Consider the following 72089-nt stretch of genomic DNA (forward strand, 5'->3'; position numbering starts at 1 on the left):
AATCTCAGGTTTCGTCTCCTCCACTCCTAACGCCATGGTGTATATATACCTTGGTAAGGATTAATGTCAGGCCACCACCGCGCGGCAGTAGTGCACTTGGTGGGACACTTCCTTTTGGAAATGTTAATCTGACGATTTGGACCTTCGGGTCTTAGTTTGTGACCTTTGGATCTTTGTTTCGGAAGATACGGGTTGGAGTTTTGTGCATTGGAAAGATGAGAGTGCTGGTTGCAAGGTGGATACAGGTAATGCATTTCAAGCTTGATGGTGGCGAATTAGAGGTGATGCTATTAGGACAAGTTTACTTGGGTTCACTTTTAATGTACTTGTTATGTTATTTGTTCCTTGTAATTTGCTTTGGCTTATTTGCTTGTTGTATTTGTCGTACTAGGCAGCTTGAAGTAGCTTAAATCAATCAACGTACTATTATTATTGTGCATTTGCTAATAATAGCCAAATCAATTCTAATTTTCTTAAGTCCATCCACTACAGCTTCCATGTTTAATTGGTCAATATTGCAACCTGCTTATGAGGGATTATGTTTTTTTTAAATGTTCTTAAATTTTTTATTCTTTAAGTGTTCGAAAGTCAAAACAAATGATTGTTGTTTGCTATTTTACTGTCTGATTTATCTAGCTATTGTAATCCGTTAGTTTTTTTTAATCTTCTATTTGTAAACAATTGCTAATGTGATTTCTTTTAGGGCTCTGTATTTTGTCTCTGGTTTGATGCATTTGTTAGTGAAAATATATGTATTGTTGCGGCTCACTATACATTTGGTGTTTTTCTAGACTGAGTGTGAAAGGACATTTGTTAGTGATTTGTTGTCTTGCTATAAGTTTGTCACTAAGGTCCAGTGGTTTGTTGTATTGCTATAAGGAGCAATGGGCAACATCTTAGGATAGAGTACTATTGTTTGAGCTTAAGGTGCATTAAGATTATAGTAGGTTTGTCTTAAACACAATTCTTCCATTTTTTAAAAATGTTGTTGTTGTGCTTTGCTACTTCTATTAGCTTTCATTTGTATTTGACTTAAACCACAACTTGTTTCTCTTCTTTCCTTGATTCCAGCTTCTTTACTGATGCATGATAGTTTTTGTATCCAATATTGTTGCTAAGTTTAATATCTATTTTCATTGTAAAAGCTTCACAAGTTTCCCTGAGTTCTAAGTTTGTTGTGGGTTGTAATACAATTTTCACCTCGCTTTCACCAATATTTGATACTTAATTTTGTTGTGTCTAGCCCAAACAACCATTTCTTAAATAAATGAATTGCATATATACATGTATATCTTAAATCAAAACAATTTAATAAAGACATCCGCGCCGAAGGCACAGACATTAACTAGTATTAAACAAGAAATAAGCCAAAGGACCCAAAATTTCCAATTTTAATCATAGTCTAGGACAGCTGGGTTTTGAAACCATTGATATCATAAGGACATTTTTTGGCTTATAACTACTGGAAAACCAGATTTCATGTTTTAATTATTAATAAGGACATACTTGACATTTTTTTATTTTTTACTCTTTCCAATTTTACCCTTCTATGTTTGGTATGCACTGACATCTGTTGAGAAGAGCCCAAAATTGTAGTTTTAACCCCTTAATAGTACATTTAAGCCAATTATTTTTATAATAAATAAAAGTTAGTAATGTTTATGTGTTTTTGTGTATTTCAGGTCTTGGAATCAATTATGTGAAGAAATACGTCACTTTTGCAAGAGAAATGAGTCAAATTGCTTGCTAGAGAAGTTCTATGATTAAAGCCTAAGTTTCAAAGAGAAAAAACCTTTTTAAAGCCTAGTCAAAGCTGAAAAGTCAAAGTCAACGCGGGTAGAAAAAGAAGAAAAAAGTCAATAGAACTTTAATAGGTCATATCTTTGGACTTAGACATCGAAATTGGGTCTATTATATGTCAATACGACCAGCTCAGAAAGAGATTTCTAATGGTCTAGGCCTCAACCCAATCAGAGTAGTAAAAGTGGATGAAAATGGTATTGCAATAAATTCCAACAAGAGAACCTTTTTTGGACTTAAGTAATTAGGTTTTGTGCTTAATTTAGTGGCCCAAAACACAGCTCCAAAGTCCATGTACAAAATTATAAACCTAACCATCTCCTATATAAAAAGGATTAAGGGAAAACTCTATTCTCTCTCTCTCCCACTTAGTTACATTCTCTACTCTCTTTCTCTCCCACTTAGTTTAGTTTAATTAGGGTTTAATACCTTCTCTCCTCTCTCTCTCCCACTTAGTTTAGAATAATTTAGGGTTTAACACCTTTTCTCCTCTCTCTCCCACTTAGTTTAGTTTAATTAGGGTTTAATATTACCTTCTCTCCTACGTCTCCCACTTAGTTTAGTTTAATTAGGGTAATATTACCTTCTCTCCTCCCTTTTCCACTTAGTTTAGAATAATTTAGGGTTTATGTTATTAGCCTTTATCCTCTATTAAAATACTTCAAGTTTTTAATTTAATACAAGTATTCTTTTCATTATCTCTTCTTCTCATTATTTTCTTCATGATAGTCCAATGAATGAAAGCTAAACCTCCATTAGAGGGGGTTTAAATGAAACTTTGACAAAGATTTTATTTGTTAGTGTAGAATTGTTGGTTAGAACTTCAAGTTTAGGTTTCTCTTGACTTGGAAATAAGAAGAGTTTAATCTAAACTAGAGAATAGTGAGTTTTGCCATGGGAATGGAAAACAAACTTTCTCTCATGCTAATTAATTATGAGTAGAGATATCATAAGTGATTAGGGATCATTAACGATCTAATCTTTATGTTTGAACGTAAAGATTAGGGTTTTGCAACAACTCTATGCTAGCATGTTAGGAAATCATTAAAGTAGATTTTAATCTCTATCTAACCTTCTATATCTCTTTATTCCTCATATCATATTTTAACTACTTAGTTAAATTAGATTAGGAATATTATCATTAATATAATCGTAGTATAATCCTTCTCTCAAAATATTACTCTCTCACCATTGTTCCTTATGATTTAATTAGTTGAATTCTATTTAGTCTTGTTTGTTTAAGAGTGGATTCGAACCTTTACTAGATCTATATTACTTGATAATATAGAGAGAGTAAAATATTGATCTAATCACGTGTTTGTTAGATTAGGTATTAGTGTTCACACATTGATATTGTGTTTATACAAATTCGTGGTTATCAAATGGCGCCGCTGCCAGGGATCGATTGGGGCCGCTGCCATTGGGTAGCGTGCCTAAGTAGGTTCTCACAAGGAATGTGTCAAGATACATAACACTCTGATTTTTCCACTCAAGTTTGCTAACTCCAATGTGCAGTGGGCATACGTTTCCTCACAATCTCAATGACAATCCAAGAAAGTCGAGGTCGATCAAACATATTTACCACTTAATATATATCACACTAACCTATTTCTAATTGTGCTAGAGGTCTTTATTACATGATGCGGGGCGGAGGTGTTGGTTAAAGAAGAAAGAAAATGGATATTCAAAAAGACAAGTATGAGACAATAGGGTATTCCTATTTTGTAACTAGAGAAAACCTTGTTATTTTGCTTTTACACTTTTTGCTCCATACTTAGCCCTTATTTTAGCTTTTGACTCCTTTTAATTCTATTTTTGGAGTTTTAACTTTTATTTTTCTTTTCTTTTGGAAGCTTTCTTTTCTTTTCTTTTTCTATTTCTTTTTCTTTCGAAGCAACTAACTAATTTTTGTTTACACAGGTTGTTCTATTCTCTTTTCTTCACTCATCCTATTTCTCAGACTTGTCTAGATAGGTAGGCTGATTTTATTTTTTTATTTTGTTTTATTCGCTAAAGGGTATGTAGTTTGTGAAAAGGCTAATGAAAGGCTCACTGGGGCTACTAGCAGATAATAAATTTCATATAGGTGTGAATTTTTGGCTATATCGATCCAAAGAGAGCCTAAATTCTTGCTTACGATATGTGAAGATTTAGAAATAGTGGTGTTGAGGGTTGTGTTATTCATCTTGAATCTTTTGGTTGGAGAAATGGATTGATGGTTGGAAAAATCTCTCTCTACTATTTTCTAGTCTTTCTTACTCTAGTTCTTAAGTTTTAATGGTGGAAACACTAGTTCTTTATCTAGAATAGTTGGAATCTTAAATACACTATGAATTTAATAGAAAAACATGTATGAAAATGGTAGGATGGATACCTTTCTCACAAAGTTATACTCATTTGAATTTGTCAAATGAGTATGACTAGTGTTTTGGGATTAAATCAAAGATGAGATAAGTAATGAAAACTTGTATTGAAGAGAAGATGAAAACTTGTATTGAAGAGAAGATGAAAACTTGTTTTAAAGATAATAAGAATTTGGTTTAATTACTAAAGCTTGAAGAACATAAAAATGGAAAACAAGTAAATAACAAATTACACTATTAAATTAAAACCTATTATCTACTCCTAATGACCAAAGATTAGCTTTAAGGTAAGGTTCTTTCTCTACAACTTTGATTTATATAGGACACCAATTACATATTTGCCCTTCCTTCTAGAAACAACCTCTAAGCTTTGTGGGCTTTTGACTTAAGCCCATACAATTGAATCATTGATTTTGGCTTTAAGTCCCTGAGTCCATAGCTTTTAGCTTTGAGTCCTTGAGTCTTTGAGATTTGACTTTGACAATTGACTTTGACTTTCTGGCACTTTTGCTCCTAAGCTGGAATTTTCTCAAGTAGCGTTAATAACAATCTTTTTTGTGTTAAAATACAAGTATTAGGAATATACGTCCTAAATGGCCTGTATCCTGCTAAAGGTAGCGAAAGCTATAAGTTGTCTGTTTATTAAGCATAAGAATAGCATAATTGAAGTACTGTAAAGGTAATAAAACACACATTTGGGGATTGATTAAATACCCTCAAATAACATTTTGTTTGTCCTCAAGCAAAGATGAGAGAAAAAAAAAACTAAGATCACAAATGTGTGATTTATTATACTAGTCTCGTTTTGCGAAGTACGATTACATTAAACATATGCAACAAGGCCTTAAAACACTAGGAATTCCCTAGTAGACGAGCGCTCGTGAGAGTTTTTGATAAAAGGTACTCACAAACTTCCTCTATTTATTACAAAGGTCTTGTTTCCTTGTTTATTCTTAGAAGTCTATAGATCTCGTTAGCAGGGGAATAAAGAAAAGCTCCTTTGAATTCAGAATAACATATACATAATAATTTAATCATCTAAATATAAACTTTGTCCTCAAGCAAAGATGAGAAAAAAAAATAAGATCACAAATGTGTGATTTATTATACTAGTCTCGTTTCGCGAAGTACGATTGCATTAAACATATGCAACAAGGCCTTAAAACACTAGGAATTCCCTAGTGGACAAGCCCTCGTGAGAGTTTTCAATAGAAGGTACTCACAAACTTCGTCTATTTATTACAAAGGTCTTGTTTCCTTGTTTATTCTCAGAAGTCTATACATCTCGTTAGCAGGGGAATAAAGAAAAGCTCCTTTGAATTCAGAATAATATATACACAATAATTTAATCATCTAAATATAAACGGGCAAAACATGAGTGGTAAAATGCAAAAGTAGAGTCGTTTCCGAAACTTTTGGAGAGCGTCCTTAAGTTGGGTTCTCACAGGGGTGTGTTGCAATCACAACTCTTTGATAGATTCACTCAAGTTTCATTTTCTGAAGTGCAGAGGGCACTTACATTCCTCATATACTCGAATGACATCCAAAGAAACCGGGGTTGATTGATCACAATATCCACTTACTATCATATCATACGATCCTATTCCTAGTTGAGCTAGAAGTCTTTTATTAGGAATTACGGGGATAAGGTAGTGGTTTAGAAATAAAAGGAAGGGGTAACAAACTCTGATAAGTTGATAAATTGGGTCTTCAGGATATTTGCAACTAGAGAAGAACCTTGTTTTGTTCTTTTACCTCTAAATTTGTGTTCATTCTTTAGCCTTTTGGCTTTGTGACTCCATATGATTTTGATTTTTTGGGAGTTCTAACTTTGCTTTTGTTTCTTTTGAAATCGAATCCTTTTGATTTTGACTTTTGGGAGATTTCGATTTTTGAATCTTTTCTTTCTTTTCTTTTTGAAGCTTCTAACTATTCTGTTTTTGTACAAGGCCTTCTCCTCTCTTTTTACAATTCATCCAATTCTCAACTGGTCAGCTGGGTACGCTTTTTATTGTGTGTGTAGTAACGGTTCAGGGATTGATGGAGAAGAAATAAAAAAGTTTTTAGAAATTGGTGAAAGCTCAAGGGGAACACAGAGAGAAAAAAAAACTATCTTTTTGGGTTTTTAACATTTATTTGGCTATATTGATCCAAAATGGGCCTAAATTCTCTCATAGGATATGACGTGGTGATCAAGCAAGTGGACGTGTTATTTCTTTATCCGGACATCCTTGTGCATCACTCAATAATCATTTAAATGAGGCTTTTGGCTAGATTCTCACAAGATCATGAACTTAACTGTTCTAACCTTGGTCTCAAAAACTCACTACTATATATAATCAAATGTTGATACATGCCATTCATGAAAAGATGCAGAAATTATTGTATGTATATTAGTCTAAGTTCAAAGAACAAATCTTTATTCTATTGCTATAATGAGACTTCTAAACCATTTATTTATTATAGAAAAAGGAAAACAAGATTTTTAGTACTAAACAGAAAAATATTTTTGGTCTTTTCAAAATATTTTAAGAAAGAAAGAAATATAGAAATATACTAAATCTATATAATATAAGAATACTATATAATAAATGCCTAGTTTTTGCAGAATATTACTATACCACCCCCAAACAGAAATATAATTTTTCCTCATAGTATAAAGAAAAGAAAGGAGATTACCATAGGAACATGAGCAAAAACGGCACTGACCTGTACTTTGTTCTTCATTATGAAAATATACCACCCCTAAACAAGTTTGGAGTGTGGTTGGATAGATAAAGAACAAGATGTACCTGGGTTAACTAAAAGGTAAAAACGTAATTATTCTAACATGAAATTTTTGGTTTTTTTTTTTTTTTTTTGGTAAAAACATGCATAGTGTAGAAAATAAGAAAATTTGGGCATGATGTATTTGTATGTCCTTCTGTTCATATACCACAAATCCTTATACATTCCACAAAACACAGGCATACATAATAGATAATACTAATAAAAACTAGAAGTGCAGAAAGTAAAGACATGTACTACAACTAAAACAAATTACATATAACTATGCGGACACTAGGGAGTTGCCTAGTCATAACCAGCATGGGGTAATTAATGACGTCGAGACGAACTCGAGCTACTCCTGTATCTTCCCTCTCGTCGAGCTCTCTCAGGCGTAGGAGCCTATGGAACAATCTCATATAGCAGCTCCTGAAGCATCTGGAGAGTGCTGGCCTGAAAATCGCGCTGCTCTCGTTAAATTGTACTCAACTGCTGATGTAGTTGACGCTAACCCTCATGCATTAATCGCAAAGCATCCAAGGGCGTATGAACTGAGACAGAGCTCCTGCAGCAAAGTAATCTACTTAAGAGGTGGAGCGTCGTCATCATCGAGACCGTGCTCGATCTCTTGTACAGCCTTTGGGGACTAGTCATGCTGAACGCAATGAAGGTAGATAGGAGTGATTATGGAAAACTTTACTACCACAAAGTCACTCGGAACTGCTGCTCCCCAACTAAGCATGAGCTTAGTTACAAGGGTAGGAAGGGGAGCAGTACTCCGTCTAGATTGAGAAAGCTAGTCCCACAGGAAAGAACTAATACAGAACCCGTTGTTCCGGGTCTGTAAAATCTAAAGAATGTGAAGGATCGACTTACTTATATTCGAAGGTTTCGTCGTCCCCACTAGGTTGTGCGCAATCCAAGTTGCCACTGCTAGCTGGTGTTATTTCAAAGAAGTCTGCCTCGCACAGGTGGAACCATTGACGTACTCGCCATCTAACATAATCGCATGTATCAAATCAAACACTGTGCCATGGAATTGCTGACTCTCGGGGTACCTTGTGTCGCACTTCGATACCTAAAACCAACCCAACTGCCTACTTAGTCAACACATGTGAGCTACCTCCAAACGAAATGGTAACCAAGCCTTAGTTATCGCGAGCTAAGCAGCGATAGAAAGCTTAAACAAGAGAAGGGGAGTAATGAGTAGAGGGTTATAGCAAGAGTGTCCTCCAACCTTTTCTAAGGATCTGTCCCTTGAAGAAAACATCAAAAACCCCCAAATCAAATAGATTAGAAAAATCCATTTTGGGTACAATCTTTTTATTGGCAGCCAAGAGAGGTTAGGTTGGTTAAATTGAATGTGGATATGAGGTGGGGGGAAGGGTTTTCTAGTGGCAGTAGGAACTTTTTTTTTATTTGGTGAAGAATGAGGCACAGCGTAAGTTGGTGAGGTGCGGGCGTGTTTCGGGTTAGATTTTGTGAGCTAGGTTTTTTTTATGAAGAAGACGGTACGTCGGGTGGTCGCGTGGTTGGAATTTAAACCCACGTACGACTGTCAGCTGTTGGGTTTTAAGGGTTTGAAATTTTTGGCCCAAGCCCATATGAAATGAGGAAATATCGAAAAGGTCTTATTCCTTCTCGTAACACGTAAAATGCAAATCCCCGCTTCGTCACCGGTTCGATTCGAACAAACGAACTGTCTAAACAATCAGCGCAAAAAATCCTATCTAACGGTATATCATGTGCTTTGATCTAAGGGTATACTTCACACAAGATGATAGATGAACGCCTAGAAGGGTGAAGCTGGCATAAGCTGTATACACAAATGAGTTCTAAAAAGAATGAGAGTATGCCAACTTGAAAACAAAGCACACGAATAGCGGAATCAATCAAAAAGAGTGTTATGAGAGAAAAGGGAATGGATGGTGGAAATAATATACAAACGTAAAATTAAAGATTAATTAATTTTTTTGGATTATATTTTGAAAAAATGTAAAAATATGGGTCATTTTTAGTCAGATCCCCAAGACTCGAGTCAATCCCAACTAGATGGTTTGATTACTCTATGAAGCTGGGCACTGTGTTTTGGTGTAAGACACATGTAGACTGTAAATACTGAGCCTTCACTTATCGGTTGAAGCCCAGGGCAGTTTGGTGTTTGACATCTCAAGCACCAGTTCTTCCTGACTGCGTGCCGTCTGCATGCATAAGAACTTTTTCCTACACTAGGTGTAATGGTGTGAATTCTCTTCCAGATATCATGTTTAATATCAATCGGAAGAGATGCAAAAACTTCATAACCAGAGGGTACACGTCTCCATTATAGGCCTTGCTCGGTGGCGAAGAACTATTTTTAGACATTTTGAAAGGTTTGTAGAAAGGGGGGAGAAAATAAGTATTTGAAATTTTTGGCAGCTAGAAATTTTGTAGAGTTTTTAGAAAAGAGGGGGAAATTTTTGTACAAAATGAGTCTTTTAACGTTAGATTCTTGAGACAATAATAGAGAGGTGCATAATAGAATTAACAGATCATGGTTTCACTTTGGGTTACACCATTTGTTTAATTCTAGAATTCGACTCCTCATTGAGTTTTTTTGTTTTCTTTGGTTCTTGTTTTTCTTAAAAGATATCTCTAACCAAATAGAGGGTTTTTGCAAGAAGATAAAATCATATATTTATCCAATATCATTTTGGTTACTCTGGGACGTAAGATTTTAAATTTTTATATCCTCAAGTTTTTGAAAACTATGTAGAGATATATACAAAGGACTCGTACAAAAGTTGTGATAAAAACATACCATAACAGATTGTCTTAGGCAACTTTTATGTAGGTTCGAGTGAACCCAATCAAGACAGATAGAGCTTTAGTTATACGAGTTGGGGGTTTTACTATGCAAGACATGGAATGTCTTGACCCATGCAAATAGTGCGGTGATATAGGCAACCTTAATAAGCAAACTTATCTCAAACCGCCCCTAGATTGCATTTTTCTAGGGGTTGGTCCCTGTATAATCTATTGCCCGTTTTGGAACAAAAACACATGAGTAGTGTTGTATCGAGAATCCTCTATTATAAAAACTGGAAAAACTAAGAACTTTTGTAAAAACAACAAGGAAAAGCTATTTTAAACAAAAAGAGTGTAAAATAAAGAAAAAGAAAATTGTATACTTGCTCCATAAAGGTACACTACTCCAACTATGAGTAAAAGTGCTAACAAGGAATATGCAAGTATACGTGGACTCAAGGCTCTGGCACTTACAACCACACACTCCAAGTAGAGTGGTCTGATTACCTTTTCTGATGTATTCCATAGAAACAGATGTAAGGGAAGGAAAAGATTGGAAATACATCACGGAACAGAGGATTTAATCCTCATAGATAGGATCTTCGAGAATGGTTTCTTCTACATCCGTAGACCATAACTCATGATAGTATTTTACGCGCTTGTATCTTCCAAGGCTGAGTTTGCTTGTTTAGGAATAATAATTGCTTGTCCTAGGAACACACCTTTCTGGGCTTTCTCTTGAGTTAGGTGGCTTAGAGATTGTTGTATGGACACCAAGATTTAAGATTGTTAATACATCAAAGATAGCATTATCTCGGATGTTTTGTCTAATGGGATATTAGTAGATTGGGCAATTGGAACTAGGTCTCTTTGGTTGTTGATTGGTAGATTTTGGTAGTTCTGGTTAAAGTTGGATGGAACCATCTCTCTATTCTGATTATTGTAAGTACCTTATCCTTGTCTAAACTGATTGAATGTATTTTGTGGTTTGACATGATTTGTGAACCCTGGAGGTGGTTGGGTTTGTGGATTAGTATTCCATTAAAAATTTGGGTGTTGTCTCCATTATGCATTTGGTACATTGAAAGCACAAACTTCTTCTAGTTGAAGTGATGTTATGTTGTTGAGCAAGGGACAATGGGTAGATACGTGATTTAGATCGAGACAGAAACTGCATGGTGCTATATCGATGTTTATGACTGGTTAGGGAGTATGGTCTTTTTGTTTGGTTGCAAGAGCATCTATCTTTCTTGTGAGGCTTTCGATTAGTGTTTTCATCTTTGGATCGGATTTTACCTCAAAGATACCATCGGCTTTAGAAATATTGGGCTGGAATATTCTGGAATTGTTTGTGTCGCCCCAATGAGTACTTTTTTCTGCTTGGTTTTCAAGAAAGGTTAGAGCTTCTGTAACACCTTTATCTAAAAAATTTTCATTACTCATGATATCTAGTGTGATTTTGTGTTCTCGGAGAAAACCTTTGAAAAAACATTAGACAAGAGTGGATTTTTCTAGTTTATGGTGAGGACACGAATCGAGCAGGTCAGAGAATCTATCCCATACTTCAGAGAATGTCTTATTCGGACTCTGACTGAAAAACTATATCTTGATTACTATCTCCTCTATTTTCTTTGGTGGAAAGTACTTATTCATGAAGGAGAACACTACCTTTTCCCATGTATTTAAAGAATCAGCCTTCTGCGATAGAAGCCATGCATGGCTCTTGCCAGCTAGAGTGAAGGAAAACACTCTTAGTTTAACCTAAACATCAGAAATGCCTGGATGATTTAACATAATGCATACTTCATGTATCCGGTGTAGTTGTTCGTACAGTAACTCGTGTTTGAAACCGTAAAAGACGAGTAAGAGATTGAACACATTCGGTGGGATGCGGAAATTGCTATTAAGCTGTGTGAGTCATATACAAGATGGAGGGCCATCTTCTAAAGGTGTGTAGAAACTAGAGAGAGGCTCTTCAGCTTAAACTACTTCATCCGCCATCCTAGTAGTTGGGGGATGAGAAATAGGAGTATGTCGAGATTGACGTGCTCTCCTACGTGGGTAAGTTTTGAACGTGCTAAGCTTTGTATAGCCTGAGCATAGTCTCATGCACCATTGCGAGACTATTTAGAATCTACTTATATGCGCACACAAATGTATTGGATGGTCAAATAGTAAAATTCTTTTGTAGGTTTGAAGTTTTTGAAAAGTTTGCATGCAATGTGTACGCACAAAAATGTGTACCTAGGTCTATGCAATTAATTTTAGAGTTGCCACTAACTTTATTAAGGAAAAGTTGAGTAAAACCCTCAAAACTAGATAATTATTGGGTTCGGGAGTCAAGGTACGATGTGGGAAGGTGTTAGGCACCCACACTTTCCTGGTAAAACCAGCCTTACTTCTATTGAGGTGTAATGTATTAAGATAGGCGAACGAAGAAAGCTTGAAAAATTAATCTACCAAGTTGGATAATCTTCACTAAATTATTTAAAAGCAAATGACTATATACTATAGTAAAACTAAAAAAACAAATAATCCTAATATGCAATACTAATTAAAATAAAAGAGAAAAGAAAGATGTCACCTTGTTTGGAATGTTGTCTCATACTTGATTGTAGATTGATTGATTGATTGATGATCTTGATTGATTGTTCATAAATGATGATGATAAACTTGATTTGGAATTGACAACTATGATTTTTGGATTGAAATAGGTGATTTGAGAAAAAAAAACAACTTTTGGTGAAAAGAAGCTTCTACTCAAGATTGAAAGAGGGGAAAAGAAGACTAAAGATGAAGAACACGAAGAACTTCATTAGAAAAACCTCGAAGTCAAAATTTTACCTTCAACTCCAGATTAAACTAAAGAAATTCTACTCTAGAATGATGAACTAGAAAAGAAAAAAAAAACAACACTCAAGAAAAGAAAACTACTAGGCTGTTAGCTCTGAATAGCTAGGTCCAGATTATTAACTCTGAATTTCTAACTCCAGATGATCTTTTTTGTGGGTGAATGAGACCCATATTTATAGCTTTTTGGGATGGATTTCAAATATGGTAATGAGTTTGATAAAATGGCTGAGTATTGATGAAGAAAAATCCAATGGCTTGATATCTTTTTGGATGCACCTCCTAAATCTGGCCCTTGATTCAAGAGGTGGGATAAGGGGTGCGATCTTGGCCCTTGGTTTTTGGATCATTTAGATGAATTAGGGAAAAAAATCAAGCCCTACACGTCCTCAATGAGCCCATAATCCAGGGTTTCCAAACATGGCTCCAAAATGGCATATTCTCTAGAATATTCTTGATTTTTGAGATCAAATCAAATCAAAAAAATTAAGGAAGGTTCTCTAGGTTTTTGGATGCTTGAAAAATGGGCTAGAAAACCTAATGAAAAGTTCCAACTGGAGCTGGATCCACAGCCCACGAGCATAAGTCCAAAATCCACAAAAAAGCCCATTTTGACCATATTTTCAATGCTGCAAATTCCCTTTGACCGGGTCAAAATTAGTCAAGCTCTTCTTCACAAAAAATATTAATTAATCCATTAGGAAGGTCCATGAACTCTTAAAAATACCATTGGGTCGAAATCTTACTCCAAAAAATCGTTGCACTCAGCAGTGCGCACAACGGGCTGAAACGGGATAGGGCAAAATTAGGGTTTTCAAAATCCAAAAGGAACCTAGGAAATCTTGTACTCATTTCGAAGGATTTTTCAAGGGGAATTCAAATATGAAATAATCTCATCCAAAGAAAGAGTGGAAAAAGCGAGATTTGGGCTCCAAAGGGTTATAGGGGCATTTTGGTCATTTTCAGCTCAAAACTCAGAAAGCAACGAAACTTCAGACATAGCTAGAACATGATGAGGATAGTCTAAAGACGCTAAAAGAAGATGAAAAGAAAGAAGTTTGATATAGAAAAGAAGACTCTAGAAAGCAAATCACTTTTTGTGATCAAATTTAATTCAAGGCAAAATCGTGAATGAATTATGCCTGGGGTGCAAAAATGGGGTGTCTACTGTTGCCCCTCTTTGGTGGAGGTTGCTTGCAACTGAACGGCAAAGCCATGGAGACAAACCATTTTTGCCAAGCTCCAGCCAAAAGATCTCATGCAATTTTTGAAAATTCATTTGAAAAATATTTTTGAAAGAGGGCATTTTCCTGGATATTTGAAATCCTCAATTTTTTTCAAGTTGTTTGTGAGGGCTTAAAAATGATTGAATGTTGGTGGATTCATCGAACGGACTTATACCACGCAACATGGTGACTGGATTATCTGTGGAAGCATCAGACAAACTTATACCACAAGACAAAATATCAATGCTAGCGGAAGCATCGGACGGACTTACACCGCGTAACATGATATTGGTTGATTGAAAAATATTTTCTGAGAATGATGAACAACTCTTTTGAAATCAAGGGACAATTTTTTTTTTTTTTCTTTGAAATATGATATTTTCAAATTCATTTTGGAAAACTAGTGAAATCAAGTGGATAGATCAATTCATTCATGATTTTGACTTAGATTAAAGATTCTCATATAATGGTGATAACCAAACACTGACGTAAGGAAAGACTCACCGAGGAAAGCAAGACGATCCACTGGGGATGAGAGATTCTAAAGATGAAGGAAGAAGACACAGACGAACACTGCTGGGGAAGATAAGAGATGTGCTGGAGATGAAAGATGGATGCTGGTGATGATAATATTCAAGTTCAATCAATCAATCAATCAATTACGTTTAAGTACTCGGATTGGAAAAAACTGTCACTATGAGTTCAGGTTGATCCATCTGTGAGGCTATCAGTAAAAACTGACATTGTTCTCGCGAACAATTTTAATGTTGCACAAATGGAGTTACCGAAATGATATTAATGATAAAGTGATTGCCAATAGTGCGGTAGTGAAAACAAAACTTGATGAATATTTTCTCACACTGGAGGGTAAGAACCCCATGATACTAGTATTCATCTTTTTTTTTTTTTTTTCAATTTAGTCAAACTTGGTCAACAGTCAAACTGGTCAAACTGTCAAACCCAAGTCAAACTGGTGAAAACCGGGGCAACATGTCTAACCAGGTCAGACTTGTCCAAACCGGGTTGAACAAGACCGAACCTGATGACAAAATAGGTAAGGGGGCACCATATCATTAAATTAGAACAATTTTTTAAAAAAAGGAAGGAATCTTTTCCCAAAATCAAACTGTTCCATCCTTTTCTAAAATCAGACATGTTTCGTCCTTTTCTAAAATCAGACTGTTTCGGTTTAGTAAACAAAAACGGACAAAATCGAACAGTTTCACTTTTTGTAAACAAAATCCACCGCTCATCATACATTCATGTGCACTTTCTAATTAAGCCGTCCAAATCAAGCCTATATAAACAGGGGAGGAAATATACGTACCTTTGCCGGCGTACAGCAACAGAGAGTATGGCAACCATAAAACGTCATGCAGTCATTCGGTAAGCCAGTACAATTTTTTTTTTTTTTTTTTTTTTTTTTTTTTTTTTTTAGTAAGATCAAACACTAATTAAAACTTACATGCAAAACCTCGTTAGCTCGATATATACAAAGAGGGAGGAGGAAATCATACCTGTCGCCAGTGGCGGAGCCAGGAAATTCGGTGAGGGTGAGCCACAACTAGTCATTATATAAAAACTAAAATAAGATAACACAATTTTCTAATTTTTGTTTTCCCTCAAATATTTTTAAAAGTAAAAAAGAAAAAAAACACAATTCGAATCCCATCACAAAAGATATATAAATTTTGGAATTACAAAAGACTAGATTGCTTAATAGATAGATTTAGGAGAAAAAAAAATTACACGGATATTTAGCTTTAGAAAATTAGGAACTTAAGAAGAAAGTGCCTACAAATATATGCTTCTTACAAATATATATGCTTATGAAAACCACTTTAAAATTCCACAAATGAAAAAAACAATGAATTCTTTAGAACTGTAAGGAAAATAGTCCAAAAGGCATTGGGAAAAAAAATAAACACATAGGCGCAATAAAAAATATTATACAATATTTAGACATTTTTTTTTTGGCTAAAGGGTAATTAATATTAATAACAAAAAATGGTGTTACAGACTTACAAAGCGTTTACAAATTCTGGATTGGGAACATAATTCTCATGTTTACAGTCAAATCTATAGTGGGTAAGCAAAATTTGGATTTTCAAACTAGTTTGTTCCAACATGGTTTATGATCCCACCATTGTTTTAAACTATACATGTTTAGACACCCGACATTTTTTTGTGGTCACTTTAGCATTTATTTTAATTGTTTTTTTTTTTTAGTTTTAGTTTTCATTTAATCCGAAATTTCAATCAATGCTTTAAGTAGATTCAAAAGTAAATTTACTACAATTTTATGCAACAAATTAAAATTGTAATAGACTAGTAATTGATGGATTGAATTCATTACGTACAAAATTGAATTATAACTAATAAAATTTATTATAAAAAAACTACAAAAATAAGAGTTTGGGGAATTAAGGTTTAGAAAACATACCAATAAACATACATATGAATTATTGGGACTGAGATTTGAGAATGTTATTATTTTTTTTTTCTCTTTTCATCTTTTTTGTTTTTCCAAACAGGAAAAACACTTTTTAAAAGTGTTGTTTCTCAAAATACATAAAATTAGAAATAGAGCTTTCTTATGTTAGTTAGGGGAAGGGGTTCTTATTTTTGGTCATACCTGTTTTAGTAACAAAATCATTTTCATATATATAGTAGTCATTTTTTTGGAAGAAATTGAGAGTGAGCGATAACGGCCCCCTCGTCATGATGATGTTATCGCGCACATCCAAGCAAAAGATAATAACGAAGTGATGATGTTATCGCTATGCTAATGCATGCCATCCAGTGGTAAGCTAGCTCATATCTAGCTATTTTATTCAAACCAATTAATTTATTTTGAAATCAGTTACTTTATTTGCCAATGGCTGCAACTGTTTCGTTCACTTTTGGAATTTGTAGTCTTGAACAGCCTGTGGAATTGGGAAACAACTCTTTGACAAAGATCAGGTATTAATTCATCCCTCTACAAATGGTATAATACAATGGTATACATGCATGTAGGGAAGAAAAATGCAATTATGTTAGTTGAATATGAACGAGTGGTGAGATTATGATGCATGTACGGACCAAATTACTTGAATGCTATCTTAGCAGAAAAATACATACATGGTTTATTTAGGATATATTGCTTCAGAATTTTCTACGTGCAAATGTCATCCTAGATCTTTTATCATAAACCATCCAAAGCAAACCAAGTTTTTTGAAAACAAAATATATATTTTATTATTATTATTATTATTATTATTATTTTGAAATTTATTTTGAAAACAATGGAAAACAAAACATTTTTTTATCCACAAAACAAGAAACACCACAAATGATTCAATAACAAATGAAGGTAGGGGAATGAGTTACCGATAAGAAGATGAGCATGAGGATGACCATATGATAGAAGTACGATCAAACTTGGCACCTATGAGTTAGATGATATTCTTTTCCCTTTGATTGCTTGACCTTCACAAAGTATTGAACGCCACCCAAAAATTTTCTTCCAAAACAGATAGAGCATAAAGCATAGAACTAATCTTCTGGAGACAATTTTCTCATACATCGCAATCACTAGTTGTGAATCCTCCAATACCTTCCATTTTTTTATTTATTTTTTTTGCCTCGAGTACTTCTCAACTAGGAGATATAATAGACTTAGAGATCAAGAGTGGACTTTCATAGGACTATAATGTAGGCTTAGGTGATGGGCTCAAAAAGAAAGGATAGGATCAAAAAATTATTTTTGGAGTAGAACTTGTCATATAAAAGGATGAGTAATTGGAATGATGGTAATGAGATGATGATACGGATCCCAAATCTCAAATGAAACTGCCCCTTGTTTAGGTTTTCCATTTTGGACCGGTGTTGATTATTGTTGATTATTTTGACCAACTCTAAGCATTTTGAGTTTTGACTGTGTTTTTTTTTTGCCCCTTGCACTAGGATATTTTTCAACACCTTCTTGGGATAAATAACATTGGGGATTGTTTAAGTGATCAAAGATGGATGAAATGATGCCCCTGGAATATGACAAGTTCTATAAAAATAGGTATTGGTGATCTATGGGTATGCCAAGGATTTATTAGGCTTCTTAAAGGATATGGGCTTGTATTGTGGGAAAACAAAAAATGGGCTAAGGCTCAAATGGGCTTCTAATGGTAACATATGATATTAGGTGGGATTATGAGGCTAAAAACAAAACGATCAAAGATGGCATGTTCCATCGTCTCTCTAAGATTTCCACTATACTCTTCGTCTTAAAATAAACAAAGTTGGGTAAAAAATAATACTTCTTTAATTGGTCGGCATTGGTAGGATTTTCCATGTAGAATCTTCATAGTGAATGGACATTCATTGTTGGGTTTGAACTTTCTGGTTCATCGATTCCACTCTAGTCTGGATCCGCTTGCTCAGTTTTACTTGCAACAATCTCTCTCCATTGGTATCTCTAAGTCCTAGTAGAAAATCAATGTCCTCCTTCATATCTCGGCTCTCAAGAATGTTGGTCATAGATGAACTCCTTTTAGCATTCCGCTCTTTGATGTAGTTAGATTCGAGTCAGCTGACTTCTTTGATAGATAGCTCTCATGTCTTCGATCGAGGCTAATGATGCAATATGGAATTCGCTCTCTCCACGGTAAGGTAGCTGGTTGGTTGATTGGCTAAGTAGCCATTGATTGATGGAATGCAGAATATTCCCCTTCTTCAGTAGGGTAGTTGATCAAATGATGTTGTGGAGTTTTGCCCTCTCTACAAGGGTAAATACATAATGATGAATGCTGATGTTAATGTTGGTGATCTTAGACATTTGAAAAATCTTCTCAAACATAACCGCTGAACTTTTTCCTCCTCAATTTCTTCTTCTCGGTGAGTGATTCTCTCATCTACGAATAATGAAAATCATGTACCACCTTATGACAATAGATTGTCATAGTTATGATCAACACTTCTATGGATTCCTTCAGTAATTTGATCAGGCTTCAACGCTCAGAGGGGATCAAGGTTATACCAATCTGCACATAATGTGGTTCATCTGTGGTGCCAAGGTTGATGGTCTTTGTCTCCACAATGACTGCGTCTGTCAATCCTCAGACTTCTCATGAGAAAGAATGGACTCAGCAGCTTCATTGTCCATTCTTCATCATTGTTGGGGGAGAGGGGATCATAATAACCTGCACAAGTCATTTAATTATCCTGCACTATGGCAAGTGGGTAAATCATATATGTGGGATTTTCGAAACCTTTTTTGATTTTTTTTTTTTTTTTTTGTATTTTTGAAAATTTTTAATTAATTTTTTTTTTGTTTTTTGAAATATCTGGATTTTTTTGGATGTTTGAAATATTTGATTTTTTTTAGATTTTTTGAAATATTATTATATACATGGGTTGAAACAGACAGTCTCACGGGGTTTTTTTTTTGGGCCATATCGGACTCATCCGAAGGCTCAAAGAGAGGACTATGTTGGCTGGGGAGCGGATCATTCATGCATATTTGGGTTCCCCAATCATCATAGTGTCCGTCAAGGGACGGATCCTCATCAGAGTCTAAAGTATCTAGAAACCTTTTTCCAAATTTCATATTGCGTCTGGGAGTCAGAAAGTGGCATGTTCTCAACATCCACCGGAACTGGGTCAATAATAGATCCATATTCAACAAATCATCCAAATCAAGTATGGTATGAGGGTCCAACTAGACATGATAAGGAGTGATAGTCTCGTCTGCTGGGTCAGTATCTAACCCGGGGGAACTGGCCAAAGTAAAAGATGGAGTATAGTCCATACCTAACAAGGAGGATGTCGATTCTACCTCATTTATCCAACTAAACTATCTAGCCTCATGATCCAACCTAAGTTGGCGATATCCTGAATAGGAATTAACATTTGGCTCTGAAACAGTAATTTCTGAGTTGGGATCTGGGTCATCGTCTTCGCCCTAAAATATGTTGGAATCAATAATAGCCTCAATCTCTGCCCCTAGATCAGGTAGAGCTAATTTGAGATAATTCACCATTGCGTTAGAATCGATAAATAATTCTGCCAGTCCTTCCATAAACTCCTCAGTATAGACTAGCCCTTTTCGATCATCTTGACTAGGAATCTGTAGTGGTTCTAAAATGCCGTTTTGGTTTTTCCCAATCCAAATCCTGGAAAATAGTTTTGCTCACGGAACAACTGAGTCGTCTTGGGATTTCCATTGCAAAACGGGGTAGGGAGCTTCTCCTTGTCGAGTGCTCTAAACTCCACAATCCCTAATGGTTCCTAAGTGTAGTTACACTTTCCTTCAATCATTGGTATTACCTTATGCTCCTCTGAAGAGTCTAGATCATCTGAATCACCAGTAATGCAGATAATCTTCCCTTGCCATAAAAACTTGAGCTTTTTGTGAAGTGTAGATGGAATTGCACCAGACTGGTGTAGCCACGGTCTGCCTAAAAGGAAATTGTAATTAGCCTCGATGTCCATAGCCAAGAATGTGACTTTGAATGTGACTGAACCTATTTGGACGTCAGTTGTAAACTCGCCAAGGACTTCTCTTCTCTGATTATCAAACCCATGAACTTCTCTGGTTGTATCCTTAATCAAAGTGAAGTCTTTCGGCATGATTCCAATAGCTTTCGCAGAATTGACCGGGTAGATATTTAAACCAGATCTGTTGTCAATCAGTACAAATGGCACCTTATGGTTATTGCAATGCACCGTAATAGCCAACGCTTTCGTGTGGGTTATTCCATCTGCGGTCAGATCATCATCAGAAAATATTATGGAGTTTGTTTTCCTGAGGGAAGCGACGGTACGTGCCAAATCGTTCGGCTGGATAGAAGCTGGAACATGAGCTTGGTTCAAGACTTGAAGAACTGCTTGCCTATGTTGGGGTAATGCCATGAGTAAACCCCATATGGAAATGTTGGACTTGGTTTTCTGCAATTGTTGGATTACTTCATTACCTTCCTGCTTCTCTGGTTTAGTAGCCGTGAGCGGGTCAGACTGTTGGGCCAAAACCTGATCCTTCTGTAAGTGTGGTGCCTTGTATATCCTTCATCTTCTTGTCAAACCATGAGTCTCAACACATTCCTCTGCCAAACTAGGTTCTAATTGTTTCAACTGATGTAGTGAGATTGCTGAGTCATCTTGACTTTTCTCTGGCTCAATTAACTTCTTCCCTAGAACCTCCTCGGTATCGTGACTCTTGGCTGGCACAAGCTGGACCTTGGGGATTGTGATATGAGTTGGGATCACCTGCTGCGGAGTTAGATTCTGGCGAATCACTGGTCCTTGAGGTTCTGACCCAACTTGTGACGCCACAGATTGAGATGTATTCAAAGGATCTACCCATTTTGTAATGCAATTAATTTTAGAGTCGCTACTAACTTTATTAAGGAAAAGTTGAGTAAAACCTATGTGAAGGACTAGCCCTCGAAACTAGATGATTATTGGGATCAGGAGTCAAGGTACGATGTGGGAAGGTGTTAGGCACCCACGCTCGCCTGGTAAAATCAGCCTTACTTCTATTGAGGTGTAATATATTAAGATAGGCGAACGAAGAAAGCTTGAAAAATTAATCTACCAAGTTGGATGATCTTCACTAAATTATTTAAAAGCAAATGACTATATGCTATAGTAAAACTAAAAAAACAAATAATCCTAATATGCAATAAAAGAGAAAAGAAAGATGTCACCTTGTTTGGAATGTTGCCTCATACTTGATTGTAGATTGATTGATTGATTGTTGATAAATGATGATGATAAACTTGATTTGGAATTGACAACTATGATTTTCGGATTGAAATAGGTGATTTGAGAAAAAAACAGCTTTTGGTGAAAAGAAGCTTCTACTCAAGATCGAAAGAGGGGAAAAGAAGACTAAAGACGAAGAACACGAAGAACTTCATTAGAAAATGCTCGAAGTCAAAATTTTACCTTTAACTCTAGATTAAACTAAAGAAATTCTACTCTAGAATGATGAACTAGAAAAGAAAAAAAAAACAACACTCAAGAAAAGAAAACTACTAGGCTGTTAACTCTGAATAACTAGGTCCAGATTGTTAACTCTGAATTTCTAACTCTAGATGATCTTTTTTGTGGGTGAATGAGACCCATATTTATAGCTTTTTGGGATGGATTTCAAATATGGTAATGAGTTTGATCCAATGGCTGAGTGTTGATGAAGAAAAATTCAATGGCTTGATATCTTTCTGGATGCACCTCCTAAATCTGGCCCTTGATTCAAGAGGTGGGATAAGGGGTGCGATCTTGGCCCTTGGTTTTTGGATTATTTAGATGAATTAGGCCAAAAAATCAAGCCCTACACGTCCTCAATGAGCCCATAATCCAGGGTTCCCAAACATGGCTCCAAAATGACATATTCTCTAGAAAAATCTTAATTTTTGGGATAAAATCAAATCAAAAAAATTAAAGAAGGTTCTCTAGGTTTTTGGAGGCTTGAAAAATGGGCTAGAAAACCTAATAAAAAGGTCCAACTCGAGCTGGATCCACAGCCCACGAGCACAAGTCCAAATTCCACAAAAAAGCCCATTTTGACCATATTTTCAATGCTGCAAATTCCCTTTGACCGGGTCAAAATTAGGCAAGATCTTCTTCACAAAAAATGTTAATTAATCCATTAGGAAGATCCATGAACTCTTAAAAATATCCTTGGGTCGAAATCTTACTCCAAAAAATTGTTGCACTCAACAGTGTGCAGAACGGGCTGAAACGGGATAAGGCAAAATTAGGGTTTTCGAAATCCAAAAGGAACCTAGGAAATCTTGTACTCATTTTGAAGGATTTTTCAAGGGGAATTCAAATATGAAATAATCTCATCCAAAGAAAGAGTGGAAAAATGAGATTTGGGCTCCAAAGGGTTACAGGGGCATTTTGGTCATTTTCAACTTAAAACTCATAAAGCAATGAAACTTCATCCATAGCTAGAACATGATGAGGAGAGTCTAAAGACGCTAAAAGAAGATGAAAAGAAAGAAGTTTGATGAAGAAAGGATGACTCTAAAAAGCAAATCACCTTATGTGATCAAATTTAATTCAAGGCAAAATCGTGAATGAATTATGCCTGGGGTGCAAAAATGGGGTGTCTACACAATGTATGTAGATTAGATACTATGCCCTATTTGAATTTAACAGTAGGCACAAAACTTGGTTTTGGGAACGACACGCATCAAGGGAGAAGATCGCTACTTCACCAGATGGTGTGCCACCAAGAATCTCATCCATGGTATTTCTGAGGGAGGGGAGTGAGATAGGTGGTTGGCCCACTGGAATCTAGTAGTTCACTACTCTCTTTGTTCATGCTAAATGTTTGTCTTGATGGACGTGACTAGATTGGCTCTGCTTGATTGATTTTATCATTTTAGTTTGGTCTATGTGACAAACAGATCACGCAACGTCTGTTCTAAAGTGGGGCTTAATCCCACTTTTTGTTCTTTTAGGGCTCGGGTTTAGCCTTAGCGTTAATATAAAGGCAAGACTGAAACGTAAATCACATAATCATCCAAGCATGCTTAGAAACACACAAGTATCCTCTTACACTTTGTAGTGAGGAGGTTTAGAAATTACTGCCCAAGGTGTCCGTACATGACCCTTGGTGTAAAGGCGACGTGGTAGGGTTGACGAAGTGTTTGGTGTCTTGTGTGTCAATCCACCATTTGAGCTTTTCCTTACGGTTACAAGTTTAATCTATCTAAGACCCACAAGTCGAGTCGAAATGTGGCAAAGCCAATAAGATACAATTGGTTGCCTTCGTGGGCCTAAAACAAAGTTGCCTTCATAGGCTTAAAACTATGAAAGCGGTAAACACAAAAATTAACTATGTTTATTTAATTAAATAGTGATTAATTAAACAAAATACGTAAAAGCTTGGAAAGTGTTCATCAAAGATTGGAACTTCAACCCCCAAGTTGGGTTGAGATGCGCGAGCGTGATGTTACACTACTCGCCTCGCACATCCAACCGGTCCAAGTTGGTTGAATCCCCAACTCTTGATAAGTAAACTTAAACCAAAAGACTAAACTTCTAAAACTTAAACTATTTTGGATTTATCCTAATTAATTTTTTTGTATTTTGACTTAACTATATGATATTATCTTAATCTAATCATTCATAAACAACAATTAATAGAAAATAAAACCTAAACATGCTACTAAACTAAATTTAATGTTTTAACTTTACTGATGGATTACTAATTCATTTTAATTAATAAACATTTTTTAATTTTAAATTGCTTTTTTAATTGAATTTTTGGTTTTGAAAACTCAAAACTTTGCAAATCTATCTACTTTTTATCTACTGACAATTGAATTAAAAAGACCAAGGGAATTAAAGTAGGCTTACACACGAAGATTCTGAGCCAACAGAATCTTCATCAGAAAAAATCGAGTCACGGCGCAGGTGAACGAGGTGCGGACGCGTGTCACATGCGGGCATGGATGAACGATGTGCAGGCGTGTGTCTGACATGTGCGGGTGCGTATCACGCGTGGGTGACCAGCGCGGTGCGGGTTCGTTTGTTCCGTTTGCGCTCATTTTTCTCCAGCAGTTTTCAGGTGATTCGTCTCGTGCTATTCTCGAGCTCCGTTTACTCATAAGTGTACTGGAAACACTCGAAAAAGAAATATCAATACGAAATAAAGGCAAAAAACTAAAAAAAAAAAAAAAAACTGAAATTAAGATTGAGAAGAAGAGTTCAATAAGTTATTTTTTTTCTCCATCACCCTCTTTCCATTTGGATCCATGATCACGGCGGCGCCATTTGAAGATTTAGAAATAGTGGTGTTGAGGGTTGTATTGCTCATCTTGAATCTTTTGGTTGGAGGAATGGATTGATGGTTCGAAAAATCTCTCTCTACTATTTTCTAGTCTTTCTTACTCTAATTCTTAAGTTTTAATGGTGGAAACACTAGTTCTTTATCTAGAATAGTTGGAATCTTAAATACAATATGAATTTAATAGAGATACATGTATGAAAATGGTAGGATGGATATCTTGCTCACAAAGTTATACTCATTTGAACTTGTTAAATGAGTATGACTAGTGTTTTGGGATTGAATCAAAGATGAGATAAGTAATGAAAACTTGTATTGAAGAGAAGATGAAACTTGTATTAAAGATAATAAGAACCTTGGTTTAATCACTAAAGCTTGAAGAATATAAAAATGGAAAACAAGTAAATAACAAATTATACTATTAAATTAAAACATATTATCTACTCCTAATGACCAAAGATTAGCTCTAGTAAAGGTTCTTTCTCTACAACTTTGGTTTATATATGACACCAATTACATATTTGCCCTTCCTTCTAGAAACAACCTTTAAGCTTTGTGGGCTTTTGACTTAAGCCCATACAATTGAATTCTTGATTTTGGCTTTAAGTCCTTGAGTCCATATCTTTTAGTTTTGAGTCCTTGAGTCTTTGAGAGTCGACTTTGACAGTTGACTTTGACTTTCTAGCTCTTTTGCTCCTAAGTTGGAATCTTCCCAAGCAGTGTCAATGGCAATCCATTTTGTGCTAAAATGCACGTATTAGAAATATACGTCCTAAATGTCATGTATCCTGCAAAAGGTAGCAAAAGCTATAAGTTTTCTATTCATTAAGCATAAGAAGGGCATAATTGAAGTATTGTAAAGGTAATAACACACACATTTAGGGACTGATCAATATGGCGTGGTGATCAAACAAGTGGACGTGTGATTTTTGTACTCGGATTTGACTTATCTTTTATGTCATCACTAAGGTATTAATTCATATGGGCTTTTTAATTTGGCTAGATGCTCACAGGATATGTATTAAGTACTCTAACCTAGGTCTCAGAAAAATATTGCCAAGTATAATCATATATGCTCATGCAAGATATTCATGAAAAGATGCAATGACTATTACCTACAAATTAATCTAAGTTTCAAAAATTAAATCCTAATTCAAGTACTACGTGATATTTCTAGACTAATATCATTATAGAGAAGAGAACAATACCATTATCACTAAGTGCATAGTATAAACAATATTTATGATTTTTAAACTTTTATAAAGAAAAGTGCGTAATTTACATCCTAAAAGTGCCTAATGTTTGCAAATGTTTCTATTCCATCCCCAAAACAATCGAAAGTTTTGTCCTCAAAGTGTAAAGAGATAAAGAAAGAATTTACTAAAGAAACGTGGGAAAAATTGGCAGTACATGTAACATAAATATTATAAAGATAATATGATAACATGGAACACAATCAAAATGTTACATTCTAACTAACACAAACTCTACTAAAGTAAACATGACAGGTAAAGGGTGGCAAAAATTTTTGAAATGAAATACCAAAATACGCCACCCCCAAACAAAATTTGAAAACTTTTTTTAAGTTTGAAAAATTTTGTGGCTTATACTCCAGAAATGTGGTATTGTACAAAATCTTGGGTCTTTTAAAGTCAGATTCCTTGGACTTACTAATATATGTTTATGTTTTTTATGTTTTTTTAATTTTTATATGTTTGATTTTTGGAAAAACAAAATTACAAGGAAGAAATAAAAATGAAATTCACTCCATAGAGAAACATTACTTAACAAAGAGAAAAAGTGTAAGAGATGAATGCGTGAGTCACGTAAAATGTAGACTAAGGATCCATAACTTACAACCACGCATTTTAAAAGGAGGGTCTGGTTACCTTAATGGTGCACTCCCATAATATAAGATTGGAATAGAGTACACCAAAAAAATAAAGTAAGTCTTTTATAGTCAAATACTCGAGACTTTATCTAATATATATGTACATGCCACTTACCATATATCAACAACCGAAAAAGTTGTGAGTCTTTCCATAAATAATTAACATATAATGTACCCCCAAACAGAATCAAGCACCAAGACTTTCTACGACGCAACTTAGTGGAATGAGAGCGAGATCTGATGAACCAATAACCTAATCGAGCGTGTACTCTCTTCTTTTTTGAACGAAAGCGTGTCCAAGTGAATGATCGTGAGAAAATGAATGGTTGTGGAAAATACTTAGAATGTGGATAAGTGTTAGAAGGAAAGGGTGGGAAGAATGATTGGATTCTATAAGGGATTAGCTGAAGTGGATGGTGGTCGGGTAGTGCTCTAGGTAGTGCTTAAGAGGGTGGATTATCACAGGCTCTTAGAAACTCATAGAATTTCTCATCTAGCTTGGTCGCATCCACATAATTATGGTATTCATCTACATCTTTGAGAAAGTCATCAATCTCGTCCAAGGAGTCGAAATTGTGATCTTTGTCTTCTTCCATAAGAGGGGTATATACTAGTATGGGGACGAAAGCGTCAGCCGCACTAATGTGAGATATAACGCTCTCAATGGACTTCACATCTCTTTATACAGAAAAACCTAGTTGTCCCTTCTTGAGTTGAAACATGTTAACCTCCACAGAAAGATTTTCAAAAGAAATAGTCATTGAGCCATCCCGACAATTGATTTGGGCATTGGCGGTTGCCAAGAAAGGATGCCCTAAGATGATGGGAATGGAATCATAAGCAACTTCTGTGTCGAGAATAACGAAGTTGGCTGGATAGTAAAAGTCTTGAGCTTTAATGAGAATGTTTTCAATGACACCCTTGGGGTACTTAATAGAATGATCGACTAACTGCAAAGTCATTTGTGGTTGGTTTAAGTTCATAGAGACCTAGATGTTTATATAAATAAAATGGGAGTAAGTTAGCACTCGCCCCCAGGTCTAATAACGCAGTTGTTATGAAGTAATCTCCCAAGGTGCATTGTATAGTAGGACGACCAGGGTTTTTGTACTTAACAATTCCGTTATATTCAGATAAAGAGGGATGTTGTTCAATTAAAAAGGTTTCGTTGGGTATGTTGGTTTTCCTCTTCTTGGTGCATAACTCTTTTAGAAACGTAGCGTGTCCAGGTAGACTTTTTATAGCATGTAGAAAAGGTAGTTTGATAGTCAGATTCTTAAATACTTCCTTAATCTCATCAAAATTCGCGTCCTTTTTAGACACAACTAGTCTCTGGGGACATGGCGGTTTATCTCTATATTTAGCATAAGGGTCAACAGTATTATTAGGCTTTGCCTTATCTTTAGCCCCTTTCCTTCTAGGTGTCCATATTGGAACCTCTACAGGTGTAGGATCGTCAATTTCTATGATGGGGTCTTGTAAGATTGTCTGTTTTGTATGTAGGTTGACTGGAACTTCTACAGTTGTAAGGTCTTCAGTTTCTATGACAGTATTTAGTATGGCATCATTCTCAGCTTCCACTTGTGGGCGATCTTCAGGCATAGTCACATTGTTATCAATTACTCTACCTGAAAGAAAGGTAGTGACTGCATGTAGTTCCCCTTGGTTTATATTACCATTACACTGAATACTGTTTACTTCGAAGGTGGTGTTTGTTGATGTAGGATTAGGCACTATTTAGCCTGAAACATGCCTGTTTGGTTATTATTTTGGGTAAGAGACATGTCTGTAGGAACCGTTATGGTTGTATCGAATGGTTTACAAACCGTGAAAACCCATGCGCATCGGAATAGGGGGTGTCCACGATTTTGGTTAGAAACATACCTTTAGATAAGTTGTGATATCTCTGAGAATACGAATCAGCAACCACTTGATCTTCTGTTGTATTCCTATCCTTAGAATGGACGTTGTGTGGGCAATGATCTTCCAGCTAGCCCCTTCTTTCACTCTTGGCCTCTCTCACTCTCTTAGTTCAGAACTGAATTTAGGAACTCACTTTTCTTGAGCAAAACTTGAGTATTTCGGCCAGAGAAAGAGGGGTTTCTTTATATAGGCTACAATAGGAACCATGAAGAGAAATTAGGGTTAGGTCTCTTGACGGGCTTGGGCTTCCCATGTTTACCCAGAACACACGGCCCAAGTCCGTCAACAAATGACTTATTCCACTAAAGGCCATTGTTGCACTACCGCCTTAATCCCAAATTACGTTTATGGGCTCCATATTATATGCTCGTTGATCTCCCCGTGTTTAAGATATCGAATGCCTGTTGATTAAGTCAAGTTACTGACAACTATATTAATCAACTTCTTATGTCCTTGAGTAGTACTAATCAACTTCATTGTCATGTTGGATTAAATCCGCCTACAGGGTTTACATGACAATCCTTATGAGCTCCTCAAGGGGACATCATCAGCCCGACTTCCTGCGGGTCACAGATTCCTTCTATAATCAACAGCACACCTTATATACAATGTCATTACCTAATCCATCGAGTTTGTTGATTCACAAATGAATCTCACTCATTGATGATTTAAAGCAATGTACAATGCACGTAAGTGCCCGTTATTATATCCGGATTAAGAGGACAAGCATCCATAATAACAGAGGTGTTTGTTCTCTTATATAGTTAGTGTAAAGAGAAACAACCTCACTTGGTCTTGTTCAATACACACAAAGTGTACTAGTGTAATCCTGTAGTCAAGATAGACTAATACCAGATTATACTACAACCGTACCAATGGTTTGTCCAAATCCATCTAGGTTGTGAACGTTTACTTATACTTTATAAGGTATTGATGATATGATCTTCTGTGTGTCACCACACACCATATCATCTACAACATAAAGTATTAGACGCATGCATATAACTAATAACATATATAATATGCATAACATTTGCCCATAAGATTCTCATTCAAAAAATAAAGAATAAGAGTTAATACAAAAGTAATGCTTTTAGTATATAACCCTATCAATGTCAATAACTTTTTGGCACAATGAATGCATCATTTGATTTTGTTTTTCCAGCAAGGTCACTACTACTTCTTCTGTAATGGTTTGACTGGTGGAGTGGTCATAGGAGGAGTGACTGGAACTATGGCTTTTTGAGCGTTCATGTCTAGATGTTGATGGTTCTGGGTCATGAGCACTAAACCTCTATTCTGGTCACCTAAGTTTTCTTGTCCTTGATGCGGAATAAACTGGTTGAAGTTTGTATTGGGCCTAACGTTTTGATTATTAAAACCTGGAGGTGTAGCTTGCTGTTATGGATTATAATTAGTGTGTTGCCTCCATTGTGTGTTAAGGTTGTTATTAAAAGCGCAGACATGTTATGGCTGTGGTGGTGGTTGTTCATAGACTAAAACAAACATTACAACGAGTATAGTTTATGTTCATGACTGGAGTGGGTTGTTGTTGAACAGAGATGGCATCTACCTTTTTAGTGAGGGCTTCGATAAGAGTTCTAAGCTTGGGATTAGGTTTAATCTCAAGCATACCAGCAGCCTCAACTACTGAAGAAGAAGGAGTGGAGCGAGAAGAGTCGTTACCTCCCCAATTGTTGTTTCTCTTATATTGATCTTTCAAGAATTTATAAGCCTACAAGGCTCCTTTACTAAGAAAACTACCCCTTGAAGATGTGATAGCCCCTTGAAGAATGCACGAACCAGTGTGTCTTTCATAAGGTTATGATGTGGGCATTCAATGAGAAGATTAGTGAAACGATTACAGGCCTCTAAAAAGGATCCATGAGGGTTATGGTGGAAGAAATGAATCTTTTGAAGTATTTCATCTATCTTGAGTGGTGGGTAAAACTATTTCATGAACAATTAAACAAATTTAGCCCATGAGTCCATGGAGTTTGGCGTTTGGGAAGTTAACCAAGATGTCGCCTTGTCGGCTAGGGTGAAAGGAAACGCCCTAAGTTTAATTTGTTTCGAACCTACATTAGGATGATGGAATGTAGTGAGAACTTGTTCTATCTTACGCATATGCTGATAAGGCTTTTCGTGGTCTAAACCATGAAAAACTAGTAACAAATTAAAAATGTTTAGAGGAATTCAAAAATCCCCCACTGGGTCCGCAAGAATGATGCATGAGTTAGGGCCATCGTTTAGGGCTTTGTAAAAATCAGAGAGAGAAGTCTCAACTTCTTCAGCCATTGATGCAGGTATAATGTGTGATATTCTAGATAGATGTGTATGTTGACGTTTACGATAGATATAGTAATATTGACAAATTTATGTTAACTAACTATCTATGCGTAAACACAAATAATTAATGAACTAAACAAGTGCTTAGATCAATATTCCTACTCTCAAATAATAATGAAGTAATATAAAGAGTACGAATTGGTTCCACTCCTAAACTACTAAGACATAAAAGAAATTCAACTAATTTAAATCACAAAGAAACAATGGTGAGAGTAATATTATGTTGAGAGATTTCTATTCTACGATTATACTATGGATTCAAATAAATCTAAATTAACTAAACTAATAGAAATAGGGTTTTGATGGAAGAAAAAGTTATAGAGAAGAGTAATCAATCCACCTAATGATTAGTTTCAAGCAAGAATAGAATTATTCATTGAAAAGAGATCATCTTTAGGTTTTCACACAATGATCCAACCTAAAGCCTCAAACTTTATTATCCCTAGCAACAACCTACATCTTTATAGTCATTATTACTACCATGTAGGATTATTACAACCAAGTCTCTCGACTTAATTATAACAATCCCTAGTTTAATTTACTATATGCTTATTTTGGAAGTCATATAATAAACTAAACTCATTGAAATACATACATAATTCAATAATTCTACGAAGCAATCTATTCCTCATTAGGCTTCATAATCACTCCCTCTAATGGGAGAATTAGTCTAATATCATTGGATTAATTAAACTAAAATAATGAAAGAAAGACATAATGTAAAGAAGAAGTAATTGAATTGAATAAACTAAAGCTTTTATTAAAATGTTCTAATGGAGGCTACAAACTAAACTCATTAACTAAACCTAAACTAAACTAAAAAAGGAGAGAGAGAGAGAGAGAGAGAGAGAGAGAGAGAGAGAGAGAGAGAGAGAGAGAGAGAGAGAGAGAGAAATTATTCTAACTAATGGAAGGGAGAGATAGAGAGAGAACCCTAATTTACAACTAAACTAAAGAGGGGAGTAGCCAAGTTTTGTTTAGCCTTAACCCTCTTTATATAGGAGAAAGTTAGATTTATAATTTCATGCATGGGCTTTAGGCTAGGTTATGGACCCATAAATCACGTCCATAACCCAATTGGTTGAATCCAAAACTTTCAATTCTGGTTGTATTACTGTAGCACATTTTTTCACCAATTTATACTACTCTAATCGAGTCAAGGCCTAGACCATTGGAAAGGGCTTTCTGAGCCGGTTATTTTGATATAAAATGGGCCCAAATCCAAGGCCTGAGTCCAAAGATATGGCCTTTTAAAGTTCTATTGACTTTTCTTCAACTCTCTAATCCGGTTTAACTTTCACTTAATAGTTTTGACTTGGGCTTTTTAAGGGCTTTTCTCCATTAAACTTGGGCTTTCTTCATGGAACTTCTCTAGCAATCACTTTAGCTCCTTTTAGGGCCTAATTAGTAACGAATTGACATTTATTCAACTCCGAAACCTAAAATACTCAAAAGCACGTAATTAGTGAAAAACCTATATTATTAATAACATAATTGGCTAAATATAAATACTATTAAAACGTTTAAACTATGGTTTTGGGCTCTTATCAAATCACCCCCAAACAACATTTTGCTTGTCCTCAAGCAAATATGTTAAATTAAAATAAGTCGCCAAAAATTTATTTTTAACTAGTCTCGTTTCGCTGAGTGCGACTGCATTGCCCATATGCAATAAAGCCTTAAACCACTAAGAATTCCGTAGTGGACGAGTTATAGCCTCATGAAAGTTTTCCAAAGAAGGTACTCAAAAACTTCATCTATACTACAACAACTAAGAAATAAATATTATTATTTCCTTATTTATTCTCAGAAATCTATACATCTCACTAGAAGTGAATACAGAATAATCAATTAGAAATCTAAGCTAATACGTGCATAATAATCAATCATCTACTGATAAAATATATAATGAACTATGCTATGAAATGCAATAACAGGCATGTTTATGAAATTTTGGAATAGCATCCTTAAGTAGGTCCTCCCATATATGTCAAGACAAAAACACTCTGATTTTTCAACTCAATTTTCACTCACTCCAGTGTGCAGTGGGCACACTTTACCTTACAACTCAATGATGTACAAAGAAGCTGAAGTTGATCAAACACATCTGCCACTTACTATCACACTAACCTATTGCTAATTGAGCTAGAGGTCTTTATTAGGTATTGCGAGGATTAAGTGATGGTTTAAGAATGAAAGAAATGGATGTTCAAAATGATAAGTCTGAGATAATAGAGTTCAATATATGTAACTAGAGAAAACTTTGTTCTTACTTTGCTTCTACACTTCGTTTCCATCCTTAACCATTTTTTTTCTTTTTCTTTTAGCTTTTGACTCATTTGATTCTGTTTTTGGAGTTCTAACTTTTTACTTTATTTATTTATTTTTTCTTTTCTTTGGATGGAAACTTTTTTTTTTCTTATTTGAAGCAACTAACAAATTCTTGGTATTCCACAGGTCTTTCTCTTTTCTTTTCTTCATTTCATCTCTATTCTCAAACTCATTCAAAAATGGGTAGGCTGATTTTATTTTTATTTTGTTTTTATAAAAGGATAAAGGATTTGTGGTTTATGAAAATGCTAAAGAAAGGCTCAGAGGGGCAACTAGCGGAAAATAATTTTATATAGGTTTGAATTTCTGGCTATATAGATCCAAAAGGGCCTAAATTCTCGCTTAAGATATAGTATAGTGATCAAGCAAGTGGACGTGTGATTTCTCTATTAAGAATTTACTTCTCCTTTGTGTCATTACTCAGATATTTCACTCATAAGGCTTTTAGGCTATATTCTCACAAGATTTGTAGAATAAGTACATTAGCCTAGATTTCAGAGACTTACTGGCAATACAAACATAGATGCTCATGCAATATATTTATGGAAAGATGCAATAATTATTACCTACATATTAACCAAAGTTTCTAAAAACTATACTAATTAAAGAGCTAAGTGCAATACCATTATCACTAAGTGCATATTATATATATATTATTATTATTACTACTATTCTTACTAGAAAGCAAGAGCATATTATACATATATATCCTACTCGGTGTCTAATTTTTGCAAATATTTCTATCCCACCCCCAAACAATCAAACGCTTTGTCCTTAAAGTGTAAAGAGATAAGGAACGAATTTACCATATAAACGTGGTAAAAATTGGCAGTACCTGTAACATAAATATTATAAAAAAGATATGATAACATGAAACATAATTAAACTGTTACGTACGAACAAACATGGACTCTACTATAGTAAACATGACAGGCAAAGGGTGGCAAAATGATTTAAAATAAAATACCAAAATATGCTACCCCCAAACAAAATTTGAAAACCTTTTTTTTAAGTTTGAAATTTTTTGTGGCCTATACTCCAGAAAGGTGGTATGTTACTGATAAATGTAAAAAATGATTAGTTCTACTTACGAATAAGATACGAAAACTCAACGCAAGTAAAACTAAAACTTTCACTACACCATAACAGCTTTTTTGTGACGCCTATTTGGCGTCAGAAATTTGGCGTCTCAATTGGTGTCACAAAAATTTGTGACGATATTTTGGCGTCAGTAATTTTTGTGACGGCATTTTGGCGTCACAAATTTGTGACAACATTTTCCCATTTGTGACGGCGTTTTGGCATCACAAATTTCTGACAACATTTTAGATTTGTGACGGCATTTTGGCGTCAGTAAATTTGTTTTAGTTTTTAAAAAAATAATTATTATTATTTTGCTATATGATCAATCATTTTGCACTGTAGTACTGTCCTTGAGACAACTTGTTTTAAAAACAATCCAATTAATCCACAAAATACACAAGTATACCTTCAACAATTAAAATTTTACTATAACTCAAAATTGCCAAATAATCCATTTCACATTTCAGAAATAGTCTACAAAGTACATAAAGATGAACAATCACGATTTATTCTATATCTCTCAAAATTATTATCAGATAATTTTCACACTTCTGCAATATACAACTACAAGGTACATCTTCTTCGCAAGTATACAAGGTCTAGCATAAATGAAGCACCTTCAAAGCTCCCATCAAGTGAAAAGAACTAACTCTTAACTTGCCCTTCACAAAGAAAGAAGAAAACGAAGAAAACTTCATTAATGAACTAATAAAAACGAGAAAATATATATCTCACCTAAGTATATATATTGAATATGACAATTGCTAACCAAGGACAAGACATAAGATATGCTGAAAACTTAATAAACTCTTGCGGCCAGTAAAATGATGTTTAGAGAAGCAAATGCACCTTTACATTTAGTGTTACCAATATACAAAACTTACAGTTTCTTGATGTTTAGCATTCTTTCTCCAATGTATGAAGGGATTGGGCCAGTAATTGAGCAACTTCTTAAAACCCTGCGCAAAAAGGTAAAGCATAAAGCAACCATGGTGAGGTAACATACTAATTATCTTCTATACACGAGGGATAACTCAAAGCCCAACTAATTATCTACAATACTTGTGTACGTTGGTAACATACTACAATACTTGTGTACGTTGGTAACTCAAAACCTTTGGTTTCGGATGTCAAGAGTACTACATATAAACAAAGCATCACGTGGGTAAGCCTATTTTGCTATCGATATCTGATTACAAAGTACAAAAGGTCCAATTTTTAGAAAATCAGCATACTACTCTAACATACTAATGTCAAGAGTACTTGCCTCAAAACACTTCATGATCAAGACAAGCTATAAAGTCTGATTATCAATGAAAGGTTTGCTAAAGTTGTTCCTTCTCTACACATTGAAGGTTGCAAAGCTTAAAGGAAAGTAATTATTTCCTGTTAAACTTAAACATTTCTACTTGCAACTTTTTACAATTCAATAGACACCCCTAAGCACTAGATCTGAATTTCTAAATGTCACAATATGTAAGAACAAAAACTGATGAAGTCAATGGTAAGACAGTTCTTCAAGTTAGCTTTACTTATCTTGGGATTATAGAGAGTTGAACATTCCAAAAATAGAGAATAACGTAGTCCAGCAACACTTCCCAACAATTAAAATAAACAATTGCTGACTTATGTGTAAGAGACCTAACCAACTGATTTTCAAGTCCTGATTACAATTCTCATATGCCCTCATTCGTTTCTAATCATTAAACCCACCTGTAACAGAATTTCAAACATTTGAAACAAAACCTAACAAACACCATAATTAGCTCTTGTGAGCAAGACAAAACACAACTACTTCAAAGTGGTGATACATAAAAAAGTATTAGCTCTTTATTTTTTCTCTTATTGTAATAGAGACATACTGAGCAATAACACCCCTATTAACTAGGTAAGTCTTCTTTAATCATAAGGATATATATATATATATATATATATATATATATATATATATATATATATATGAAGTATTCAATGGGTAGTTACCTGAGCTGGAAATTAGAATTTATGCAAAGAATAGCAAGCGACAGCAAAGCAGTGCACGCAGCAGCAAAGAATAAAGACACAGACACACCACACACAACACCATACTCACACACTAGCACCTGCACACACACCACACTAGCACCTGCACACACTCACACACTACCACCTGCACACACTCTCACATACACCACACTACCACCACTTGCCAGCACACACTCGCACCACGTGCCAACACCACCACCACACTACAAACACACTCACATCTGCCTTGTAGGCCAGATCAATTTTCTTTGCAATCTCATGGAGCACATGGGGTATATGGCTGGAGCAGAATGACGGGCACAAAACAAAACTAATGAAATGCAAAGCAGGACAATGAAAATAGCATACAAAACTGATCAAAGTTTTTTTACAATTTTATAAAACTATTAAGAAGTTAATTAAAATAGTGTATTAAAATAGGACAATGATCAAAAGGCAAGCAGATTAATGTGATTAAAATAGTGGTTAAAATAGTTGTCAAAACAAACACGAACTTTTGACATTAGAACAAGCAAAACTTAGAAGTAAGTAAAAACTTAGAAGTAAATATAACATTAAAAAAAAAACTTTATCATTATGTATGTTAGAGAGTATGAACTCAGGAAAAAAATTCACTCACTGCTCATATGCTTCTCCTTTGCTATATGTTCAACGTGGTTTGTGGCTTTTCCAATAGCAATATCCAGTTCCTGGAAAAAAGAGTATCAGCTGTGAGGAACTGAAAAAACACATAACAATTACAAGAGACATACTTAAACGTACCAATTAGATAGTGCAGATATGAAGAGACATAATTAAACATACCAATTAGATAGTGCAGATATGAAGAGACATAATTAAACATACCAATTAGATAGTGCAGATATGAAATCACCTTGTATTCACTGTTCACTTTTGCCAACCTAACCTTTGTGGAGTCCTTTAAAGCTCCTAGAGCCTTTCTTGGGTTTAACTGAGTACTACCAATCCTCGCCATGACATAGAATTAAGAACACATGTTCTGAAGTTGAAGACAATCAATATGCAAAACCTGAAGAGAAGAGCATCAATTTGTCTGTTTGCTTTTTAAAATAGATTTTATAGTGTTTCCATGTAAAGGACTTTTCAAGAGTCACCGTAACAATTCTAAATTCTAGTATATAATAAGAGCTGGATGAACTGATCCCTACCTTCTAATAATTGTGAATAGAATTCAAGTATTACCATGCTAAACATATATGTTCTACCTTCTTACAACATCCTATATATACTAACTTCTTAACTTTTATTTGCAAGCACAGATAGCCCAACCAACCAACATTCAACAAACAATATAGAGTATCTATGTTTCCACACAAGTCGTAAAACCAGCTAGCTTCTCCACATGAGCTAGGTGCCTAATGGTACATAATCACACTCACATCACCACTTGCACACACTCACACACTAGCTAGCAGTAGTACCCGCATCACCAGTCCACTGCACTACCAGTCACACCACTACACCACTAGTCCACCACCACACACTGCACACCAACAATCCACATACACACTGCACCACCAGTCCACACAATGCAAACCACCACACACTTTACACCACCGGTTCACACTGCACCACCACCACACAATGCAAACCACCACACACTTTACACCACCAGTTCACACACTGCACCACCAGTCCACACAATGCAAACCACGTCACTAGTCCCCTAAACCCATGCCTTCAAAGTTCGAGTGAATAGAGATTCTAAGAACTAACCAACGGACATGAATAAAAGTCATTACCTCAAGCTCGCAAAGCTTTGCTTCAAGTTTCAATTGGTTCTCTAGTTTCTTCTACCTAATCCGGCCCTCGGCTACCATAAATTGTTGACAAGCTCTGATCTGGCCTTGTATTTTGCTCCATGAATGGATATAACTTAGAGCTGTTGATGCTTGTTTTGTAATTGCATAAGCTTCAGTCAGAAACTCGAGAACTCCAAAACTTATTCTGCTACCCATAGAAACAGAGCCGCTCCAAAAAATCCAAAATGAAATCCATCCAGAACTAAACAAACACCACTCAGAATACCCAACCATACAAAAAAGAAGCAATTTCTATAAGCAAATAAGAAAAAAATAAATCAACTGCAAAACTTGTTCAAACTTTTCTGCACAAAATGAAAAAAATCCTCCGTCCAATAACACGAAAGTAAACATAAATTGACCGAATTCAATCAATCACGCATGACAGTAAAGTTACAATTTTTTCACACCAAACATTAATGAATTCAAACTAGATTACACTAGAATAACGAACTAAGTAAATTAGAAATTTCAATACCCTAACTTGATTTCAAATTAATCACAAACTTTTATGGCGTCAGTACCTTTCTCCATTAAATCAATCGCATCTTCGAGCTCCTTCTTCAGCGTCTTTGCCTTCGGATACTTCAATCGTTTAATGGCTTGACAGTAAAGAAATTTTGAAGCTTTAGATCTAAATACTTCAATCGTTTCACGGTGACCGACCAACCATCATTTCTAGATTTCTGTACCTAGAAGTCAGTTTCTCCATTTGTGATATTCAAACAAAAATTAACCTTGAACAAAATCATCTCAAGGAACAAGAATTATTTTACCTTTACAGAAATCAAATGATTCAAAGCAAGCGGTGACCAAACACATATCAAAATGATGATGTCGCCGCTTTTATTATGAAGTAAAACGAAATTTGATCGACTGATGAATTAAATAGAAGGAGCGAGAGAGTTTTTGGATTGACCAACCATTAAAAGTCCTAGAAGAGAGAGACGGGCAGGGGGAGATAGATAAGTACAAAGATACAAGTTTACCTGCCTCTGTTTAAGATGTTGGGATAAACAAAATTGCCGAAACAAAACTGCCGCCTTTAATTCACCTTCGTCGAAATTAGGGGATGATGAACACTAATTGGTATGACCAGCCACTAGCAAAAAATACACGCCAACTGAATTGAATAGATTCAAAATTTTAGCATGATTTCAATTTGATGAAGAGAAGTAATTAAACTAAATTAACAATGCAAAATTGAAACTAAAAATTCGAAACTGACCTTCTTAGATGATTTTTGCTCAGTAATTTCAAGCAAAATTGTTGACACGAGTTGGATAGTGAGAGTGGGGGTTTTCAATTTTTTCTAATTTATGCCCTAGGTATCGCTAGTTTGTTGGAGAAGAAGCAGAAGGGTTTCTTTCTTTGTTGTGTTGAACACTGAGAGAGTTGAGCTCGAGAAGAAACCCGCAGTATTTGGGTTTGACGCCTCATCTCATGGCACATGCGAACACGTGCCGTTGGTTTTAATATTTTATTAGCTAAAATATTTATACTTTAACGCCTATATGCCGTCACTATTTTTTCCCGAATTATCTAAAGAAAAATAAAACAACTTTTTGATTTATTGTGACGTTAAAAACCGAATACTGACGCCTAATTACCGTCACAAAATTTCTGACGCCATTTTGGCGTCACAAATCCTCAAAAGCCTTTGTCACAAAAATCCAGTTATGGTGTAGTGTTTACGAAGACTAATTTATCAAAGATTTCTATACTCTCGAATCTATCGAAATAGAGTGGAGTAAAAGATTCGTTCCACTCCTAGTTCTTTAGCATTCAATGTTTTCTAATATTATCAGTCCTAGCTAAAGTTAGTGAGAGTAATGGTGTGGAATTTATACTACGAATAGTTCAAATAACAAGATACTAACTATAATGATTCAACTACGAAATGCTACGAAATACTAAGGTTTGAATCTAGATAAAGAATTAGGTGGGATTGAATCCACCTTGAATCCAACTCAATAAACTAGCATAGATTGTTGTAATCCAATTCTTACGTTCTTACGATAAGAATTAGTCGTTCTAATCCCTAATCATTCATGGCAATCTCTACCAACTAATGACTAGCATGTGAGGAAATTCTACCCATTCTCATGGCGAATCAACTCCCTTCTAGAGTGGAATAGACTCTTACAATGATTCTACACTACACAATCAAGTTTTCATCAAGGCTTCATCAAACCCCTCTAATGGAGGGTTAGCCTTGATTCATCAAACTATCATTTCCATGTGAAATTGAATAAAACATAATATAAAGATTATAACTTTACTATATCAATCTACTCAAGAATTCAATTTGAATTTAAACAACTAAGAAATGAATAACAAACAATTAATTTAATTTAAAGCTAAGTACTTAAATAAATCAATAATCGAAATTATGAAGAACTAACTATTTTATTGATCTAATGAATAATAAAACAATGATTCAAATAACTAAATTAAAACAAGGTAATGAAAAACTAATTAATGGAATGAAAACTAAAATCTAGATCTAAAAGTATGATTGAAAACTAATTAATTTAATTCAATCTAAAAATCTAGATCTAAAACTAAGCTCTAATGGCTACTTGCAACCTCATAATTCTCCTTTAAGAGCTAAGTCTTATGTGTGGAAATGGAGGAGACTAGATCCACATTTTCTTGCATGGGCTGAGGAGCCATGTTTTGGGCTGGAAAATCGAGCCCAAAGACCAATTTCTTCAGTCCACAGAGCCTTTTTCAGCTGGCTTTGACTTCAACAGACTTTTTGTCTACTTTTCCTCCTCTGATTGGGTCAAGGCTTGGACCATTGGAAAGATCTTTTCGAGTTGGTCGTTTTAACATAAGGTATGCCCAATTCTGAGGCCTGAGTCCAAAGATACGGTCTTCGGAAGTTCTGCTAACTTTTGTGTGGTGTTTCTTCCCGCGTTGACTTTAGCTATTCAGCTTTGACCAGGCTTTACCAAGGCTTTTTCTTCTTGAATCTTGGCCTTTAATCACAGAACTTCTTAGTAACCAACCCTTGCTCCTTTATCTCGCCAAAGTGGGACATTTCTTCACATAATTGACTTCAATGCCTAAAATACATAAAAACACGTAATCAGCATTAACTCTTATTTATTACTTGCATAATTGGTCTAAAAGTATTATTGTTAAGGGGTTAAAACTACAGTTTTGGGCTCTTATAAAACCACCCCCAAACAGCATTTTGCTTGTCCTCAAACAAATATGAGAAATTAGCATAAGTGACCAAAAATGGAGTTCTAACTAATCTCGTTTCGCCGAGTGCGATTGCATTGACCATATCTAACAAAACCTTAAACCATTAGGAATTCTCTGGCGGACGAGTTATAGCCTCGTGAGAGTTTTCCAGTGAAAGTACTCACAAACTTCATCTATACTACAACGACTAAGAAATAAAACTATTGTTTCCTTATTTATGCTTCCAATTATCTATATATTTCACTAGCAATGAATAAAGAATAATCAAGTCGAAACCTAAGCTAATATATGCATAATAATCAATCATCTATGAATAACATATATACAATGAGTAATACTATGAAATGCACTAGCAGGTTCGTTTATGAAAACTCGGAATAGCGTCCTTAAGTAGGTCCTCACATAAATGTCAAGTCAAAAACCACTCTGATTTTTCCGCTCAAGTTTCGCTACTCCAGTGTGCAGTGGGCATACTTTACCTTACAATCTCAATGACACACAAGGAAGCCGGAGTCGATCAAGCACATCTGCCACTTACTATCACACTAACCTATTCCTAATTGAGGTAGAGGTCTTTATTAGGTGTTGCGGGGATTAGGAGATGGTTTAAGAAGGAAAGAAATGGATATTCAAAATGGACAAGTCTGAGATAATAGAGTCTTCATATTAAGTAACTAGAGAAAACCTTGTTCTTTACTTTTGCTTCTACACATTGTTTCCATCCTTATATATATATATATTGGGATAGAGGCACAGTTACTGTAGCCACATTGTGGACACAGTGTATCCACACCACTAATCTCGTGCATCAACACAACTGATCTCTTGCCAATCCTACGGACATAGTCCACTCTATCCCACCAAATCGAAATAAATGAAATTTCAGAAAAACAAAATTTTGCGAAACAAAAAACATGAAATAAACAAAAAATCGTGTTTACCTTCTTCTCCAAAAAATTACATCGAGAATTCTTCTCCAAAAAATTTCTACCCTCTTCCTCCATAATTCACGAGGGTAATCTCTTTGGGCTGTGTGCTTCTTTCACAAAAGGTAATTTCTATATTTTGTTTAAAATATTATTGTACCATTTTCTCTATTGATTTGGGTACTGTTTTCTCTATTAATTTGGGTACCGTTTTATCTATTAATTTGGGTACAATTAACGTACTGTTTTCTTTTGAGGCGTTACAATTTCTTTTGAGGGTACAATTTCTCTATTGTACCATTAGCTGAAACTGTTAATTGTACTGGATAGACTTTGAAAATTCAAAATAAGTGATAAGAAAATTAATTTCGGTTTTTGAATGGTTTTTGAGGCAACAGCAGATATAGTTTTTGAATTTCCTTACGCATTTTCTTGACTAGCCTTATTATACATTTACACTTGTGACTTGCTTAAATGGATAACAATTTGTTTGAGTTGTAGTTGCTACTATACTTTGTTCACAATGCCCTTGTTTCCACAATTTTGACATTTTTTGTTACTGTAGATGGACGACTCAATATTGATTGATGAAGTCGGAGAGCAGGAAGAATATAGTTCAGGTGAGCTAATGTTTGAATTTTATTTTCGATTTCTACCAACGAATTCAATACTGTATTATTGTACCGTGTTAGTTTTTTTGTTTTTTTTTTGACGTGGACACATTTATTTGCAGTACCCGAGTCTTCTGCGGCACCTTCTATGGCATTTTCTTCCTCTGTTCAACCTCCGGAGTTTGAAGTGGAAGTGGAAATTGTGAAGCCACCATGTTTGGGAATGTGTTTTGAAACTCTTGAAGCTGCAAAACAATTCTATATAGATTACGGAAAATTGTTTGGATTTAGTCCCATAATTCGAAGCTCTGAAAAATCAGTTTCTTGTTCGGATAAAGTTAGTAGTTGTCAAATGACTTGCTCACGATTTGGGGTTTATAGAGATCGAGGAGGAAAAAATAAGAATGTGGATGGAACTGAGAAAGAAGTGAGAAAAAGAAACACAAATACAGTTAAATGTGGGTGCCTTGCTTCAATGAGGGTGACAAAGCAAAATAGTGGAATCTGGAAAGTGATGAAATTTACTTGCGAGCACAATCACAACCTGGTTAGTCTAGCAAAAAAAATGCGTATGCCTGTTAATAGAAATATGCCTGCTGCAGCTAAGATGTTGATTTACTCATTTCGTGACGGTGGTGTACCTGTGAATAAAGTTGTTGATATACTTGACGAGTTACAAAATTGGTTTTGATGATAGGGATTGTTGGAACCATTTGGGCCCCTCGAAAGAATACAAGAAACTAGTGAGAGGTGATGCTACCTCGGTGCTTCATTTTTTCAAGAAGAAAAGTATAGAGGATCCTAATTTCTTTTATGCAATACAGATGGATCATGAAGCAAGGGCCATTAATTTTTTCTGGCTAGATGGTCGGTCGCGTACACAATTTCAATATTTTGGTGACGTGGTTTTCTTTGACACCACATATCGTAAGAATGTATATGAAATGCCATTCGCCCCATTTACTGGAGTTAACCACCATATGCAATCAATCCAATTTGGTTGTGCACTACTTTTGGATGAAACAAAAGATTCTTTTCAGTGGGTTTTGAGACTTGGCTTGGAGCTATGGGCGGGCGTGCCCCATCTGCAATTATCACGAGATCAAGATAGAGCTATGACTCTAGTCATTGTTGGTGCGGTATTCCTAATACTGACCTGATTCTGCTGTGGCATATTATGAAGAAGTTCCCCTGAAAAACTTCCAAATTATTATTACCGGAAGTCAAAATTCAAAAAGAATTCAAACACCAGTATTCGCAAATATTTATTCCCTCGAGTTTGAAAAAGGAGGTGGGCAGAATTGATGTCTAGTTTTAAGTTGGAGGAGAATGAATGACTTCAAGAGATGTACAAGATTCGACACAAATGGGTTCCAGTTTATCACTTGGATACTTTTTATCGCCGCACTTCCGACTCACAGGGCATTCGAAAGCATGAATTCTGTTTACAAGAACTTTTTCACATCTACGACAACTCTTAGAGAGTTTGTAGTGAAAAATGATAAGTGTTTGATAAGGATTGTTGAAAGAGAAAAAAAAGAGGATTATATTACTTAACACTCGAATCAGATTGTAGGCAGTAATTCATTTCTCTTGAAGAGTGAAACAAGTGTATATACAAGGAATGCGTATGATAGGTTCAAGCAAGAATTCGAGTTAGCTAAAACTGAGTATGTCCTGCATGATGATGAAAAAGGTACTGACGGCAACAAAACCTACACTTATAAGTCGCGAGTTACAGGTGACGAGCGTGAATGGAAGGTGAAGTTCAACCCAGCGACAAAAGAAAGTAATTGTGAATGCAAAACTTTTGTGTTTTTGGGGATACCTTGGGACACCTCATAAAGGTATTTCAGAGTCGTGATATTGAGATTCCCGAGCTCTTTATTCTTAAGAGGTGGATGAAAAGGGCAAATAAGTATAGAGTTGAGTATGATCGTGGACTGGTAAGTGGCCATGAGAACTCTGAGGTACTAAGAATTACTCGACTTCAAATGGTTGCTAATCAGTTGGTTTATGAAGCTGCGAAAACTGATTCAGCTTACCAATTAATGCTACAAAGACTGCAAGAACTGTTAGTGGAGCTCAAGAAACAGAAGGAAGTTGACCCTGGTGTTTCAGTTGTTAATTCATGCACCATTGCTGATAGTTCAGCACCGCCACTTGATGACCCATCCCAAGTTTTACTTTTGAATCCTAACATCTCCCAAACAAAAGGAAGAAAAAAAGTCGTGAAGATTTATAAGAAAACTAAGGACAGTGGTAGAATAAAAGGTGGTCTTGAACAAGCATGCGCAAAAGCCAAAGCAAAGACAGAGAGGAGATGTACATATTGTAACAAAGTTGGTGTTAACCATGACAGACGAAATTGTCTTGAAAATCCAAACAGATTGAAGGGCCCAAGTAAGTATAATATTGTTTCCTTAAGCTTAATTCGTAGTATCCTATCTTACGCAATTGCCTCTAAAACTTAACGTTTTCCATTATTTTTTATTTACAGTATTGGATGTAGAGTTAGAGGACGAAGACGACGACGATGAGGAGAACGAAGATGGGGATGGGGAGGAGAACGAAGACGAGGATACAAATGATGACGAATATGATTGAAGCTTGTATTTGGCATGAAAGGTTTTGCGAGTTGCATGGCTGTTGCTACTTTGCAAGAAGCTGCTGAAGCTCTAACATATGATAACATTTCCCTTTATCCAGTTTTATCCTGCTCGTATGGACCCGGTGGTGGGGCTGTTTGAGGACACGAATCTCTGCACCATTCATGTCATCAACTTTATTTGGTGGGGCTGTCAGAGTTCTGGAATTGTGAAGAAGTTTTAGTGATTTGAGTTTTATTTGGGTTTTAGTTATTTGGGTTATTTGGGTGAATTGTCAGAGTTTTAGTAATTTGGTTATTTAGTGAATTGTCAGAGTTTTAGTTATCATAGTTTTAGTAAACTATTTATTCATTTTAGAACCTATCAGAAATTTTAGTAAATTATATGAACTTGATTATATGTCAGAACTTGATTACCTATCAGAGGTTTTACCTGTAAGAAGTTTTAGTAAATTATATGAACCTGATTTTATTAGAGGTTGCATGTTAGAGGGAAGGGCTCAGCAGCATCCATTTTCATGATTTTCTGAATCACCTGAAGATATAAACAGTTGATTTAACATGTATGGATGGATGGATGGATGCATTCTCCACATATAAAGTACACGAGCTAAGAATTCAGCTCTTGCTTGTTGTATCGAGCATCTTAGCGAGGTAAGTTATGTTCTTTCTGGTGTGAGTCGTTAGACATTGATGAGGCTATAGTTTTGTGATCATCTGTGACAATCCGGTAACCTTGGCAATGCGAAGGCCCACTAGAAGATTTGATCTTAATGCTTGCTGTTAAAAAGTCAATGTGATATTAATTTGCTGAAGCAGTGGGTTGTATATCAGCCAATAAAAAGTCCTTGCCATCATACATATTATTTTCCACTACTTCTAAAGACATATGTAAGCTACTCTTATCATCTGTATCACTCTGGGTCTGGGTGTGTGCATCTGAATGAGGAGGCTCTAACAATTTTGACGATTTTAACTTAACTTTAACGCGTCCCTGTACTCCTGAGGAGGGCAGAGCACATTCTAGAAGGGAAATCCACAAACGAAGGAAAGAGAGCACTTTTGCTTCCAAACAAACATAGATCATCCCGGAAGTAGACTATTTAACGCCCTTTTGTCTGCCCCAGAAGGAGCTGTAATCTCTTATGTTGGAGCGAATGATAGACCTCACATCTCCCTATGCGGCAATCAGTAAATCCATCGGCATGAGTGTGAATAATTTTAGCTGGCTCGTCAGACTCCACTTCTACAAAATGAGGTTGCATGTTACAAAACCTACTAGAAGAGCTTGAACTAATGCGTTAGGATCAAACTCTGACAAACTAATGCATCAGGATCAAACTTGTACTTGTGTGTAGCAATGTGAGTGCTGTCACAACATTGCCTAAACTCAAATCCTACCTAAACTTGTACTTGTGGCAATGCAATGTGCAACTAATCTAACACTAGAGATTAAATAAAACTGGGGAACAAAATGCATTAATCTGTAACCATAACTAAAATACCACATTCACATGTTTTCAACAGAAGTAACAGAGAAGAAAACAACATAAAAGTATATAGAATGGTTGGACTAGAACCTCATAAAGCTAAACTGAAAAGACTTAATCAACCTCCTCAATCTTGGGTTTTGCACCGCTACCACCAGCTGAAGGAACATCCTCATCCCTTCCACCAGCCATGTCAGCACCCACGCCCTGCCCTTGGACCAAAAGACTCCATTTTCTTTACTACATTCTTCCAGTTCATACCGTCAGCCTTAATACTAAAAGACTCGAAGAAACTTATTTAAATAGTTCACTTACTCCCTGACGAAATCTAGCCATCAATCACGTATCCAACCATTCAAACAGCTCCCTTGTTACATCGTAACCAACATAATTACATTCACCACAAGTTCACAAAAAAAACGCAATACAAAGAACTTGAAATCAACCACTCATCTAATTTTACAATGCAACTCGAATTCTTTCGACAAACCATCGTCGTCAATTTCAACTGTGATTTTGACTTTTTTAGCTTTTTTTGAAAACAAGGAAGAGGTGACTGTGGAAGAGCTTGAACTCGCTGACAACTCAATGTTGCGCCTTAACAAAGCTAACAACGTATCCAACCATTCAAAATCCTCCCCACACTCGGTGCAATTCAAGAATTTTCTGCCTTCATTTTCTTTTTTCTTCTTTGTTGTGTTAACCTTTCTAAACCCCGCACAATTCAGCTGTCTGCATCTTAGATTCTCCAGAGGTACTAATGACGATGCTCCCACATCTTCTAACCATTGGAAGTCTCCACAAGCGCGACAAGTCAAAAAATATTTCCCAAGAGATTGGATTTGGCTAGACTATTTCAGGATCCTACTTCCACGGCATTTCGAATGCAACAAGGGGTAGACAACCAACAACATTTCTCTGATGAATGAGTGTTATCACCACACCTATTGCACAAAGCTCTTTCCATCTACAGTAACAAAAAATGTCAAAATTGTGGAAACAAAGGCATTGTGAACAAAGTATAGTAGCAACTACAACTCAAACAAATTGTTATCCATTTAAGCAAGTCACAAGTGTAAATGTATAATAAGGCTAGTCGAGAAAATGCGTAAGGAAATTCAAAACCATATCTGCTGTTTGCCTCAAAACCATTCAAAACCGAAATTAATTTTCTTATCACTCATTTTGAATTTTCAAAGTCTATCGAAGACAATTAACGTTTTCAAATAATGGTACAATAGAGAAATTGTACCCTCAAAAGAAATTGTAACGCCTCAAAAGAAAACAGTACGTTAATTGTATCCAAATTAATAGAGAAAACGGTACCCAAATTAATAGAGAAAATAGTACCCAAATCAATAGAGAAAGCGGTATAATAATATTTTAAACAAAATAGATAAATTAATAGAGAAATTACCTTTTGTGAAAGAAGCACACAGCCCAAAGAGATTACCCTCGTGAATTATGGAGAGAAGAGGGTAGAAATTTTTTGGGAAGAATTCTTGATGTAATTTTTTGGAGAAGAAAACACGATTTTTTGTTTATTTCGCGTTTTTTGTTTCGCAAAATTTTGTTTTTATGAAAATTCATTTATTTCGATTTGGTGGGATAGAGTGGACTATGTTCGTAGGATTGGCAAGAGATCAGTTGTGTTGATGCACGAGATCAGTGGTGTGGATACACTGTGTCCACAATGTGGCTACAGTAACTGTGCCTCTATCCCACCCCTCATATATATATATATATATATATATATATATATATATATATATATATATTTTTTTTTTTTTTTTTTTGGCTTTTGACTCCTTTGATTCTATTTTTGGAGTTCTAACTATTTATTTTCTTTTATTTTATTTATTTATTTTTTATTTAGATGGAAACTTTCTTTTCTTATTTGTAGCGACTAACAAATTCTTGATTTCAAAGGTCTTTCTCTTTTCTATCCTTCATCTCTATTCTCAGACTCATTCAAAGAATGGGTAGGCTGATTTTTTTTTTTTTTTGTTTGTTTTGTAACAGGGTAAAGGATTTGCGGTTTATGAAAGGCTAAAGAAATGTTCAGAGGGGCGACTAGCAGAAAATAATTTATAGGTTTGAATTTCTGGCTATATCGATCTAAAGAGGGTCTAAATTCTCGCTTAGGATATGTTATAGTGATCAAGCAAGTGGACATGTGATTTCTTTATCCGGATTTTACTTCTCCTTTGTGTCATTTCTCAAATGTTTCACTCATATAAGGCTTTAGGCTATATTCTCACAAGATTTGTAGAATAAGTACTCTAGCCTAGATTTCAGAAACTTACTACCAACAATCATAGATACTCATGTAACATATTTATAGATAGATGCAAGGATTATTACCTACATATTAACCTAAGTTTCTAAGAACTATTCTAATGTAAAAGCTACGTGAGATTTCTAGATTATCAAGGGCCTAGAGAAGGAATCAATACCAATATTTTTAAGTGTACAACATAAACTTTTTATTACAATTTTTAAGATTTTTGATTTTTTTTTAACTAGAAAACAAATGCATACTGTACATATCTATATCCTAACAGATGCCTTAATTACACGTGTTTCTATGCCCCACCAAACAAGAAACATGCTTTGTCCTCAAAGTATTTAAATAAATGGGGTAGAGAAATACCATTGAAACGCGTGAAATTCTGGAACATCTACAAAACAAGGTTAAACATACTAATATAGAAAATAAAACTGATGCAACTCTATAAGAGTTCCACCCGTTATGGGGTTAATGAGAAATAAATTGCTTGGGACATAAGCAGACACTAACTGAAATAAAAACTAACCTTAACTCCCATTTAATCCTCATCCTTATTTCCCTCTCCAAAGAGAGGAGGTTCCTTCGCATCCTGCCATGCCATGATAACTTGCCAAGCCCGCTACCGTGTGTCATCAACTTGTGCTAACCTGTCGAGTGTTACTATGTCTGATGGGGTGTAAGGAGCAACCAAATGAGGCTGCACCTGCCATCCCAGCCAAGTCATTACTCGAAATGAGCAAACCACCCAATTGGTGGGTCTCATGACTTCAACCCTGTTCCAATCCGTGAATTGGGTATAGAATTCAGGTAGACAACTGAGCATGATGCGGCAAACCAAAATAGGCATAAGAAGATACTTATGATGCATGCTTTGGGCTCTCTTAAGACTAGCCATTAATACTCGGGGAATGTCATATCGGCGACGTCCCTCAGCTAAAGTAAGGAAAACGTCACCAGCGGTACTATATTGCAGAGGTAAACTGCCAATCCCCTAAAATATTCATCAGGATGAATAACATGGTGGTGCCTACATTGAGGGACAGGCTACCAAGGGCTATGTTATAACGCCCTTGGTCCATTATACAAAACACCCCTCCCCCAAAATACTCATGGAAATATGTATAGTCATAGAGTTATGCATTATCGGTCATATATCCCCACATGTGAATAGGATTAGGTATTGGTATTCCCGAAACTAATACTACCACATACTTATTGAATTCTAGTGGTGTGTCATCAACCGTGACGGAGAATTCTTGTTCTCCATCCTGGTTACAATAAAACTTCAAATTATTGTAAAAAAATTCAGTAAGCTTAGGTAAATACAAGTCGTCTTCACTTACCAGAAGATGCCTCCATCCGAACTGCATGATCCTTTCGCGAAACCAATGTCCATAAGTTGCTCCCCAACAAGTGTTCGAAAGACTGCTCCGATATTACTATAGGAGAAGTTATCACAAAACTACTCTCTAGAACAGCTGCAACGATCCTGAAACAACCCACAAAAAATTGGAATTTTTCGTGACCACGGGGTTCAGGGCGCGGGTCGCGCCTTAGTGAATTTCGAGTTCCATGCACTTAGGCGCAGGGTGTGCTCACTTTTTGCCTGGGATGGGTGCGGGTCGCGCTCTGGATGAAAACTGGAATTCCAGTGTTTTGGGCGCAGGTCACACTCAGGTTTGGGCTTGGTAGGGCGCGGGTTGCGCTCTGAAGAAATTTTAACTGGCAGTGCCTAGGGCGCAGGTGCGCTCCGAGGTGCTGAAATGCAGAAGTGAGAAGGAAAAGTTAGGAGTGAAAGGTGAGAGATGAATGTGAGGTGTAGTGTGGGTTGTGAGTGTAGAATGAAGGAAGTTTATATAGGTTTTAAGTTTCCAAAATGAATTGGAAAGTTGCCAAAAAGCTTTAAGGCAATTGCCGGAAACAAAATATTTCCAAAACCGAAAACGGAAACAACCCATATTCTCTATTCCAAAACAAGCCTAATATCTTTTAGGTTGAATTTAGGATAGAAACTTCCTTACTCATCGAGATTTCATCCTATCCACAATATCTATTCATAACCATGCCCATATCGGCAATATTCCCAACAATCATCGCAAAATTATATAATAAATTTTTGGATCATATAAAAATCATGCTAGACTAAATAATACCACCTCCAAACAATTCGGGAAGGTGGGATTAACAATAAAATCAACGCACAATTTGAAAAAAAACCAAATTATATTCAAAATTCAAATTCAAATACAATTAACTACCGAATTCAAATTTAACTACTGAATTCAAAAAACTTAATATCCGAACTAATAAAAACAATAAAAACAACTAAATAACATCGAAACAACATATTTTTTGAAAACCTAGCCACGTGATGAAGATGGACCCTGAGATGGAGATTGGGCCTGGGATGAAGAAGGGCCCGCGCCATCCGTCCTTTGACGACGACGCTCATGCCTCTCAGACTCATCTGAAATAGAAACCTTTAGGGGTGGCATGCGTTGTAGAATCTCTACTTGGAACAGGCGTTATGCTTCCATTGCTGCCTTCATCTCTGACTTCAACACTTTCTAATGCGCATCGTGACGCTGAAGGAGTGTCCCCATGTTATACAACAGATCATCCCCCTTTTTGAGGTTTTCAAAACTCGTCTGAAGGTTCTTTTGTTTATTTCAAATTATAATCTGCCTATCCCGTACATCTTCACAAATAACATAAATGCAACGCATGCCAGTATGCAACACTGACATGCGTTCTAAATCAGATGTACGCTTCTCCAAGGCATTTTCATCCAAACATGTCATGTCCTCCATTTCCTCATCCGAATCAACCACCCTATCCTCCGGCAACATCCAAGTCTTTTGGATGCACTCCGTATAAATAGTTTCATTTGAATGCAATTTCAACATAGTCCTCTCAGTTCTTGGTTCCCCCCCCCCCCCAAGACAACATTATCTTCGTAATTAAAGCAGGAAATGGTGCAATACTCTTCCCAACTCCTCTAATCATATTTATCAAAAACTCGAGGATACAGAATTCATACCTCTTCTCTTGCAATATCCAGGTAACGTGCAGATATGTCAAACCGATGTCGCTCACTTTCTTCTTCCCAATGACGTTCTTACCAATCCACTGAGCTACAACCAGTTGGTTGGTTCGTAGAGATGACTGTCGAGCACAATGAGAATTTATATTGTATTGACCCTCCATGAGAGTGTCTTTCATCAATGCAGGAACTCCAGTATACTGGGATTCGGTGGCTTCTAGGTGGTGTGCAGGCGTAATGCCTACAATCTCAGCCAACTTCTCTCTTGATAATTCTCTCCGCGTCTCGGCCACCTTCATGAAAAATTTTCTCATCCATCCAACTCTCTCTTCTTATAAAATTGTTCTACTAAATCGGAGTGGTAGAAATCATCTGTCGAGTACCACAACCTATTCTAATTCCTCCCAATCATCTCGTCATCGTAAAATGGCGCGAAGCGGTCGGCCGTAAAAGCTTGTTCTGGTAAAATTCTTCGTCTTAGAGCCATTGGAAGTTTTGAACTGATTTGAGGGTTTGTATATGGTGTAGGAAACAGTGTGAAATAACCTCACTAGAAAAAACGATGGTGGTGGCGCGGCAGCTCAAAATGTTTTTGGTTTTTTCTAATTTTTGGTGGTTGCAAATGTTGGGGATAGTGGTGGGAGAGATTTGGAGAATATTTGGGGTGGGAATGAATTTGGGCGTGGGTTAAGTTTGGTTTTCTTTTTTTTTTTTTTTTTTTTTTTTTTTTTTTTTTTTTTTTGGTTTAAAAAGCTTGTTAACGGCAGTGGGGAAGACAAACTCGCGACTGTTGGTTTGAAGATGGAGACGCATGTGTATGGCACATGCGCACGAGATTGGGCCCAAGCCCAATTTGATTTTTCGAATTTTTTCGATTTTTTCGCGCAACTTCAAACTAAGTTTGTCGCTTCGTTACTAGTCCGATTTATGCAAATGAGATATGAAAATGATCAGGAGAGAATTTCCAATCCAATGAACTATAAAAATACTCTATTCCGACCGTGGGTGATATATAAAAAATGGAAAATGCCTCGAAGTGCGTGCATAACGTAAGTTATGCGAACGAATGAACTCTCATTTCATAGATAATATCAACCCAAATCAAAATACAATTAAATGGCCTAAACATCACAAATGGAAAGTTGAACAATCCAGGACAGAAAACGAACACCCCACCCCCGCCCAAACAAATTTTAGACAACAGCGTTTAGAAAATTTGTTTTTAAAAGTGGGTCTTTTAAAGTCAGATTCCCGAGACTTAGTAAATTACTATGTTTGTGATTTTAACAATTTTATTATTTTTTTATGAATAAGATTTAATATAAGAAAAACAAGAAAGCAATAAATGCATAATTCACACCATAGAGGAACATGACTCAAAATCTGAGAAAATATGCAAGAGTGGAAAATGTGAATTATGTTAACTGTGGACTTAGGATCCGGTACTTATAGCCACACACTCCATAAGGAGGGCCCGATTACCTGAATGGTGCACTTACCAATATATGGAATTGTAAGGAAGTTCACCAACCAACAAAATGAGCCGTTTATAGTCAGATACCCTTCAATTTTCCATATATCAACAACCTAAAAAGTTGGGGGTCTTTCTATAAATAAATAACATGGAATGCATCCCCAAATAGAATCAAGTACCAAGATTTTCTACAACGCAGCTTAGTGAAATGAAAGCGAAGTTTGATAAATCTAGAATGTAACCGAGCATGCGCCTTCTTCGTTATCCTTGAATGAGAGCGTGTCAAAGTGAATGATCGTGAGAAAATGGATGTTTATGGAAGATATGTTGGATATGGATAAGTTTTAGAAGTAAGGAATGGAAAAATGAGAATGTGGGTTTAGCACAAAACTCATTCATGGTGTAGGTGGGAACTGTCTAAATTCTGAAAATGAAGGTGTCAAGTGCCTTTCCCTTGGGAATTATTTCTGTATTAAGAGGATTTAGAAAATCGTTAAGCACAGAAGAAATAAGAGGGTCCAAGCGCAAACTCCGGGTTCCTTTGGAAAGGTGGAAGGTGGGAAATATTGGTGATGGAAGATGAATGATTGTCAGCTAGAGCTCTCAGGTCTAGATCATTAGAAGCCTTGAGATATGCCAGACATTCCTCAATAGGTGGGTCAAAAGAAATACTGGGATAGAGGGTGAAAAATTCATCTTCCATCATAGCGTCAAGGGATAAATGGATGTTGGTAGGGTGGGACTCGCGATGTGGCAGGGAAGAGTTGCAAAAGAGTTGAAGGAAATCTTCCTCAATTTCATCTACGTCCAAGGAGTCCTTGTCGAAGTTGGAACTTCCAAAGGAAAGAAATTTGTGCATCTAGTCATCTGGAAACGTGGTTTTGAAATAATCATGAGCTAAGCTCTCGATCATGCTTATCTCTCCATCGATATAAGTATCAAGAAACTGTTTGATTGTTTTAAAAACATTGACATCAACGGAAAGATGGCCAAAGGACAAGGACATCGAACCATCGCGACAGTTTATAAGCGCGTTGGTAGTTGCCAAGAAAGGGCGCCCTAAAATGATCGGAACAAAATCGTTAGTGACTTCTGTATCGAGGATAACAAAATCCGTAGGATAGTAGAAATCCTGAACCTTAACCAACACGTTTTCCACTACACCCGTAGGATACTTGATAGACCTATCAGCGTAATTGCAACGTCATTGTTGTAGGTTGCATTTCCTGTAGACCTATTTGTTTATATAAATAATAAGGGAGTAAGTTAACACTCGCCCCCAGGTCTAATAAAGCAGTGGTCGTGTGAGTATCCCCTAAGGTGCACTATACAGTAGCACAACCAGGGTCCTTGTACTTAATGATTCCATTGTGTTCCGTTAAAGTTGAAAACTGTTTAGTTAAAAATGCGTCTTCAGGAATCTTTGTCTTATGCCTAGTAGTGCACAACTCTTTAAGAAACTTAGCATGGTGAGGTAACTTTTTAATCACTTCAAGAAAAGGTAAGTTTATCGTTAGATTTTTAAAAACTTCCATAATCTCGTCAAAATTTGTATCTTTGTTTAACATAGCTAATTTCTGAGGAAACGGTGGTTTCCCTCTATATTTAGCATATGGATCAACAGGATGGTTAACCTTGCTTTTCTGTTTCTTAGGCTGTGGTTTAACTGGTACCTCTACAGGGGTAGGATCTTCAGTTATCATTTCGGTATCTAGTTCGATATCCGGTGTAGGGACTACTTGTGGGGTAACTATAGGCATAGTTACGTTGTTATCAACCACTCTCCCAGAACGGAGAGTGGTGATGGAATTTATCTCACCTACGTTTGCATTTTCATTACTAGTATTACTGTTTACCTCAAAGGCTGTGTTTGGTGTTTTAGGATTAGGTATCGCTTGTCCTGGAAACACGCCTTTGGGTTGTACTTTCTCTTGTGCTAACTGCTGTAAGGAAAGTTGGATGGCTTGTAAAATTTGTTGTTTGGTTTGTATAAAGGCATCAAAACTATCCGGTTGTGGAGTAGAATTTGCTACTTGTTGTGTGACAGGAACTATGTCACGTTGATTATTAATGGGTGGATTTTGATAGTTATTATTTACCGGAATGATACCTCTATTAGTATTATAATAATTATTATTATATTTATTATAATTACCCTGACCTTGTTCTTGTCGTGGTTGAGCTTGGTTGTTATAATTATAATTACCCTGACCTTGTCCTTGCCTTGGTGAACCTTGGTTGTAATTGTTTGTTGGCCTAACATTTGGGTTAAACAACCTTGGAGGTTGTTGATTATTTCGCCAACCGAAGTTGGGGTTTTGTCGCCAAGTTGCGTTTGGTTTGCTATTAACGGAACAAACATTATTTTGTTGTGATTGTTGTTGTTCATAGGCGAGAGAACAATAAGAGTCTGGATGTTCAGGACTCAAACATAAATTACATGGATTGGAGTTAACATTCATGATGGTGATAGACGTTTGTTGAACAGAAATAGCCTCTACCTTTTTAGTGAGGATTCCATTAAATTTTTAAGTTCAGGATTGTATTTCATCTCAAACATACCGGCAGCCTTTACTGTTGTAGAAGAACTAGCGGAACGGAAGATATCGTCACTACCCCCCCAGTTATTATTACGCTTAGTTTGATCTTCTAAAAATTTATAAGCCTCTGAGGCTCCCTTACTTAGGAAACTACCCCCATTCATTATGTCAAGAACTTCTTTATGGTGGTGTAGAAGTCCTTTGAAAAAGGCACGAACTAACGTGTCTTTGGCTAGGTTATGGTGTTGACACTCTATTAGAAGATCGGTGAAACGATTCCAAGCCTCTGAAAATGATTCATGAGGATTCTGTCGAAAGAAATAAATCTTGGAAAGTATTTCATCGGTCTTTAGTGGTGGGTAAAAATGGTCCATAAATAGTTAAACAAGTTTAGCCCACAAGTCCACAGAATTAGGCGCTTGGGCAGTTAACTAAGACGCTGCCTTATCGGCTAAAGTGAAGGGAATTACCCTCAGTTTAATTTGTTCAGCACCAACTGTAGGATTGTGGAATGTAGTAAGGACTTGGTCAATCCTACGCATGTGCTGATAAGGTTTTTCATGGTCTAACCCCATGAAAAACGGGTAACAAATTAAATATATTTGGAGGGATTCGGAAATCTCCCACTGGGTCTGATAGAACGATGCAAGATTTAGGGCATTCGTTCACGGCTTTGTAAAAGTTAGAGAGAGGAGACTCTCTTTCTTCAGCCATTATTTTAGGTGGTGTGTGTGGTATATTAGCTAGAGGTATAATAAGTGGTATACTAGAAAGGCGTGTTTGTTGACGTTACCGGTTGATTACGTTAGACATTTTTCTTCGGCCTTACCTTAATCTCATGCAAGGCTAAGACCAATCATAAATAAACACGACAACACTCCAAACAATCCTGATATGCTAGTATGAACCTCTAACAGGAGATGCGAGGTATTTGAAGAAAGAAGTACCTGAATGCCTTCTTGCTCCGCTTATGAATAGCGTCTTGTTTACGCAAGCTCAGTGTATATAACAAGTTAGAACACTGAAAACCTTGAAGAAATGAAAGTTTAAAACAAACCTGTGGAAATCGGGTAGTTTCAGCAGAGGGCGCGGGTGGCGCTCAGAATAGGCCTAGGTAGGCGCTGGTCGCGGCTCGTAAAGCCGGAGCTCTAGGCGCGGGTGAGCAGTTAGGTGGCTCGAACTTAGCCTTGGTAGGGCGTGGGTCGCGCTTAGGGAAAAACTCAAGGTCCAGGCGCTTCAGTGCGGAGGGCGCTTGAGTTTTTCCTTGACAAGGCGCGGCTCGTGCTCAGCTAAAAACTGGAGTTCCAGGCGTTTGGGCGGAGGTAGCACTCCAATTTAGGCTGCCTAGGGCGCGGGTGGCGTTCCGTGTAATTCTGCGAGGAAAATTTCAATGCTAAAACGAACAACCACAGTTAGAATCAAACAAGGGTGGGTGGGTTTTGGGACTTTGAAAGACTAACAATTCTAAAGAAAACAATTCTAAAGGGAACTAAGATGGCAGCGGCACCATTTGATAAACGTAAACAATGATTAGTTCTACTTACAAATAAGATACGAAAACTCAACGCAAGTAACACTAAAACTTTACGAAGACTAATTTATCAAAGATTTCTATACTCTCGAATCTATCGAAATAGAGTAGAGTAAAAGATTCGTTCCACTCCTAGTCATTTAGCATTCAATGTTTTCTAATATTATCAGTCCTAGCCAAAGTTAGTGAGAGTAATGGTGTGGAATTTATACTACGAATAGTTCAAATAACAAGATACTAACTATAATGATTCAACTACGAAATGCTACGGAATACTAAGGTTTGAATCTAGATAAAGAATTAGGGGGGATTGAATCCACCTTGAATCAAACTCAATAAACTAGCATAGATTGTTGTAATCCAATTCTTACGTTCTTACGATAAGAATTAGTCGTTCTAATCCCTAATCATTCATGGCAATCTCTACCAACTAATGACTAGCATGTGATAGCATGTGATAGCATGTGAGGAAGTTCTACCCATTCTCATGGCGAATCAACTCCCTTCTAGAGTGGAATAGACTCTTACAATGATTCTACACTACACAATCAAGTTTTCATCAAGGCTTCATCAAACCCTTCTAATGGAGGTTTAGCTTTGATTCATCAAACTATCATTTCCATATGAAATTGAATAAGACATATGTAGACACCCTATTTTTGCACCCCAGGCATAATTCATTCACGATTTTGCCTTGAATTAAATTTGATCATATAAGGTGATTTGCTTTCTAGAGTCTTTATTTCTACATCAAACTTCTTCCTTTTCATCTTCTTTTAGTTTTTTTAGACTCTCCTCATCATGTTCTAGCTATGGCTGAAGTTTCGTTGCTTTTTGAGTTTTGAGCTGAAAATTACCAAAATGCCCCCGTAACCCTTTGGAGCCCAAATCTCGTTTTTTCCACTCTTTCTTTGGATGAGATTATTTCATATTTGAATTCCCCTTGAAAAATCCTTCTAAATGAGTACAAGCTTGCTTAGGTTCCTTTTGGATTTCAAAAACCCTAATCTTGTCATATCCCATTTCAGCCCGTTGTGCGCGCTGTTGAGTGCAATATTTTTTTGGAGTAAGATTTCGACCCAAGGGTATTTTTAAGAGTTCATAGACCTTCCTAATTGATTAATTAATATTTTTTGTGAAGAAGAGCTTGCCTAATTTTGACCCAGTCAATGGGAATTTGCAGCATTGAAAATATGGTCAAAATGGGCCTTTTTGTGAATTTTGGACCCGTGTTCGTGGGCTGTGGATCCAGCTTGAGTTGGACCTTTTCATTAGGTTTTCTAGCCCATTTTCAAGCATCCACAAACCTAGAGAACCTTTCTTATTTGTTTGATTTGATTTGATCCCTAAAATCAAGAATATTCTAGAGAATATGCCATTTTGGAGCCATGTTTGGAAACCCTGGATTATGGGCTCATTAAGGACATATAGGGCTTGATTTTTTGCCCTAATCCATCTGAAATATCCAAAGATCAAGGTCAAAGATCACACCCCTTATCCCACCTCTTGAATCAAGGGCCAGATTTAGGAGGTGCAACCAGAAAGAGATCAAGCCATTGGATTTTTCTTCATCAACACTCAGCCATTGGATCAAACTCATTACCATATTTGAATCCACGCCCAAAAGCTATAAATATGGGTCTCATTCACCCACAAAAATGATCTAGAGCTAGGAATTCGGAGTTAATAATCTGGACCTAGCTAGCTATTCAGAGCTAATAGCCTAGTAGTTTTTTTTTTTTTTTTTTTTTTTTTTTTTTTTTTCTAGTTCATCATTCTAGAGTAGAATTTCTTTAGTTTAATCTGGAGTTGAAGGTAAAATTTTGACTTCGAGGTTTTTCTAATGAAGTTCTTCGTGTTCTTCGTTTTTAGTCTTCTTTTCCCCTCTTTCGATCTTGAGTAGACGCTTCTTTTCACCAAAAGTTATTTTTTTCTCAAATCACCTGTTTCAATCCAAAATTCACAATTGTCAATTCCAAATCAAGTTTATCATCATCATTCATCAACAATCAATCAAGATCATCAATCAATCAATCTACAATCAAGTATGAGGCAACATTCCAAACAAGGTGACATCTTTCTTTTCTCTCTTATTTTGATTAGTATTGCATATTAGGATTATTTTTTTTTAGTTTTATTATAGCATATAGTTATTAGTTTTTTAATAATTTAGTGAAGATCATCCAACTTGGTAGATTAATGTTTCAAGCTTTCTTCATTTGCCTATCTTAATACATTACACCTCAATAGAAGTAAGGCTGGTTTTACCAGGCGAGCGTGGGTGCCTAACACCTTCCCACATTGTACCTTGACTCCCGAACCCAATAATCATCTACCCGCTTATGGAACTGTTAACTCGCTTATGGAAATGGAGAATCTACCAACTAATTCTCCTCAAGGGTCTCTTCCACTAGCGTCTCAGCCAATGGTTAGTTCCCCACTTATCTCTCAAGGTGAATAATCACTGTCTAGCAATAGACAACCACCCCAAGGAGGTGGTCAGAGTCCAACATCACCCCCTCCTGGATCGGACGAACTAATGAGACAAGCAATGGAGAGAATGTTTCAAGAAATGCTACCAAAATTCATGAACATGGGGCAAGGACAATTTTCTCAAGGGCAATCCACTCCGCTACCACCACCAAGGTTTGATTTTAACCTACCTACTCCACAAGCTCAGCTGCCTACTAGGGATTTCATGCATCAATCCACCCAACTACAACTTCCTATACCAACTCAGACTCCAAGCCAACCCATCTCCTATATCGACCCTACCTACATGGCACAACCCACCGTTCACCATTCATACTACAACCCAAACCAATATGCATCCACACCCATGTTCACCCCACATTTATCCCAACCCATGAGCTCTACACCATTCATGTTCCCTCCTCCATACATCACACAGACACCACAACCTACCACTTATATGAACACCCAAAATTAAATTCCTATCATCCAAGATCAATACCAAGGCCCAGTGGCAGACATATTGAAAAAGCTTGAGGAAGCACTGACCAAGATCAAAGCGGACGAAGTTTGATTTGGATAGTTTTTGTCCATATCCACAAATTAGGGTTCCACATGGTTTCGAATTCCCCAAGATGGAGAGATATGACGGAACTGGGTGTCCCAAAGCCTATGTAAAAATCTACGCTAGCTACTTGCAGCTTATGGGGATCGGGCCAGAACTATTGGTCCAATTATTCCAGAGGAGTTTAAAGGGTGCGGCACTGACTTAGTGGATGAACACAGACGCTCAGAAGATGAGAACATGGGCTGAACTTGCAACAGCTTTTGTGACCCATTTTTCATACAATACAAACATCCAGATGGGTCGAAGGCAATTGGAGACACTCAAGCAAGGTCCTACTGAGACATTCACCGAGTATGTTACCAGGTGGAGGACCAAAGCAGCTCAGATTCTAGACAGGCCGTCAGAGACCGAACATATTCGAATGGTGGTAAAAAGTTTGAACTCCGAATATGCAAATCGATTGAGTCTCAGCTATCATCGATCTTTTCAGGCTTTGGTTTCAGCAGGGACTCAAATTGAAGATGCTTTAGCTATGGAACTATGACCTCAATTGTATCATCATGTTTAAACGATGCTCAGAAGAAGAAGCCACCTTCAGTTATTGTCAATAAGCTGAAGGACACACATGCCGTTGCCATACAAGTACAACCTCAGCCACATACGCAAATTCAGTCGGAGGTGATAAATCATCCTTTTTCCAATCAAGTCAGTTTCCCTCCAAGACAGCAAGACAGGGGTTTTCCCAGGCAACAGAGGCAGTTCACAGAATTGGGCTTCCCATTACAAGTTGTATTGAGAGCTTTAGTCCAACAGGGCTTGATTACGTTCATGCAGCCGAGGCCTCCTCCAACTCCAGTGCCGTTCTTGTACGACGCTTCGAAACATTGTGACTTCCATCAGGCTCCAGGTCACACAATGGAGAGGTGCATGCTCCTTAAACATCTTATCCAAAACTTAATTGATGAGGGTAAGATAGATGCCTCCAGTCTCGGCACTCCCAATATTTCGACAAATCCATTTCCAATTCATAATGGAAGAGTTAATGCTTTGGAAGCTGTCAAAAGAGATCCGGCATCATTCATCATTCTGATCGGACAGACGTCCAATGTTAGCACCACAAGACCAGTTAATCTTCAAGATGCAGTTAGAAGATGCATGGAGCAAACAAAGCCTAGAGGTATCCAATTAAATGAGGTGGTGGCACCATTTTTACATAGTCCATAGATGCAAAAGCCGTTCAAGTTGACTAGAGAGCATCTGAAATCCTTTATGATGCAGAGGCCCATTACGAAATGGGTAGATCCTTTGAATACATCTCAATCCGCGGCATCACAAGTTGGGTCAAAACCTCAAGGACCCGTGATTTGCCAGAATCCAACTCAGCAGCAGGTGATCCCAACTCCTATCACAATCCCCAAGGTCCAGTTTGTGCCAGCCAAGAGTCACGATACCGAGGAGGTTCTAAAGAAGAAGTTAATTGAGCCCGAGAAAAGTAAAGATGACTCAGCAATCTCACTACATCAGTTGAAACAATTAGAACCTAGTTTGGCAGAGGAATGTGTTGAGACTCACAGTTTGACAAGTGGAGGAAGGATATACAAGGCACCACACTTACATAAGGATCAAATTTTGGCCCAACAGCCTGACCCGCCCACGGCTACTGAACCAAAGAAGTAGGAGGGTAATGAGGTAATCCAACAATTGCAAAAAACCAAGTCCAATATTTCCATATGGGGTTTACTCATGGCATCACCCCAACATAGGCAAGCAGTTCTTCAAGTCTTGAACCAAGCTCATGTTCTAGCTTCTATCCAGCCGAACGATTTGGCACGTACCGTCGCTTCCCTCAAGAAGACAAACTCCATAATATTTTCTGATGATGATCTGACCGCAGATGGAATAACCCACACGAAAGTGTTGACTATTACGGTGCATTGCAACAACCATAAGGTGCCATTTGTACTGATTGACAACGGATCCGGTTTGAATATCTGCCTGGTCAATTCTACAAAAGCCATTGGAATCATGCCGGAAGACTTCACTTTCACTAAGGATACAGCTAGAGCAGTTCATGGGTTTGATAATCAGAGAAGAGAAGTCCTTGGCGAGTTCACAACTGACGTCCAAATAGGTCCAGTCACATTCAAAATCACATTCTTGGCTATGGACATCAAGGCTAATTACAATTTCCTTTTAGGCAGACCGTGGCTACACCAGTCCGGTGCAATTCCATCTACACTTCACGTAAAAGCTCAAGTTTTTATGGCAAGGGAAGATTATCTGCATCACTGGTGATTCGGATGATCTGGACTCTTCAGAGGAGCATAAAGTAATACCAATGATTGAAGGAAAGTGTAACTACACTGAGGAACCATTAGGGATTGTGGAGTTTAGAGCACCCAACAAGGAGAAGCTCCCTACCCCGTTTTGCAATGGAAATCCCAAGACGACTCAGATGTTCCGTGAGCAGAACTATTTTTCAGGACTTGGATTGGGAAAAAACCAAAACGGCATTTTAGAATCGCTACAGATTCCTAGTCAAGATGATCAAAAAGGGCTAGGCTATACTGAGGAGGTTGTGGAAGGATTGGCAGAATTATTTATCAATTCTAGTGCCATGGTGAATTGTCTCGGATTGGCTCTACCTGATCTAGGGGTAGAGATTGATGCTATTATTGATTCCAACATGTTATAGAGCGAAGATGATGACCCAGATCCAAACTCAAAAGTTACTGTTTCAGAGCCAGATATTAATTCCTATTCAGGATATCACCAACTTAGGTTAGATCATGAGGCTAGACAATTTAGTTGGATAAATGAGGTTGGATCGAGATTCTCCTCGTCTGGTATGGACTATACTACATATTTTACTTTGGCCAGTTCCCCCGGGTTAGGATTTGACCCAAGAGACAAGACCATCACACCTTATCATGTCCAATTGGACCCTCAGACCATACTTGATTTGGATGATCTGTTGAATATGGAATCTATTGTTGACCCAGTTCCAGTAGATGTTGAGAACATGCCACTTTCTGACTCCCAGACGTAATATGAGATTTGGAAAAGGTTTTTAGAGACCTTAGGTTCTAACGAGGATCCATTTATTGATGGAGACTATGATGATTGGGGAATGCAAGCCATTATTGATCCAATCCCCAGCCATCATATTGCTCCGGTTGAGCCACCGGATGAATCTGATAGGGCTCAAAGGCGTGAAACTTTTTGTTTTAACTCCTTTTGTATATAGTTATAAATAAAAAATCTAAAAAAAAAAAAAAGATATTTCATAAATCCAAAAAAATCAGATATTTCAAAAAAAAAAAATCCAGATATTTCAAAAGACAAAAAAAAAATTAAAAATTTTCAAAAATACAAAAAAAAAATCAAAAAAGTTTCCAAAATCCTATAGAATATGATTTACCAACTTGCTTTAGTGCAAGATGATTGAATGACTTGTGCAGATTATTATGATCCTCTCCCCCCGACGATGAAGAAGAAATGGACAATGAAGCTGCTGAGTCCATTCTTTCTCATGAGCAGTCTGAGGATTGACAGACGCTAGTCATTGTGGAGACAAAGACCATCAACCTTCACACCACAGATGAACCACATTATGTGCAGATTGGTATAACCTTGATCCCCTCTGAGCGTTGAAGCCTGATCAAATTACTGAAGGAATCCATAGAAGTGTTGATCATACCTATGACAATCTATTATCTTAAGGTGGTACATGATTTTCATTGTTCGAAGATGAGAGAATCACTCACCGAGAAGAAGAAACTTAGGAGGAAGAAAGTTTAGCGGTTATGTTTGAGAAGATTTTTCAAATGTCTAAGATCACCAACATCAACATCAACATTCAGCATTTACCCTTGTGGAGAGGGCAAAACTCCACAACATCATTTGATCAACTACCTGACTGAAGAAGGGGAAAATTCTGCATTCCATCAATCAACAGCTACTTAGCCAATCATCCAATCAGCTACCCTACTGTGGAGAGGGCAAACTCCATATTGCATCATTAGCATCCATTTGCATCCATCGAAGACATGAGAGCTATCTATCAAAGAAGTCATCTGACTCGAATCTGACTACATCAAAATGCAGAATGCTGAGAGGAGTTCATCTACGATCAACATTCTTGAGAGCCGAGATATATGAAGGAGGGCATTGATGTTCTACTAGGACTTAGATACCAATGGAGACAGATTGTTACAAGTAAAACTGAGCAAGCAGATCCAGACTAGAGTGGAATCAATGAACCAGGAAGTTCAAACCCGACAGTGAATCACCATTCACTATGAAGATTCTACATGGAAAATCCTACCAATGCCGACCAATTAAAGAGGTACTATTTTTTACCCAACTTTGTTTATTTTAAGACGAAGAGTATAGTGGAAATCATAGAGAGACGATGGAACATCCCATCTTTGATCGTTTTGTTTTTAGTCTCATAAAACCCACCTAATATCATATGTTACCATTAGAAGTCCATTTGAGCCTTAGCCTATTTTTTATTTTCCCACAATACAAACCCATATCCTTTAGGAAGCCTAATGAATCCTTGGCCTACCCATAGATTACCCATACCCACTCTTATAGAACTTGTCATATTCCAGGGGCATCATTTCATCCATCTTTGATCACGAAACAATCACCCCCATGTTATTTATCCCAAGAAGATGTTGAAGAAGATCCTAGTGCAAAGGAAAAAAAAAAAAAAAAAACCGTCAGAACTTAAAATGCTTAGAGTTGCACAAAATAATCAACACCGGTCCAAAATGGAAAACCTAAACAAGGGGCAGTTTCATTTGAGATTTGGGATTCGTATCATCATCTCACTACCATCATTCCAATTACTCATCCCTTTATATAGCAAGTTCTACTCCAAAAATAAATTTTGATTCTATCCCTTCTTTCTGAGCCCATCACCTAAGCCTACATTATAGTCCTATGAAAGTTCGCTCTTGATCTCTAAGCCCACTATATCTCCTAGTTGAGAAGTACTCGAGGCCAAAAAAATAAATAAATAAATAAATAAATGGAAGGCATTGGAGGATTCACTACTAGTGATTGCGATGTATGAGGAAGTTGTCTCTAGAAGATTGGTCCTATGCTTTATGCTTTATGCTCTATCTGTTTTGGAAGAAAATTTTTGGGTGTCGTTTAGTATGTTGTGAAGGTCAAACAATCAAAGGGACTAGAATAGCATCTACTTCATAGGTGTAAAGTTTGATCGTACTTCTATCCTATGGTCATTGTCATGTTCATCTTCTTGTCTGTAACTCATTCTCCCACCTTCACTTGTTATTCAATCATTTGTGGTATTTTTATTCTGTGAATAAAAAATAATGTTTTGTTCTCATTGTTTTCAAAATTGATTTCAAAAATGAATTTAAAAAAAAATGATTTGTTTTCGAAAACTTGGTTTATTTTGGATGACTTATGATGAAAAATCTAGGATTTCAAGTACGTAGAAAATTCTGAAGCCAATATTCCTAACTAAACCATGTACTTGTTTTACTAACATAGCATGCATACACCACAATCTTTCTAACTATTCACGCTAACATAGTTGCATTGTTTTCATGCATATATATTGTATATTTCACTTTATTGTAATGTGTAGAGAGAAATAAATTGTCTAACCTTGGTCAAAGAAGTTTCTCCCAAGTTCCACTGATTTCCAATATATCATATTCCAAGAGTGAGAGCAAAGCTGCCATTGGTGAATAAGATAAGTGAGATTCCATTATATGTTGCCTCAAATAGTCACTGTTAGTTCGAAAGAAAAGAAAAAAAATGTATTACCATAGCATGGCGTGGTTTGGATGGTGTGGCGTTTTGCCTGCTTCAGCGCCATCACTTCTTTCTCCTGGACGTTTGCAAGGTATAAGTTCTGCTTTTCCAATCTTATTTATAACGGCTGCGGGCATGAACTTGATTTATATAAAGGGCAGTTGCATGTGATTGCAAGTTTAATTAATTGGGAAAAAGACAAAAATAAAAATGGTAAAAGATTGGCTTACCACGCTGGTGAGCACTCCTCTCGCTTCTCTCTTGCTAGACGTCAGCTAAGGTATGTTTCTTTCTCCTTGGCTGTGTTTATAATTTTATATAGACAATGTGATTTTAGACCGCCTGATGATTGCTTTGAAAGTTTTAAAGAGTCCTGTATTGGGCGCCACTAAAATTAGATCGGGCAGCCTCCAGCCCATGCCCAAACAACAAAGCCCAAACAAAAGCCCAATACACCCCCCCACCAAATCGCAAAACCAGCAAAACCTACCCTAACCGGTCATCTCTTTCGTCCAAACCCTTCGAAACCCTAACTAAAAAACCCCAAATTCGAATTTCAATTCGAGTGCCCGACCACAAATCTACAACAATTCGAGTTTCTCACCGTTAAAAAACCCCAAATTGAAAGTTGAAAACTAGATTCGAGTTTCTCACCATTCGAGTTTCTCAATTCGAGCTTTAGCAAAATTGCAAGTTGGAAGAGCGGTGAAAGCTTGAAATTTGCGAGTTCTTCAATTGAAATTCAGGTTGGTTCTTCTTAATTTGCGAGTTTCTCTTATTATGTAATCATATATATGTGATATGATCATGGTTTGTTGCTTTGAAATGTTATATATGGATTATTAATATGACTCTATGACTCTGTCCAAGAAGAGGTAATACAGATGCAAGTGTACTTGTGTTTGAACTGAGTGTTTGATTTGGTTCAGTTATCATTTTGATTTACTTGTGTTTGAACTGAGTGTTAAACTAGTGTTGTTTAAACGTCTTGAATTCGAGTATGTGGGCGTCTTCTTACTTTTGTAGCTACAATTAAGAGTAACAGTTCGCTGCTGCATTAGTTAGACTACCTAAGTACCAACATCGTTCTTGGCTGTGTGCATTTAGAGTTTTAGACCAACAAATTCTTGAATTCATGCACTTGTCGTGTTGGGATATTCTATCCCCAATGGAATGCTTATCGCTGTAATTAGGCTAACTAAGTTATTTTTGGTAACCGTAACCAGTAGTGCCTTTAGTCCCGGAGTAAGAACAAATACTTGGTGTGACATAAGTCACATGACACCTTAGTTTGGGTATGTTCTTGGCTAAATTTGGCTTAGAAACTTTGGTCGCCAGTGTACTTTCAAAAATCCTTGCTCTGTTTCGTGGTATTGACTTTTGTCTTTGGACGGTCAGCCTCTGTTGTAAGAGTAGGGCAAAATGAGCAATGGCAAGCAACCAGGTTGAGTTCCATCTTCGATGGGGAAGACCTCGGGGTACCTTTACTCATGGTCGTTGGCTGTACAGATCAAAGGGCATAGAAAGCTCTTTGAAGCTTTAGCTGGATGTGTATTGATCTTTCTTTCTTATGGAAACCCCCTTTGTTCACCTCAACGGTAGACTTTTGTTCAGCCCTTATGAGCAGGATGATGATGTGGAAGAATATGTGGTAGAAGACGTACCACCAGTGGAAGAAGCACCTCCGGTATTGGATTTCGTAAGAAAATCCAATGATGATTTGGAGTTCCAAAGAGGTGTGTATGGGGGAGGCCCGTATGAGTCGAGTTGTTGTTGTATGACTATGCGGTGCATGTCGCCATGTGTTTGGGAGAGAAGGGTAATATTTTGGTTTTCTTGTGTACTTTGATTTTCTTTTACAAAATATTTTGTTTCGCTCATATATATCTAATGCGTGCTTTCGGTTGTTTCGGGAGGATCGCGGAGCGTTGAAGTGTGTTTCACACTTAGCGAAGTTATCCCAATGGGATTTCAAAAATGAATGTGAAAGGTCTCTGAGATTTGTCGTGCAGTTGAGAAGGACTGGGTTGTTTGATCTCGTGGAAGGTTATCACGAGCATATGGATCCACCATTGATCTCTGCGTTTGTGGAGAGATGGCATCCGGAAACCAACACCTTCCATATGCCAGTTGGGGAGATGACTATGACTTTGGACGATGTTGTCCAAATCTGTGGAGTCACAGTTAGAGGAAGAGCGGTGCAAGGGGACAGTGAGCTGAACTTACAACAATCGATAAATCTCCTACATCTTGGTCTGGGGCTCCCTATTGATTTCATTAGGGCGGAGATGGAAGCTAGCAGGTTCACTTCAAAAGTAAGGCTAGAATTCATCCGGAAGCATTTTGCGAACAAGGTTCATGATAGCTCTATATGTGACGCTGCTGGGAAGGTGGTGGAGAAGGCCTCGAGTTTCCAGGATGTTCAACGGACTGTTAGAGCTTTTATCCTATTTTTCTTTGGATGTGCCGTTTTTACTGACAAGTCTGGGACTGGAGTGCCTATATGTTATCTGAGGCCGTTGTTGAAATTCAGTGAGATAGAAGAGTATGCATGGGGTGTAGCAATTTTGGCGTTTTTATATAGAGGTCTCGGCCGCCATGTGTGCGAAGGTGAAAGGGGTTACAGGCTATATGACTCTTCTACGTAAAACTTGAGTATTTTAGAGTTTATTTTTTTTTAATGTTAATTTTATTACTCTATCAATATGTTAACTATTTGTGTATATCTAGGCATGGATCTATGAGTATTTTCGGTATTCATGACAGTCCCAAACTTCAACTATATCTCGTCTCTCACAAGTGCTCATAGACACATCCCGGGCCGCTCCACACTATTACGATACAACGTATGCATTGCGCTTTTATCGAAATGATAATTGATGATTTGAATGAGTTCAATGTAAGTATTAAATTCAATGACAATTTGGTATTTAAGTTTGTTTATATTTTTTTTTAGTAATTGATCATTGGAGTTGTTAATGACACATTTGATTTTGTTTCAGGTTGTTTGGCATCCCTACAAAAGTATCAGAGATACAAACCCGATCGATGACATTGCATTTTTTGAGGGATTGCTATGTTTTTTCAACATTGTCAAGTTTTACGCTGTCGCAAGGGTGGTGCGTCAATTGGGTCACGTGCAGCTTGTACCTAAAGATCCTCCAATACCAAATTGGAGAACAAGAACTGTGGCAGGATGCGGGTATGAGGTGAGCTGGACCAATATTGGGCCACTTTTATCGAGTCGTCGGCGTAATCACGCGATCCAACCCCGCAACCGAGGACCTATTTCGCCTTATCCATGGAGTGTCATCAAAACTACATGACTTGGTATGTGAGGAATTCTCATGTAGTTTTGGTGAACCCTGAGCTTCTTCCTATTCATCCCTCCCCGAGACACCCACCTGCTGTTCACCGATTGTAAGTATTATGATTTTTGATTGAGTTTCTCTAACTGTGATTTTTTGCATTCGATTGGTAACTTATCTTGATTTTCATTTTTTCGACAGAACGACATCATCGATGAAACCAGTCGTTTGCTAGAGAGAGGTCTGCAATTGGCTGGGAATGATATGCCAGAGGAAGCAAGGTCCTCCTTCGAACAGGCGTACAACTTGACTAGGTGCAAGTACATTGGTGGGCGCTATAGTTGATTTGTTTCAGTTTAGGGTTTGTAACTTTGTAATTTGTTTGATGGATGGATTATTTGAAACTTTGTTAACTTTGTTTCAGTTTTAGTTTGATGGATGTAATTTGTTTCAGTTTAGGGTTTGTAATTTTGTTAACTTCGAATGAATGGATGGATATAATGTTTGAATGATTGTTGGATGTTTGAATGGATGAATGATGTTTAATGTTTGAATGGAATTTGATGAATATGAATGGATGAATTTGATGAATGAGTGTTTGATATTTGATGAATGAGTGTTTGATATTTGATGAATGAGTGTTTGATTGATGTTTGAATGGAAAAGTGGAATTTGATGAATATGAAAGTGTTGTAAAAACAAAATGAATTTTGAAATTTTGTTTTTCCAAACGGCCCAGCCGCATCGTTTGGCATAAAGGCCAAATGATAAGAGCCCAAAACTGTAGTTTTAACCCCTTAATAATCATACTGTTAGACCAATTATGTGAATAATAAGTAAGAGTTAATACTGATTACGTGTTTTTATGCATTTCAGGCTTCAAAGTCCATTATGTGCAGAAATGTGCCACTTTAGCGAGATAAAGGAGCAAAAGTCAGCAGAACTTCCGAATGCCATATCTTTGGACTCAGACCTCGGAATTGGGCCTACCTTATGTCAAAACGACCGGCTCGAAAAGAGCTTTGCAATGGTCTAAGCGTTGACCGAATCAGAGGAGCAAAAGTGAACGAAAAGTCTGTTGAAGCCGAATCTAGCTGAAGAGGCCTTTTGGACTGAAAGAATTGGGTTTTGGGCCTGATTCTCATTTAAAAACATGGCTCCAAGCCCATGCACGATTTTTGGATCTGGATGTATAAAAACAAAAGCTTGACTCTTTTTTAAGGGCAGTTAGGTTAGGAAGCTCATTGTTAATGGTAGATTATTTAGTAGAGAATTAGGGTACATAGCTTAGAATAGAAAGTAGCCATTAGAATAGAATTCTAGATCTAGTTTCCAGTATTAATTAATTAAGTGTTAGTTCCATTTCAATTCCTGTTTTAGATTAAATTCTTGAATCATTGTTCTTGATTGAGTAGATAAATAAAATAGTTAATTTGTCAATTTCGAATTTGGTCATTTCCATTCTAGATCTAATTTCAATTCTTGTTCTTATTTCATTCCAGCCATTAAATTAGATTCATTATTGTTTAATTAAGTAAATCTCAATTTCTTACATTATGTTTAGTTTAGATTCAATGGGAAATGTTAGTTTGATGAATCAAGGCTAAAACCTCCATTAGAGGGGTTGATGAAGCCTTGATGAAAAACTTAGTGGTTAGTATAGAAACGGTTGTAGAATCTATTCCATTCTAGAAGGTCGTGTTTAAGCCATGAGAATGGGTGGACGACCTCACATGCTAGTTAGTATCCGGTAGGAATGCCATGAACACTAGGGATTAGAACTCGAAATTCTCGCCGTAAGAATGTGAGAATTGAGATACAACATTCTACGCTAGGTTGTTAAGTTGGTTTCGAGGTGGATTTAATTCCCCTCTATTTCTTTATCTAGATTCAAACAATCGTATTTCCGTAGCATTCGTAGTTTAAATTCAAATAATCAATTTCATATTGCATCGTAGTATAATTCCCCTTCGTAAAGCTCTCATTGACTTAAGACTGATTTCTTAGACTTAGAAAACAATCCATGCTAGGGAACTAGGAGTGTAATGAACTTCCTACTCCACTTAGTGCAATTCGCATCGAGAGTAGAAGCTTTGATAACATAGGATCAAAAGAGTAGTTTTAGTTTACTTACGTTTTGAATTCATCGTTCATTTCGTAGGTAAACTATTCATTTTACAGTTATCAAATGGCGCCGCTGCCATCTTAGTTGCACTTTA

The 72089-nt window shown here is 36.6% G+C and overlaps 2 protein-coding genes and 1 long non-coding RNA gene across 4 annotated transcripts; 2 read left to right on the forward strand and 1 right to left on the reverse strand.

Annotated features, from left to right (window-relative positions):
- Window positions 1-36232: 36232 nt before the first annotated feature.
- On the reverse strand, window positions 36233-39378 carry LOC147525513 (uncharacterized). Of its 2 annotated transcripts, none has more exons than XR_015198221.1 (6): window positions 39223-39378; window positions 38984-39117; window positions 38519-38686; window positions 37046-37201; window positions 36791-36860; window positions 36233-36451 (listed from the first exon to the last, which is right to left on the reverse strand). It is a non-coding gene; the product is annotated as an uncharacterized LOC147525513 (long non-coding RNA). The 2 variants fall into 2 exon arrangements; XR_015198222.1 differs by having other exon boundaries at window positions 37018-37201.
- A 5168-nt stretch (window positions 39379-44546) lies between these two features.
- On the forward strand, window positions 44547-45354 carry LOC147525514 (uncharacterized). Its single transcript, XM_086579578.1, has 2 exons — window positions 44547-45150; window positions 45248-45354. Exons 1-2 carry the CDS (start codon window positions 44547-44549, stop codon window positions 45352-45354), a joined length of 711 nt encoding a protein of 236 aa, XP_086435704.1.
- A 17152-nt stretch (window positions 45355-62506) lies between these two features.
- Window positions 62507-63058, forward strand: LOC147525515 (uncharacterized). Its single transcript, XM_086579584.1, has one exon. The coding sequence runs from the start codon at window positions 62507-62509 to the stop codon at window positions 63056-63058; it is 552 nt and encodes a 183-aa protein (XP_086435710.1).
- The last annotated feature ends 9031 nt before the right edge of the window (window positions 63059-72089 follow it).

This window comes from Coptis chinensis, chromosome 1 (genome assembly GCF_015680905.1).
Source record: "Coptis chinensis isolate HL-2020 chromosome 1, ASM1568090v1, whole genome shotgun sequence".
Taxonomy (NCBI): Eukaryota; Viridiplantae; Streptophyta; class Magnoliopsida; order Ranunculales; family Ranunculaceae; genus Coptis; species Coptis chinensis.

Bases quoted from the DNA above. Each gene is read 5' to 3' on its own strand.
- LOC147525514 (XM_086579578.1), top strand. From the start codon at position 44,547: ATGCAAAACTTTTGTGTTTTTGGGGATACCTTGGGACACCTCATAAAG. The intron at 45,151-45,247 runs GTAAGTATAATA...TTTTATTTACAG, and splicing joins AAACAGATTGAAGGGCCCAA to TATTGGATGTAGAGTTAGAG.
- LOC147525515 (XM_086579584.1), top strand. From the start codon at position 62,507: ATGGCATCACCCCAACATAGGCAAGCAGTTCTTCAAGTCTTGAACCAA.